The 70,016-nt window shown below is 49.5% G+C and overlaps 2 protein-coding genes across 4 annotated transcripts; both read left to right on the plus strand.

Moving 5' to 3' along the window:
• The first annotated feature begins 3,527 nt into the window (after nt 1-3,527).
• GPR157 (G protein-coupled receptor 157) lies at nt 3,528-21,761 on the plus strand. 3 transcript variants are annotated; one of them, XM_055305723.1, is made up of 4 exons: nt 3,528-3,997; nt 15,934-16,147; nt 18,286-18,530; nt 18,978-21,761. In XM_055305723.1, exons 1-4 carry the CDS (start codon nt 3,615-3,617, stop codon nt 19,204-19,206), a joined length of 1,071 nt encoding a protein of 356 aa, XP_055161698.1. In that variant the 5' UTR covers nt 3,528-3,614; the 3' UTR covers nt 19,207-21,761. The 3 variants fall into 3 exon arrangements, with proteins under 3 accessions (XP_055161698.1, XP_055161699.1, XP_055161700.1); XM_055305724.1 differs by having other exon boundaries at nt 18,286-18,480; XM_055305725.1 differs by having other exon boundaries at nt 18,286-18,450.
• A 15,954-nt stretch (nt 21,762-37,715) lies between these two features.
• On the plus strand, nt 37,716-59,908 carry LOC129497793 (solute carrier family 2, facilitated glucose transporter member 5). Its single transcript, XM_055306939.1, has 12 exons — nt 37,716-37,955; nt 44,371-44,469; nt 45,050-45,210; nt 47,180-47,304; nt 51,390-51,542; nt 54,412-54,537; nt 54,645-54,832; nt 54,938-55,048; nt 55,532-55,633; nt 55,983-56,058; nt 56,520-56,647; nt 56,741-59,908. The coding sequence occupies exons 1-12, from the start codon at nt 37,923-37,925 to the stop codon at nt 56,942-56,944; spliced, it is 1,506 nt and encodes a 501-aa protein (XP_055162914.1). The 5' UTR covers nt 37,716-37,922; the 3' UTR covers nt 56,945-59,908.
• The last annotated feature ends 10,108 nt before the right edge of the window (nt 59,909-70,016 follow it).

Consider the following 70,016-nt stretch of genomic DNA (forward strand, 5'->3'; position numbering starts at 1 on the left):
GGAAAATGTGGCTCATAGGGATCGCATTCCCTGTGGGATGGGAACCGTTGGGGACAGCCTGGAGCCTGAGGTTTTTCTGGGTCCGCTGTTCTCTGGGTCAGTCTTCCTTGTGGGGCCAGCAGCCCCTGGGATAGGAGAAGCAGAGCCCAGGAGCTCTATGGAGAGGTGGGGAGCCTGGAGTCAGTGGCTCCCTTTGGTGGAGACCATACTAAGTAGCTTAAAATCACCCAGCAACCTGGCAATCATGAGTCTCACTTCCTAGACCCTCGGGGCAACATTGGGGAGCTCAGGCTGTGGAAAATTAGCTACAAGCTTCATTTGAAGTGATTTGAAGGTGTATCATTGCATGTCTCTTCCTCGCACCAACCCCCCCCCCCCCGCCCCTGCCATACCTACAGTGAGAAGTCTGGTTCTTTGAATATTCTTTCCCAGTGCAAGGAAAACCAAGTGATCTCCTGACTTGCCTGTAAAATAGCCAACCACTCACCTGGGAAGGTGGGCAAAGGGCTTTCGTTTCAATAAAGCAAGAAACATATAGTCAGGCCTGGTCTGTGACACAGCCTCTTGCCAGACCTCTCCTGTCCCTCATCCTCCCTCAAACACGCAAAGGATTAAATGACTCTGATCTTGATGGGAGAGGGGGCAGTCTATTCCAGGCTCTTGCCCAGCCACGTGCCAAAGCCCAGGGCTGATTGCACAATCCAAGCCTAAAACTATTCATATCCGTAAAAAGCTGAGAGGCTTCATTGACAGCACTCTCTGCTGCTGCGGTCTGTTCATTATCTGGGGTCCTCTCAGGAGGAGGTCAGGGGCTTCTGAAGTGACTCAGAAGGAAAGCAGCTGCTCTTCTGCTCTGCAGAGCAAAGTCCATGAATATGCTTGCTCAAGCTTCTGAGAATTGTTTTTAGTAAATTCTTTTCTGATTAAAGAAGAATATATGCTCATTCCAGCATTGCTAGTAATAGCCCAAACCTGGAAACAACCTGTGTCCAAAAGCAGTAGAATGGATACATATATTAGCCATACAACAGAATACCATATGGTGATCAAAATGAATGAACTGCTGCAGCTTTGTGTGAGAACGTGGGTAAATCTCACAAAAATGATGTTGAGCAAAAAGCAGAAGACACAAAAGGAAAGTAGAGTGTGATTCCGTTGATGTGAAGTTCAAGACAGGCGAACTATACCATTTTGTTTAGGGATGCATACATGAATGGTTTTGTAAAAAGAAAGGAAGTGACTGAAGGGGAAGAAAGGTTTGAGGAGGTTTCTGGTGTGCTGGAGAGGTTATATTTTTTGCTCTGGGTGAGTATTTGTTGTATATTAGATTGTACCTTGTATTTTAGGTAATTTTCAGTACGTATATTTCAGAATACAGTGTTTTTAAAAGTTAGATCCAAAAGGTCTATGCCTATGATAATCTTTGCCTTTTGTGAATCACATGCAAAAAGAAATCTAATGTACACCAAAAACCACAAAACATCATTGAAGGAAATTAGCAATGACCTAAATAAATGGAAAGACATCCCATGTACATGGGTAAGAGGATTTAATATAATTAAGATAGCATTATCCCCCCAATTTATATACAGATTCGAAGAAATCACTATCAAAATCCCAGCTTTCTTTCTTTCTTTCTTTCTTTCTTTCTTTCTTTCTTTCTTTCTTTCTTTCTTTCTTTCTTTCTTTCAGAAATGGAAATGCCAATATGGCATATGCAAGCAACCCCAAACAGCCAGAATAATATTGAAAAAGAAAAGTAATGTTGGAGGACTCATACTTCCCCATTTTAAAACTTACTACAAAGCTACACTAATGAAACACTCTTGTCCTGGGAAAGAAGGAAGTATAGGTGTAAATCTTCATGAGCTGGGACTAGGCAGTAGGTACTTGGATATGATACCAAAAGCACAGCAACCAAAGGGGAAAAAATAAGTACATTGGACATTGTCAAAATAAAAACGTTTATGCTTCAAATTATCAAGAAAATGAAAACACACAGAAGGGAAGATTTTATAAGTCATATATCTGATGTGAGTCCAGTATCCAGAAATATAAAGAACTCCTACCCCTTAATACCAAAAGGACAGAAGAATAGGCAAGGGAATGGAAGACATACACTTCTCCAGCAAGAATATGCAAAGGATGAGCCAGCACATGGAAAGATGTTCCATATCATTATTAACTAGAAAAATGCAAATCAAAGCCACAATGAGACACCACTTCACACCACTAGGATGGCTAGAATAAAAAATAATAATAAAAAGTGTTCTGAAAATGGAGAGAAATTGGAACCCTCCTGCATTGCTATAGGAATATAAAAAGTTGCAACCAGTTTGAAAAAGTCTGGCAGTTCCTCAAAAAGTTAAACAGAGTAACCATATGACCAGCAATTCTATTCCTAGATGCATACCCAAAAGAATTGAAAAATGTGTCCACAAATGTTTAAACAGCGTTATTCATAATAGCCAAAAAGTGTGTTATCAGCATATAAAAACGGAAAATGTGGTGTACCCATTCATTGGAATATTGCTTGGTCATAAAAATAAATGAAATATTACACAAGCCACAATGTGGATGAACCTTGAAAACATTCCAAGCGAACGAAGCCAGTCACTAAAGAGGACCTACTATCTGATTGCATGTATGCAGGTACCGGGACTGGCAAATTCACAGACCTAGAGGGTGGGTTAGGGATCTCCTGGGGCTGAGAGAGGGAGTAAACGGGGAGTGAGTGGCAACAGTTTCTTTTCCAGGTGATGAAATCATTGTGGAGTTAGATAAAGACGGTTGCACAGACTTGGGAATATACTATATAAACTATGGAATATGGAATCGTACACTGAAAAGGGTTATTTTATGGTATGTGAATGGTATCTCAATTAAAACACATGAAATTTTCAAAAATCTAAAAACCAGTAAATCGGGGATTAATATTTTATTTGAAAAGAAAACACACAATAAGCTTGACTTTACAGAATAGCATGTTCATTGCAAGAAAGAACAAACACACTTCCTTCCCAAAGCAACCGTCACTGCCCTGCGAACAGCGCGGGTACCGCTGGACAAGGAGTGACGATCACATCTGTTACTGGTGGAAAGAATGCCCCCGTCCCCCAGCACGCACACCACACACCAGCTGGCTGCAAGGAGGGTAACACGAGTCCTGGGAATGCCAGTCCTCCCGCTCCAGGACGGGACGTCCTCGCCGTCTGGCTAGAGCAGGGGTGGCCCTGGCGCGGCGGGCAGGGCAAGGGAACGTGGGAGCCACGGGGTGGAGCCTGGAGGGCGCAGGGGGCGTGGCTCAGGGTGGAGCTCGGGGTCCGGGCGCCTCGTGGCGGGCCGCGGGGCGGACGGCGGAGGGCGCCGGGGGCGGGGCCTGGGCGGGCGGGGCGGGGCTGGGCCGGGCGGGGGCGGGGCCTGGGCCGGGCGGAGGGGGCGTGGCCTGGGCCGGGCGCGGAGGGAGCGGGAGGGGCTGGGCTGGGCGGGGCTGGGCCGGGCCGGGCCGGGACGCGGACCGCGGGCGCGGCGGTGCCCAGACGGCGGTGGCGGCGGGAGCCGCAGGCGGCCGGGCCTCCGTCCCAGCGGCGCCGCGGCCCCCTGCCCGCCGGGTCATGCCGCCGCCCGCGCCGCCCACCGAGCTGGTGCCGTCGGAGCGCGCCGTGGTGCTGCTGTCGTGCGCGCTCTCCGCGCTGGGCTCCGGGCTGCTGGTGGCCACGCACGCCCTGTGGCCCGACCTGCGCAGCCGGGCACGGCGCCTGCTGCTCTTCCTGTCGCTGGCGGACCTGCTCTCGGCTGCCTCCTACTTCTACGGGGTGCTGCAGGACTTCGCGGGCCCCTCGTGGGACTGCGTGCTGCAGGGCGCGCTCTCCACCTTCGCCAACACCAGCTCCTTCTTCTGGACCGTGGCCATCGCCCTCTACCTGTACCTCAGCATCGTCCGCGCGGCGCGCGAGCCTCGGACCGGCCGCCTGCTCTGGGCCTTCCACGTCGTCAGGTGTGTGGCAGCAGCGCCGCCCTCCCCAGGACGCCCTCCCGGGCCCTGCCCTCTGCCCCTGTGGGCCTCGCGCCCTTCCGGCGCCCGCGTCTCGGCCGGACCCCTGGCGGGGGGCTCACGGGTCAGGTCCGCTCATGCTCCCCGGCGGACAGGTGGACCTGCCCCGAGCGTCGGCTCAGCCGCCCGGCGCCTGCCCGAGAGGTGGGGGCCAGAGCCGGGCTCTCCTAACTTGGAAGCACCTGGAGAGATGGCAGGGACACCTGATGCCTTTTGCCTCCTGCTTCCCTGCTTTCTGGCCGCTCTGCTGCCCATGCGGAGAGATTCCTCGTTCTCAGGCCGAGAGATGAATCAGGTGATGCCCCAGGAGGGAGAGGGCGGCTGCTCCTGGTGCCACCCTGTGCCCCAGTAGGTGTGACGCGTCCAGCCACTCCCAGGCCAGCTACCCCCTGCCAAATGCAGGGTTTCTGCTGTAAAATTTCCGAAGTACCTTCTTCATTATTTTGTCTTTGCTCATCTCTAGACTCACACGATCTCGAGTTTCTAGGGTTTGGAATCTGAGGGTGAGGTCAGTGGCAGAGGCTGGCCTGGGAGAGGGCCCCCAGCTGCCTGGAGTCTATGAGAGCAGAGTAAACCCAGGCCTTGCCCTGCCCTGGCACTAAAGCGCCTCGTCAGGTAACCCTCACCTATGGAAGGTTGGCCCCTTTCTGGTGTAATTTCAAGATTTGAACATCTGATGGTGTCCTGCACCGCACTCAAGGCAGGAATTTTACAGGGCTTGTTTCTCCTTTTCCCTCTCCCAGATAAGAGCACCAAATACTGCCCTAATTATAGGCTCTCTCTGTTAAATACTTGAGTGTTTTCCACGGGACCAAACTGAGGACAGTCAGCACTTTGGTAGAGACAGGTCACCTGGGTGTCACAACGGTGAGATCACAAGCCTGCGAGAGTCATTTGACCTCTAGGTCTCAGAACTGCTGGATGAAGGCCAGCTGGTCCCTGGGAAACTAAGTGGCCTGCTTCTCAGCTGTTCATGTCAAAAGTTTTGCAAGGCGTCCACAGTACCTCAGATGCTGCAGACACCCACAGGGGCTGCCTTTTCTCCCCTTGCCCCCTCTCCACCCTGGCCTCTGCGTATTTCAGAGACCCAGTTGTTGGCAGTCTTGCTGGGTGTGGACAGCATGTACACCAGAGTTCACATGTACTTGAGAAGGAGCCTATGACTGGACCTGTCTTTGCCAAGAATCTTTTCTCTTGTTTTCCCTTCTTAAAAAATATATTGAAAACAATTTTTTTTTAAGTGATGAAGAAAACCTGGTGCATCTTATAGAAAAGGTACATTTCGTAATGAACCTGAGTTGGGACTTCCTTCTGTTCAGTCCTAGGGGTGTTTTCTGTGATGCCAAGGGAAAGGCCTCCTAAGAAAGCCCATGTGTCCTCTGTGCTGGCCATAAAAAAGAAGGGAGTTGCTCATCTTTTCTGTTGAATGGGATCCATGAGCTTCTAAAAAGAAAATTACTAGGGTTCCCCAGGTGGCCTTGGACTCTGATCTCAGCTCAGGTTTTGATCTCAGAGTCAGGAGTTCAGGCCCTGCACTGGGCTCCACACTGGATGTGGAACCTACTTAAAAAATTTTTTTTTTTTTTTACCTATATCCAAGCTACAAAGGGAGTTTGACAATTTGTTCTTTGGAGCTCCCTTTCAGAAGTTAGCTCACCTTGCTGGTCTAAGAGAATTGGTAGGAAACCTGTCTAACAGGTTCATTTATTGACCTAGATTCCCCCAGACTGTATTGCTAATGACCTTGCTAAGGGCTCTCCATCGGCTTTCTTTGGTGTTGGAGTTTATAATTGTTTAAGACCTGTTGACATGAGAAATCTCATCTCCAGATGTAGTCTCCATGGTCATCTGCTTTTTAACCATTTCAGACAACTGAATATCAGTCCTCATCAAAACTTCAGTTTGGGAAAGTTTTAAAATGTGATAACATAGAGGTTGAGAATGTCTATTGGAATTTTTATGAAATGATTTCTTTTTAAGATTTTATTTTTAAGTAATGTCTGCACTCAACGTGGGGCTCAAACCCACAACCCTGAGATCAAGAGTTGCGTGCTCTACCAGCCAGGTGCCCCTGAAATGATTTTTTAAAAAAAAAAACAACAAATATCTTGATAAATAGACATAGGAGATATTCAGACAGAACCATATTTTTATTTTATTTTATTTTATTTTTTAATTTATTTATTTTTATGATAGTCACAGAGAGAGAGAGAGAGAGAGAGGCAGAGACACAGGCAGAGGGAGAAGCAGGCTCCATGCACCGGGAGCCCGATATGGGATTCGATCCCGGGTCTCCAGGATCGCGCCCTGGGCCAAAGGCAGGCGCCAAACCGCTGCGCCACTCAGGGATCCCTAGAACCATATATTTATGGTTCATAAATATACACGGGGAAAAGCTGACCCCATCAATAGTCAAAACAATACAAATTATAACAATGAGGTATCATTTTCTCATTAACTTAGAAAAAAACAGTAAAGTAGAATATTAATACGATAAATGCTGGTAAAACTGGTATTTTATTTTCCTACATTATTATTGGCACTGTAAACTGGAATAATCCACTTAGAAAGTATTTGGTTCATACCCCTTGATCCAATAATCCTATTCATAGGGACCTAGTGTAAAGAGATAATCCAAAATACATTCAAAGCCATAGGTACAAAGGAGTTTGTGCGGGAATTTGGAAGCAACCTGAATGTCCAAAAAATAGAGGAGCAATAAGTCACAAACTACACCTCACCGGAAATGTTACACAGCCATCAGATACTGGCTCTGAACTCTGTAAGCCATTTTTAAATGGTTTTTAAATGGTATGCTACAATGTTAAGTGAAAAAAAGCCATCTATAAAAGTGAACCAGGTAAAGTAGGAGACCACATAGAGTTCTGCACTCATACCACTACTCCCCAGAAAATGCCTGCACAGACCCCATCATAAGACCTGACAGAAAGACTTTCCCTTTACAGAAAGACTTATTTTCTTTGCCCGCTGGGAGAAGGAGGGCAGCTTAGACTTTATCTTCAAGGAAATGGCATTCTATCACGAGTTGCATCTGGCTCCTGAAGGCTTGCAAAGTGCTGGTTCATTCCTTAGCTCATTGGCCACCAGTAGCCCTGGGGCCGGGCAGGTTGGTCCTGCCACAGCTGGTGAGACTTGCCCAAGCTCACATGGCCATAAATGAGGGGCTCAGGGTTAGAACTCCAAGGGTCAGTCCTCAGTTTAGGATCCCATCTTGTCTCTTGGCCCAACAATATTTTTTTTTAATTAAAAAATTTTGGGGACACCTGGGTGGCTCAGTAGTTGAGTGCCTCCCTTTGACCCAGGGCGTGATCCCCGGATCCTGGGATCCAGTCCCACATTGGGCTCCCAGCAGGGAGCCTGCTCCTCCCTCTGCCTGTGTCTCTGCCTCTTTCTGTGCCTCTCACGAATAAATAAATAAAATCTTTAGAAGAAATTTTTCTTTCATCATCAAACTATTTTTTAACTTTACAGATTTCTGCCATGACAGACATTGTATCCTGTTGGCTTTGTCTTCTGCATTTATTTTTCTGGAACCATTTAAGAGTAGATTGATGTCCCCAGAACCCCTCAGTCCTTTAGTGTGTATTTCCCTAAGCAAGTGTCAGTCTCTTAGGTAACCACACACACCTTCCAGAAGCAGGGAAATGGTATAGCAGGGAATGATGCTATTACCGAGGGTGGACTTTACAGAGATTTTGCCCGTCTTCTACAGAGATTTCCCCAGTAGCAAAGGGAAACCCTTGGCTTGTGTTTGACTTGTTAGGTCTCTATTCTGCAATCGGCAGTAGTTCTTTCTTGGTGTTTCAGGACACTTCTTTGAAGAATACAGGTCAATTGTTTTGCAGAAGGTTCCTCTGCTGGCCTGGCTGGTGCTTCCCCACGAGTGGTTTCAGGTTTTGCACTTGGGCTGGAATCTAACAGAAGATTCTCACTGCTCCCCTCCAGGGACTTCGATTTGTTCTGCCTCTGGTGATAATAATTTTGATCACCTGATTAGGGGTGTTGCCTGCCAGTTGTGCACAGCAGTTCCTGTTCTCCTCTTGGTAATTAATAAATACCTTGTCGAGATAAAGATCTTCTTATGCCTCAGACTTTACCCACCCAGTTAGCATGCATTGATCTGACAGTGTTCTGAAGCGAATTTCCTGTTTTTTGTTGCCTTTCTACGGTTGTGTGAGAATACTCAGCATTCAAGGGAAAGTCGTGTATTAAGTCCCTGTCCACCGTACATGAGCTGTTGAGGCAGCCTGACACGGACACCCGATATCTTACAAGTCACATGGATGTGCATCTGTGAGCATTTACAATACCTTCTCTGAGAAGGTGCCCAGATGCTCAGGCCCAGAGCCACTATGGGTGCCATCAGTTCTTTTCTGGTCAGAAACCATCCCTGCCCCCCTGCTGATGGTGAGCTGCCCCTCAGAAGCAGTTGTCAGAGCGGTGGGCTCCTTCTGAACGAGGCCGGAGCAGGGTCGGTGGACCATCTCCTGCACCTGTGTGCCCAGGCACCACCGTAGCAGGTGTCATCCTGTGTCCTGTGAGCAGGGGAGGAAGGCTGGGCTGGGGGGAGCCTCACTGCACCAAATCGGAAGGAAGGGTCCTGGCCAAGCTAGCCACCTCAGGCAGCCATAGGGTTTCTTCTGGCACGAGGTGGGAGCAGATGTGAGCATGACCTCTGGCCCCTGGGCCCACCTGCTCCCACTCCCTGGAGGTTGCCTGGGGGTTCTGAAGGAAGAGTCTGTGGTTCCCAAGCTCACCATCAAGACCCCTGCTTGATGGGGGTGGGGAGTGGGAAGTTCTAATATAGACAAAAGAGGAAGCGAGGGCCACGAAGGGGAAGATCCTCTAAGCTCTTTGATGGGAAACTAGCTCACTGTGGGTCTCAGTGATGGGGCCCAAGCAGGTGTGTCTGAATGAGGGTTGCATGTAAGCACCTGCATGAACAGTACCCCATGTCAATCGGTGCTCCCCAAAATAACAAGAGTTAAATTGGCTTTGCTTTTGCCCTCCTAAAAAGTTTTTAGAGGGCACTGCTGCATCGTGAGGTCTCTGTACAGCGTTTTGTGTTCATGGGAAGCTGTCCACAGCCCCAGGGGCTGTGAGAAAGCAGATGCTGCCCTGGAACCCCCTGCCAGGGCAAGTGCCACTCTGCCCATCCTTACCCGGCATCCAGTCGGCCAGGACCTGGCTGGGAAGGAGAGTGTCTCTGAGTGTTGCAGGGTGGCTTTGTGACGCCCACCAGCACCAGGGCTGCAGAAGGGGCACCAGGGTGTGTGTATGCATAACAGTTCCTTTGGACACCCCCCTTCCACACTCCCTTCTGTGCCCAGTGCCACAGAGTGACCTCGTGGTGCCGGGCTAGTGGCCGGCTCCTCAAACTTCTCCCACGACCTACCCCTCTGCCCCACACTCAACAATAAGTGCCCTTTGTTTGGGGAAGAAACCTCCAGGCAGCCACAGGCCTTGTGATTCTCTCCACCAGGCCTGGCTCACTGCAGCTGCGCTTCCCTCTGCACAGCTCTGTCTTGCTCCCAAGAACTCTCTAAATTGGCACATTGTTGCACGGTAGTTTTGTTCTGAAAGCATTTTTTGAGTTAACATTCAAGGCTTTCCGTAGGCCACCCAGCACATAGACCAGGCACTGCTGTTTGTGGAAGAAGACTCTTGTTTCTTTTCCATCAGATGCCAGCCCCCGTGTGGAAACATCTGTAGGAAGAGTGAGGTTTGGGGTGGAGGGAAGAGTGCAGGAATCTAACGGTGAAGGTGGATAGACTCTGTGCAGAGTCCCATCTGTGTGAAGTACAACTGTCCCTCTAGGTGTCCCCCACCATGACTCTGGTGGGAGAAATTTCAGAGTCCACTTACCGGCAGAGCTGGGAACTCTAAGGGAAACCCAGAGCATCACTGTCCTGGAGACAGGCCCCCTGCTCAGGGTCAGATGACCAACGGCAGGGAATTCAGGCATTGGGGATGGGATGGCTTACTCACCACCTGGCTAATCCTGTGGTGTTTCTGGTTCTGCTCCCCTGGAGGAGATATAAAAACAAAAGGACACTAGGGCCCCTGGCTGACTTGGTAGGTAGGTAGGTCATGCAACCCTCAATCTCAGGGTCTATGAGTTCAAGCCTCATGTTGGGCACGGAGATCTGAACGGATTTTTGTTGTTGTTGGTTTACCCCTCCCCTAAGCTTACTGAGGGACCCCACCAGTCCAGATGTGGTGGGATTCCCAGGAACTAGCATGTGTCTCTTCCCCATATTTCGTAGAAAGCTTCCCTAGTCATCTCCTGGGGCTGCCCTAATAATGTACCACATACAGAGTGGCTTAAACTAGAGAAATACATTTTCTCATAGTCCTGGAGGCTGGAGGTCCGAGATCAAGGTTGGCAGGGTTGGTTTCCTCTGAGGCCTGTCTCCTTGGCTTGTAGATGGCCGTCTACACCTTTGGTCCTCACACAGTCTGCACCTGGTGTGTGTCTGTGTCCTAATCTCTCCACATAAGGTCGGCAGTTGTGCTGGATTAGTGCCCATCCTCCAGACCATTCTAATTTAATCGCCTCTTTAAAGACCCATCTCCAACTATAGTCATATCCTGAGGTGCTAAGGGTTAGGAGACTTCGACATATGAATTTGGTGGGGACACAACTCAGCTCTTCACAGCCTCTGAGGGAGGACAAAGCCATCTGGGACTCTGGCCTAGGTTTTCAGGTGAACACAAGCAAGAGGGTGTGGGCTTCTGGTGCCCCTCCAAGTGGGGGATTGTGTCCAGAGTGTGGCCTTTGGGCTATCCAGGTGACCCCAGCACTGCTTCTCCTCGGCCTGAGTTATAGCTTAACAATCTTGGATTTAGAATGTGGGTCACAAGCATCCACACAGAGGCAGGACAGTTTGCTCACAGTTCTGGTCTGCCCACATGTGGGTGTCAGGGTGCTTCCTCCAACCACAGGAGTTTCTAGGTCATAATCAACTAAAGCCCATGATTTTTTTCACATGCTGTTATTCAGCTATATTTTACTTGTTCTGATTTTAATTTTTTGGTTGCCAGCTTCTTTATTAGGAGGGAAAATATTACATGGTCTTGTGACAGAAATTGGAAGTATGCATTTCTAGAAAGAAGGGATTATGTCACACATGTGTTTCTAGAGTATCTTACAGATTCACAGTGCCTACAGCTCAGGCCAGAGAATGGCTTGGCTTATCTGAGCTTGCCAAAAATATGGACTTTCCCCTCACTCTATAGGTGGAGAACCTGGGGCATCTTCAGCTCTTTATCTCTTTTTATCCTCCACCCAGTGGCATCCTGGAGCCAGCTGGTGAGACCCAATTATTAAATTTTAGGGCATTTTGTGAGCTGATTATTAAGTACAATCATCAATAAAAACTAAACTATATAAACTTATAAGTTGTATTTAAAAGAGTAGTAAGAGTATTAAAAATTACATCTTAATTATCTTACTGTTATCTATGCACTTGAGGTTATTTACAACTATCAAATCTATGGGATGGAAATACTGTCAATTACTGTCCATCTGTCCCCAACCACATGTATTGGTGGCTTGAAATTAGTCACAGTGGGAGTATTGCACCATGAAAAACAGCAAGCACCACAGATCAGGGCTTGGTTTATTTTGTTGATTGTGTAGAGTAGAGGTCAGCATACTTTCCCTGTAAAGGACCAGATAATAGGTTTTTTTCAGCTTTACAGGCCATCTGATCTCAATTACAGCTATTCAGCCTCTGCTCTTACAGTTACAATAAAACTTTATTTAAAAAAGCAGAAAAGGGGCGCCTAGGTGGCTCAGTGGGTTAAGCATCTGTCTTCAGCTCAGGTCATGATCCCAGAGTCCCTGCTCAGCAGGGAGTCTGCTTTACCTTCTCCCTCTGCACCTGTGTGCATGCTTGTGAGCTCTTTCTCTCAAATAAATAAAAATCTTAGAAAGAAAGAAGGAACGAGAGAAGAAAGAAAGGAAAGAAAGAAAGAAAGAAAGAAAGAAAGAAAGAAAGAAAGAAAGAAAGAAAGAAAGAAAAAAGAAAGGAAAGTAAAACAAAGCAGAGCAGACTCTGGCCAGATTTGGCCTGAGGGCCATAGTTTCCTGGACTCTTTATCTAGATTTGAGAAGATGATAGAGGAAACATCAATAGTTAAAATTATACCTAACAGTATTCCTTCTATGAACTTCAGAGGTGGTAGTCAGATGGGGCAGGCAGGAAGCCAGGTATTTAAGGGGTGAGAAGACATGGTATTGTGGAGCAGGGGGGAAAAAAGTAGAAATACCCTTCCAGGGTTGGGAAATTAATATCCGATCCCACAAAGAAGTTGCTTCCTAGTCACCATTTGTCTTCTCCCTTAGCCTTTCCTTACTTCACATTTTTCTTACGTGTGAAGAAAAATTAAAACATAAACAACTTCATGTCATGGAACTACTCTCATTTGCCAACTGCAACCATAGTGTGTTGGCAAAAATTGAGTGCATTCTGTGAGGCTCGATTGGCTATACGGAATTCACCACAAGGACCGTAGTGTGATGTGTTATTACCTGCAGATTGTGTGCTTCACGTCTTTTATATCAGTTAAATTAATAATAAACGTATATGTGCATGCTTACATACGTACATACACAGGCACCGGCATACAAATCCTTTCTGTGTACAGAGCCAGTTGTGAAACACTACCAGCACACCACGGCCCTTACCCATAACTCACAAGTCTGGTAGAGCCTGCTTTGCTGGGTCATTAGCCTCTCCCTTCCTCCCACTCCCTTCCCACCCCTCCCTGACATTGCTCCTTACCACCTCCTACTTAAATACCTCCCCAAGCAGCTTCTGGCCATCTGCTGAGGTTCAAACAGTGACTCTGATTGATCAACCCACATTCTTTCTTTCTTTTTTTTTTTTTAAATAAAGATTTTATTTATTTGAGAGAGGGCTAGATTGAGGGAGTATGAGGAGGGGAAGCAGGAGGGACAGAGGGAGAGGGAGAAGCAGGGAGCCTGGGATCATGACCAGAGCCAAGGCAGAGGCTTAACTGACTGAGCCACCCAGGCGCCCCAATCAACCCACATTCTTAACCCTTTAAAGCCTTCTGCCTGTTTGGTCTTCTCTCTGGCTACCTCCCAACGCAGACTTAGCTCCGGACGCACCCCAGTAATACAAAAGAAACCCATCGCTTTCTAGCTTTCCTAGGACAAGCCTGAAGTCACAGAATGGTCTCCGTGGGGGACCCGGGTCTCCTGTGAAGGACGTCAGGAAGGAGGAATCACTGTGCCTGTGAGCGCCTGCCCTGGGCGCACCCTGTGTGCTTACTTCCAGCTGGGAGGGCGCCCCTCCAGCCCCTGCCCAGCCTCCTGCAGGGTGAGGCTCTCTACACACCATGCTTTTCTCCATTGCAGGATTCCTTGGAGGAGCCCCATAAACCATAAAGCCATGAGGAACAAGACAACTAAAAGCATTTTACTTCCTTTGCAATGACAATATGTTCATGCCGTGAAGAGCTAAGGAGTAGATTGGGTCACTTGCCACAAACTTCACCCATTCAGCAGGTCCCTGTTCTGTTCCTACCAGGCGCCAGACACTGTTCTAGATGCTGGAAAGAGCAGTGCACCTGCCCTCATGGAGCTTGGAGCTTGGAGCTCTTTGTTGTGACATGTTGTCCCCAGATGCCCCCAGGATGGCATGAGTTGTTTTGTTTTGTTTTAAAGATTTTATTTATTTATTCATGAGAGAGAGAGAGAGAGAGCGCCAGAGACATAGGCAGAGGGAGAAGCAGGCTCCCTGTGAGGAGCCTGATGCGGAACTCAATCCTAGGACCCCGGGATCATGACCCAAGCCAAAGGCAGACGCTCAACCACTGAGCCACTCAGATGCCCCTAAATGGAAACCCTATATTATGACAGAACAGTTTGACGCTAATATATGTCCACTTCACAAATAAGTAACTGATAGGACAAGCATCTAAAGTGGACAGACTCCTGAGGGTAACTTGGTACCTTTCTCATCACCCTTTAACTTCTGTGGGTTTTTTGTCCCTTTTGACCTGACTGAACACAGCACTTCTCCTCATTCTGGCAAGACTAACACTCAACTTTGGTCTCATCAACTGTTCTACAACTTTCTCTCTAAAAGAGCTGCTACTGGCCGGCTCAGTGGAAAGGCATGCTACTCTTGATCTCGGGGTCGTGAGTTCTAGCCCCCCATTGGGTATAGAGAGAATCCTTAAGTAAATAAATAAAAGTTAACTTTAAAAAAGCAGCTGTTGGGGGATCCCTAGGTGGCTCAGCAGTTTGGCGCCTACCTTCGGCCTGGGGCGTGGTCCTGGAGTCCTGGGATCAAGTCCCACATCAGGCTCCCTGCATGGAGCCTGCTTCTCCTTCTGCCTGCGTCTCTGCTTCTCTCTCTCTGTGTCTCTCATGAATAAATAAAATCTTTAGAAAAATAAAAAAGCAGCTATTGGGGCAGCCTGGGTGGCTCAGCAGTTTAGCGCTGCCTTCGGCCTAGGGCGTGATCCTAGAGACCTGGGATCCAGTTCCACATCAGGCTCCTGCATGGAGCCTGCTTATCCCAGTGCCTGTGCCTGTGCCTCTCTCTCTCTGTGCCTCTCATGAGTAAATAAAATCTTAAAAAAAAAAAAAAAGGCAGCTATTGCTCACACAGAGCTCTCAGGATATAACCAATTTCTGACCTCAGGGTTTTACTGATGACATGTCCTGTTTACATACTGCTTGTCTCCCAGCAACTGACCTGGGACATAGGCCCATAGGCCCGTGTGTACTCTTCCCAGGGGCAGGAACCGCATGGGCCTCACACGTTCCTGGCACCTGCACTATAGGCCAGAGTCCTGGGACGTTGGACATGACTCACAGCAGCAGCGGTCAGACACAACAACACACTTACCGGTGCTCCAGACGTACACCAGTCAGTTTATTCTCGTGACAACCTACACTGCTCCAGGCACCGTCACCTTCCCCCACTTGGTGGAGAAAAACACTGCTGCATTGAGGCCAAGTTGGAGTGGGGCCTGCTTGAACCCTGTTCCTTGCATGGTGCCCAAACTCCAAACCACCCCACTATCCCACTGTGAAGCCTCTGTGGGTCCCCTGACCCATTTAAAATGCTTCACAAGCAGCCTGGTGTGGGGACACTGGGAACCTTGGGGCTCAGCTCTCATCTGGCTGTGTTGCCGTCAGGATGCACTCTCAAAAAGTCAGCCTGGTGCTGCCCTAAGAGGGGGCCCCTGCCCCAGCCCTTATGCTTCAGAGGCCATCTGTGACCTTTGCCAGGAATATCCTTCCCATAGAGCAAGGAGTCCTCAGGCTCAGAGAGATGTGCCCACCCAAGCCCCTGTTCCCCCTCCTAGATCCTGCTGCAGGTGCACAGGACCCTAGCGTTCCCTCCCAGGCAACCCCAAGCTGCCAGTGCATGCACCCCTGGGCCCAGGCGGCCACGGGGGCTGTGTGGGTGAGACATAGGTGCATGGGCTGGTGCACGCTGGCATGCAGGCCACCCTGGGGGCAGGAAGGAGCTACCCTCGCCATGCCACAGCATTCTCACACCAATCACCAAGGAGCCCAGCGATTCTGAATGAGAACCCGGCCTCTGAGGGGTGGGGGTGGGGGAGTATCTGTCAGGCAGGAGTCCAGGACATCCCTGTGTCCTCTTACCCAGGCTCTGCGACATTAGGGTGGGCCTGGCAGGGCTTGGGCAGAGTGGGGCTAGGTTGGGGGAGTTGACGACTCCTGCCTTGCTTTCTCCAGAGATGCTATGTAGTTCAAGGTTTGGAGAGCACAGCGACCAGTGGCATTGCCCCTGCTGGCTTTGTTGGGAGCCTGACCTGCTGCCTCCTGTCTGCCCCTTGTTCCTCAGCTGGGGGGTCCCGCTGGCCATCACCGTGGCAGCTGTCGCTCTAAAGAAGATTGGCTACGATGCCTCGGACGTGTCAGTTGGCTGGTGCTGGATCGACCTGGAGGCAGAGGACCGCATCCTGTGGATGCTGCTGACCGGGAAGCTCTGGGAGATGCTGGCCTATGTCACGCTGCCCGTCCTCTACCTCCTCATCAGGAAGCACATAAACAGGGCGGTAGGTACCTGCCTCCCCCCCACCCCACCCCCGGCCCCTATTCTAGAAGTTTCTGGGGCCACTGTGCCCTGGCAGCCTGGTGCTGGGCTCGGCCACTTGGGGGACAGGCCAGGGTGACGCATCATGGGCTGTCTGGTTTGCTAATGATACAGCCCTGGCAGGGGTGGGTCCTGTCATTTCTCCACCATGGATAAGGGAGTAGAGGCTGGCGGAGGCTAAGGGCCCCCTAGGCTCACCCAGACCGTGAAGCCCAGGCCACTGCGGCCACTGCCACTGCGTGTGGAATCCAGGAGGGGAGCAGCGGCCTGGGTTCTGGGACAGGCCTCTGCTGCCCTCTCCTGGCAGGCCGCCGGGCTTGCTCCACCGGGAGGGGAGTGCGGCTGCCCTGAAGCAGCATCCAGATCACTGGCTGCCATGGCCCCGGGAGACGAGGGCGTGAGATGCCCTAATGGGCCACACGATGCCTCAACCGCATTCCCTGTGGTCACTGAAAATGTGTCATAAATGCAGACTCTTCGGGGTCTCGGGAGCTCAGAGAGCAGGAGCCCAGCTGGCTGGAAATTCCAGGCAAGAAAGGTTTTCCTCTGATGATGTGGAAAATCCTTCCTTGTCCTTGACTGCCGGCTCTGGGCTCTGCAGGCCGAGGCGCTGCCGGGCTGGCTGGTCGTGGTGGGGCTGCAAGGGGACAGGGCTGGGCGTGGGGACAGGGTGGGATGTGGGGAAGCGTGGGAGAGTACTGAAGGGGGCTTCCGAGCCCAGGCCCCGGGGCGCCATGGCCATGCTGGGCTTTCTTTGCCCCATTTTTCAGGGGCTGAAGCTGCAGGGGGGGTTGCCCCCCTTTATTCTTTCGGGGTGTATGTGACATGGCAGCCATTTCTGAGTTCGTAGGGTGCTTGTTCCCTGCGGCTCCTGCCTGTGGCTTCTGGAGTCTAGACTTCGGGTTCTCTTTTCACTCTGAAATTTCCTGGCCTTGCCACCTCCCTGCCCCCCTCTTCTGCTACTGCTGGAGTTGCTGAGCGGTCCTGAGGGGCTTAGTGATTGGTTTGAAATCCATCTTCTTGCTGGTCTCCTGCCTGGGCTGGAGATACCCTTCTTGGCTCCTTTTCTTTCCTGGGAAGGTTCTGGGCTCCCAGATGAAGCATCCCAGGCTGTCTGTCTGCAGCCGCCCTTCCATGCACCCCTCTTCCTTGCCCTTCCAGGGTGACCTGGAGCTGTGCCTGGGAGCCCAGCCCCCATGGGAGAACAGATCCTGTCTTATAATCCTGCAAGTGTTTCCAGAAAACCGGAAGACTAGTGGGCAGGGAGGGATAGGGGTTGTTCCCTGCCTCTAGCTAGGAAGGAGAGCTAAGAATAAGTGAGCTGGGGGCACTCCAGTGGCTCAGTTGGTTAATTGGCCAACTCTCTTGATTTCAGCTCAGGTCATGATCTCCCAGGGTCATGGGATCAAGCCTCTCATGGGGGTCTGTGCTGAGCACAGAGTCTGCTTCAGATTTCTCTCCCTTCTCCTCTGCTCCTCTTTCTGCCCCTGCTCATGCACTCTCTCTCTAAAATAAATAAAAATAAAATTTTGAAAAAAAAATAAGTGACTTGGAGCAAGATTTACAAAGAAGAGTTGCCAAGGTATGTGGCTTCTCCCCACACATGGGCTTTCAGTGTCCCAGACACAGGACCAGGCTCAGAAACACATCTTTGTTATGAATAGCTGCATCTATGGCTACAAATTCAGTTGTGATCTAGAGATGGAGTCTCCCCCTTCCTTTCACTGAAGGTGTTCCCAGGAGTGGGGAAGTACAAAGCCCAGCCTGCTCCCCTGTCCTTTCTGCCCCAGCTTTGCATGGAGCCCCTCCTTCACAGGCCTCTGCCCTGGGGGAGCTTGCATTCTGGAGGGGGAAGGCAGGACAATAATAGGCAACAGGCCTGATAAACAAAGATGAGTAACTTCTAGGATGGAGGATGTTAAGAGCTACAAAAAAAGAGGGGGGGCAAAACTAATTAACTGAATCTGGGGACAGGACTACCTGGAAAATGCCTTTGCCCTTGAAAGGAGGTTGTCAGGATAGGCCTCCTCCAGGGGGTGACATGGAGCAAAGATAGGCAGGATGAGTGGCTCACACGTGTTCTCCTCGTTCCTGGCACAGCACGAGGCGCTCTCCGAGTACCGGCCCATCCTCTCCGAGGCGCACCAGCTTCAGCGCCGCACCTCTGTGGCCGATAAGAAGCTGATCCTCATCCCGCTCATCTTCATCTGCCTCCGGGTCTGGAGCACCGTACGATTCGTCTTGACCCTCTGCGGCTCCCCAGCGGTGCGGTTGCCGGTGCTGGTTGTTCTGCACGTATGCAGGCCTGCCCTCCCTGGCCCTTTCTGCTCTGGCTCTGGTGCAGGGTTAGATCCCCCTCTCCCCAAGCCCCCATCTCCCACAAAGTGGGTGCATCCCAGCACACCAGCCATCCTGGGACTGGCAGGAATCTTGGCTCCATGGTGCCTTCCTTTCTGCCTGAGACCCAATGGGGGAGTCTTAGTGAGAGAGGGTGGAAGGGCAGTGAGGCTCAGGTGCAGCCCAGGGGCATTAAGGGGCCCTCTGGTGGCCTGGGAATGGCCCGGAGAGAGCTGCCTTGATCCTGTCCTTCCCAACACAGAAGACCTGCAGTTTGGGGGCTGAATACCAGCCTCGGTGGGTGGAGGACAGGGTTCTGGGGTCCGAAGCACTTCCTGGTCTGTGTGTGTGTGTGTGTGTGTGTGTGTGTGTGTGTGTGTGAGAGAGATAGAGATAGAGAGAGAGAGACCGACCACCTCCAGCTCGGGCACTCATGCCTCTCCTTTCCTCCCCAGGGTATTGGGAACACGTTTCAGGGCGGCGCCAATTGCATCATGTTCGTCCTCTGCACCCAGGCCGTCCGAACTCGGCTCTTCTCTGTTTGCTCCTGCTGCTCTTCCCAGCCATCTACAGAGAGCCCGACTGGCCCCCCCAAGGCTCCTGTACCCTCCAAGACAGGAGACTCTCAGGGATCCAGACGCACCCCAGATGAACTTCCAAGCACCTGAGCTTTTCCCTTCCTAGTTCTATACAGGTGCTGCCTCCCTGGGAACAGGTGGCTCTATGAGTCCCTGCTGCAGGGAGTGGGGGTGGGCATCTGCTGGCACTTTAAGCCTTCTGCTTTTGAAGCTCTTGACCCCCCAGTGGGGCAGCAGCCATGAACTCAGCTTCTTCTACCTCCTAGACCCTCGGGTAGCACATACCCACTCGCCCCCATGTCTGGCTGCACTCGGGGGTACTTGTCTGCAGTGAGATTGCATGCAGGTTGGCAGTGAGATTGGCACATGGTCACTGTTAGGTTGCCCTAGTAGATGTCCACTGGTCATCAGCCTCATGACCACACAGCACTATTTACAGTTCGAGGGACCCACACCTGGGGGAAAGGTACAAAGAAATATGTATACCTTGCATCTATCCTAAATAAAATGCTGGGGGTTGCCAGAGATGCATCCCCCACTTAGATGTGACAAAGCAGATTTTGGGTTTGTCAGGGCATTGAGATTTCCTGGAGAGCCTAGCTTTGCTGGTCAGCAAAAGAGCCATTTCCCTTTAACCAGGTTGAAGGTTTCCAGGTGACTACCATGACTCTAGCACAATCACTCTGGACAGCTGGTGCCCTTGGGGTCTCCCAAATTCTCTGTATGGGTTGCCAACCCTTGATGCAGATTGTGCTTGCATTTTGAGCCCAGAATCCATACCCTTGCCTCCAGCGGTCACTTTAAAATACAGGTTCCCTTCTCCAGTGCAAGAGCTGGAACAGGTACAAGAAGAGGTATTACGGGGAATCCCTGTGGGTGCCTGCTGCCTCTCGCATCTGTTCTCCTGAAGACTGGAATGGGGAGAACTGGTGAGGGATCGGCTGATTCACTTCCTGGCTTGTTTTTTTATAGGAAAGGTGACCAGAGAGTTGATGAATGATCCACAGACAGATTCCTCCCTGTTGGTTGGGGGAAGTAACACAGGCATCTTGGGGTGATTATTTACATTTAAAAGAAAAGGATTTAAAATAAGCATCCACATCTTTGTATTCTTGGCTCCTCCACCAACATTTCCTCTAATTTCAGAAAACAGTTTCTCTGTTAAGTCACAGAAGCCACTGGCAAAGATGGCAGGTGTCCGCGTCACCGCAGGAGGCATGGGGAGAAGTACAACTCTAGCCTATAGGCGTCCCTCCCTTGGGTTTGGTCAGAACTCTGCAAAACCAAGATGACCTTCTGAACCTGTAAGACCGTTCTGGATTAAAGCCAAAGCCTCACCATACTGCTGATTCCTATTTTATTCTCAGAAGCAAAATCTGTCAGAGGAAGAGAATCTGAAGGGAAGAGTCATTGATAGAACTAGATAAAAAATACTCATTTTTGGTTTCCCCACCCCCTTTTTTTAAAGGTTTCTTTATGAAAATCAGCAGAAGGTGATCATCCCTTTAGGACTCCTGGGCTGCCCTACAGAAAGCTACCTGTCATAGGGCAATCTCCTAACAGAAATGGCCAATAGAAGGGGAATCCAGGGATCCCCTAAAGACAAGACGGCAGATCATGGGCACATGGCTTCTAGAATGGAGCAGAAATTCAGGAAGTTACTTGCTGCAAGAGAGAAAACGGTTCAGAGCTGAGTTAGCCTGTGGGCCACAGAGGATGAGAAGAAAGTAGAGCCTGCTCGGAAGAGGGCCCCAGAGTCCTTGGCTTAGACTGCAGCGCCTGGCGGGTGTGGCTTCCACAGGACTGGCGAGACTGGGTGTCCCCAGGCAGGCTGCTGTCAGGAAGGGCCGGCAGAGGGAAGAGGGGCTCAGGAGACTTTGTGGGGCTCCCTCAAGTTCTCATTCCACTTGTTTGATGCTGCTGCTGTGCTGTCTGCTTTTGTAACAACCACCTAAATGTTACCCCTGGATATTTCCATTTCCACTCCCCCTGCTGCCTGCCCGGCTCTGCCGAGGGCCCAGGTGTTCCCAAGATTGGTGGAGACCATGTGGGCAGGGGAGGGGTGCTTCCCAGTGCCTTGGCCTGAGGTCAGGGGCCCGGGTGGGGGGTTGGGGAGGCTGTGGCTGGATCTCTGTGGGGTTCAGAACTCGAAGGTGATGGGGGCAAAGTCATATCTTCGGAGTCCAGGAGGGGCTCCTGCTTTCCGATCAGAGCAAGAGAGGCTTCCTTTCGAACTTTGCTCGGGCCCCTCCGTGGGTTTCTTTCTCTTCCATCAGCCTTGCTCATGTTCCTGCACCTGTGTCCTCCCTTACAGACGTGTAACTCAGCCAGGACAGATGCTCCGGCCTCATCCGTGTGTCCTCAGCCCAGAGCCTTCTCTTCTCAGGCACTTTCTGCCTTTCTGTGCTTCTCAGTTGTTTATGTTTGTTTTGTCTTTTAATGAAGTAGTATTTGGCCGGGGCTGAGGGTGCGCACAGAGCGCTTCTTATGTACACAACGACAAGAAACCTTCTACCAGAAACATTTTACAAACTTCCTGTCATGGCATAATAACAGTTGTGAGGTCTTTGGGGCCTGTGCAAAACTGTATCGAAACCCTGATCATCTTGGGTTGAAGCCAAAGTCTCCCTATTTTAACTTAAATAAAATAATTATTTTTTCTTTCGCGTGTTTGGTAAACTGATTGCCCGTGGCCCGGTTGGGGATTGAGGTGGGCCCAGACTAGCCTATGCTCTGGGGCAGCTCCAGAGCCTTCTACACACCTGAGACCTGGAAACACACCTGGGCCCTTCTCCGTGGGCAAATGCAGTCAAGTTGGGGGAACCCTACTGGCTCAACCATCTTCTCCTGAGTTCACCTGACAGGGTCTCAGGTGTAGGAGGGGCAGGCAGGGAATGAGGACTTTAGATACAGATTCCTGGGCCCTGTCCCCTATGAGGATCAGCAGATCCAGATTCCAAGGACCTGAAGCTTGCAGCTAAACTCCCATCAGCCAGACACTCCAGCACCGAGTCACTGACCCTGTTCTTGCCCTGCACCATTTTATCACGGCACAGCGGGACTCACGGCAATGGCAGCTACAGGCTGCTCAGTGTCTGGGACTGCTGGGACATCCCAGGGCTCTTCTCCGAAAGTAACAGCCATCCAAAAACTGGCCACCGGATGGCAGCCCGGCCCTCAGAATTGGGCTCTAACTGCTCCATCTTGGGAACTTTGCTTTCCAGGGTGCTGCTCGTTTCTTTTTTTACACTTTCTGGGTTTTGTGACATTAATGAGCACATGAAAAGATGCTCCACGTCATGTATCATCAGGGTAATATAAATTTAAACAATGGGATACTGAGGTGCCAGGATGGCTGAGTGGGTTAAGCGCCTGCCTTCAGCTCAGGTCATGATCTCAGGGTCCTGGGATTGAGCCCTACATCTGGCTCCCTGCTCATCAGCGAGTTTGCTTCTCTCTCTCCCTCTGCCTGCCGCTCTGCCTACTTGTGCTCACTCTCTGTCAAATAAATAAAATCATAATTAATTAAAAAACACAATGAAATACCACTGCACACGTACCAAAATCCTAACAACAACAAATGCTGGGAGGATGTGAAGCTGCAGGAACTCTCACTTGTTGCTGGTGGGATGTATCGTGGTAAAACCAGTTTAGAAGTCAGTTGGAGGGCACCTGGGTGGCAGTCGGTTAAGAATCTGCCCTCAGGGGATCCCTGGGTGGCGCAGCGGTTTGGCGCCTGCCTTTGGCCCGGGGCGCGATCCTGGAGACCCGGGATCGAGTCCCACGTCGGGCTCCCGGTGCATGGAGCCTGCTTCTCCCTCTGCCTGTGTCTTTGCCTCTCTCTCTCTCTCTCTCTGTGACTATCATAAAATAAATAAATAAAAATTAACAACAAAAAAAAAGAATCTGCCCTCAGCTGGAGTCATGATCTCGGGGTCCTGGGATAGAGCCCCATTTTAGGCTCCCTGCTGGATGGGAAGTCTTCTTCTCTTCCCTCTGCCCCTACCCCCACCCGTGCTATCTCTCTCTCAAACGAATAAAAATATTTTTTTTTAAAAGGAAGATAGTTGGGCAGTTTCTTATAAAACTAAACATACTCTTACCATATGATCCAACAACTGCACTCAATATTTACCTAAGTTGAACACTTAACGTCTTCACAAAAACCTTTCCACGAATATTGATAGTGGCTTTATTTGTAATTGCCAAAACTTGAAAGTGACCAACATGTCCTTCAGTAGGTGAACTGATAAAGTGTGGTCCATCCAGACAATGGAATATTATTCAGAACTAAAAAGAAAAAAGAGCTATCAGGCCATGAAAAGACACGGATGATATGCATTTCAGTGAACAATCTGAAGGGGCTACATATACTGTATGATTCCAACTATCAGACATTCTGGAAAAGGCAAAACCATGGAGACAGTAAAAGGCTCAGGGGTTGGAGAGGGAGGGATGAACAGGCAAAACACAGGGGATTTTTAGGGCAGTGAAACCACCCCCTATGATACTATGATGATGGATACTTGTTAATATACATTTGTCCACACTCACACAATGTCCAACACCAAGAGGAGACCCTAGTGATCTCCTACAGACTTTAGGTGATGATGTGCCACAGTAGGTTCATCCATGGTCACAAACACAGCACTCTGGTGGAGAGCGTTGATAATGGAGAAGGCTGTGTGGGAGTATGGAAGTAGGGGTATATGGGAAACCTCTGTACTTCCCCCGCACTTGTGGCGTGAACCTAACTGTTCCAAAAATCAGTCCTAATAAAATTAGCAAATTGAAAATACATTGACTAGCCCCTACAAATGGCTTGCATCTTTTTTATATTAATTTTGCTATTAAGATGCAACACACACAAATATAAATAGGACGGCACTTGTCCTGCCTCTTCTAGGCAACCACTGTGATGGGCTGTTATTTGGGTTTTTTTTTAAAGCTACTGTTTCCTTTGCCATTTCTTTCAAGTCTCTAAACTAGATGCTTCTTGCTTATCTGTGCAAGAATGGAAGAAGCCTCCCTGTTGCCCATGTCGAGGAAACTTCCTGCCACCCTACACTCTTCATGAGGTGCCACATGCTTCTCCCAGTCTGTCCTGTCTCCCCTCAGTGTTCCTTTGTCACCTCCTCCTGACCTTCCAACTCACCCTCTCTTCCTGCTTAGGGAGGTCCTGTGCACCACCCGTAGCACAACACTCTGGGCCATGTTTGCGATGTGCATGTTTCTTCCCAATGCCAACAAGCAATTCTCTGACACCAGCTGGGAGTCTGACACTGTGTACCTGGAGACAGCATCGGGTCCCACAGGTGAAAGGCTCAGTCCCATAAGGCTGTTCCTGCCCCTCCAATGCCACTCTCAAATCACTGGTGCTTCTGACCAAGCTATGGTCAGAGGTTCCAACGACCCCATCCTTGGGTATGATGAGTTTTCTAGAGTGATTCACAGAACTCAGAGAAACATTTTACTCACTTGGTTACTGGTTGATTATAAAAGGATATAACTCAGGAACATCCAGATGGAAGAGGTGCATGGGGAAAGGCATAGGGGAAGGGTACTGCTCTCCTCGGATCACCAACTCAGAGGCCCTTCAGACCCCATTCTTTGAGTTTATCTGGAGGGTTCCTTACAGGCACATAGTTGCTCGTCTCTGGGTTACCTAGGGGCTTTTCCAAAAGTCATCATATGGACATAAAGGTACTTTTACCATTCTTGATGCTTAGGAAATTCCAAGGACTTAAGGATCTGTTTGCCAGGACTCGAACTAAGACCAGTTGTATATTCCTTATTAAATCACAATATCACAGTGCTGTCCCCATGCTATTCATTCTCCCTGGAAAGCTCTTTTTCTCCCCTTCCTGCCTGGCTTTTCACTTCTGCCCTTAACCAGCTGACACCGCAAAGGGCACCTCCCTCGGCTCCACGGCCTTCTACACAGACCTCTGGGATGCCACTGCGTCTGCAGAGACCCCTTCTCCAGCCCATTCCCCCAGAGCCTGCCTGATTCCCGGCATAGATCAGGGCCCCCATCTGGGTCAGCCCAGCAAGAGAGAAGCTTTGGGGAAGAGGTGAACTGCTTTCTGAATGAAGTATGTGAGTCCAAACCAACCAACCAACAAACCCCTCAGTATCACTTACTGGAGCAGAGTCCAGAATCCACACTCCGTGAAGTAAGGGCGCCTACTGTCAGGAGTTCAGGACATTTCTAGTAACTATAGCTAGTGTTTCCTGAGGTTTTACTGATGTGGTTTCAAGGTGGGTCCGTGACTCAATGGCCAAGAAAGACTTCTTGAGATGTTTTTGGTGCAAAAGGGTTTTTTTTTTTTTTAAAGATTTTATTTATTCATGAGAGACACATAGAGAGAGGCAGAGACATAGGCAGAGGGAGAAGCAGGCTCACTGTGGGGAGCCCAATGTGAGATTCGATCCCAAGACCCCAGGATCACGACCTGAGTCAAAGGCAGACGCTCAACCACTGAGCCACCCAGGTGCCCCCCCAGGTGCACCCCAAAAAGGGTGGTTTTATTAAAGCACGAGAACATGACCGTGGGTAGGAGGAGCTGCCCTGGAGTTGTGAGGAGTGGCTGATTCTATACTTTGGAATGGGGGGAAGTAAAGACAAAGGAAGTTTCTGGAATGATTGTCCTATGTTAAAGGAGACTTACAGGATCCTGGGGAGGGGGGAGTGGTTAATATTAAGATAAGGTCACCTTATGCCTCTAGTGAAGTATTAGCATCATCACTGAGCTCCTTGGGGAAGGCCACTCTGCCTCTCCCAAGTGCTTGTCAATGGGCTGCAAGTCATGAGGAGATTTAATTTTATCTACATTTCTTTTGCTTTGTTTTCCACATAATTCCCCCCTTGAATAATTTTGACCCTTAAATCTTTAAGATTACTTCTTCCTGCTGAATCAGGGCGTAGCGATGTCCCTCTTTTGGGGTCCGCATTGGGCTGCTATACGAGGAGTTACAAAAGGCAGAGGCCACTGAATCCATTCCAGTCCAGGAGTTTAACCAGCCATTAAAGGACCGAGAAGGATCATTTAAAGCGCCACTGTGAGTGTTCATGTCACTTAGAAACCCAGAAATGTTTTTGTGGTAATCTGGAATGTGTACACAGCATTTTGTTTTTAATGATAGGACATGTTCCTTCTCTTCTTTGTGCAGCAGTTAAAACATCTAATGCTGTAAAACTGCTTCATGCATTTGTGTTTCTTCAGTATTTAATAGGGAAATGCTATTTTGAGTGTTGTTTAGGGCTTTGACTATGTCCTTGTGAAGTTTCCATGTGCCAAACGACATCCCCCAGTCCTGAAGAGGGGATAAAAATGGATGCTCGGTGGTCATACTGGTCATACCAGTGAAACATGGAACATGTCCACCATTGTTTTAAATTTGGAAGGTTGGCTGGGTTGGTAGTGGTTTTAATAACACATCTGTGCATCCCAGCAAAACCCGGAGTACAGCACCCAATCCAGCCTGGGGGAAGCCATGGCCACAAGTTAGAGGTGGATCTGGTTAAAGGTGGCTGTTGTATGCATGGCTAAAGCCTCTATTTATAATTTTACCTCAATAGGGGTGGCTCCTAGGACAAATATGGCTACGGGATAATACCATCAAGAAGCCCTCTTTGTTTGAGGTATAGCCTCAACAATATCCTAATTACAAAGAATCACTGGAAAATGCAAGAAGACTTGTCTGGGAATATGGGTATCCCCAAGTGCATCATCCAATCCAATCACAAGGAAAGTGGGGCTACCTTTTATCTCCACAAGTCCATAGTTAATCTCATGGAGTGGGGTATGCTCCAACTTTTATTTTCATTTAAGATTTATTTATTTATTTGAGAGAGAGAGAGAGAGCATGCAGAGGTGGGGGTAGGGGCAGAGGGAGAGGGAGAGAGAATCTCAAGCAGAGATTATCTGAGGGCTTGATCCCAGAACTCTGAGGTTATGACCTGAGCCAAAATCAAGAGTCGGCCACCTAATCAACTGAGCTTCCCAGGCACCACATATGCTCTGGCTTTTATGGTCTTCCCAGCCACGTAGAATTGGTCAGGGTGTAGCTGAGTTATACAGTTGGTGGGGAATTCATCCCATTTTCCAGCTGTTCAAATAATGAAATGCCCATGGGGTCCTGTTATTATTCCCACAGAATAATAAGCATGAAAACTATCTGTATATGAGCTATTCCTCTGAAGTTTACCTTAAGTTGTCTAGCTTAGGCAAACAAACATTCAAAGACAATCAGAGCTAGAATTTAACATCTTAAAGATGCATTATTGAAATAATTTTTTCCTCTCTAAAATCACCCTTATTTCCAGAGATAGCCAAACTGAGACTAATTTGTTTGTAAAGCAAGGCCAATTTGAACAAACTTGGCCTAATTATTTGCATAAGCTCAGCAAGAATAGTGACTGATCCCATAGATCTTTCAAAATCTGCTTTGCTGGAACTTCTCATAAAGAATCTCAATTGAACTTTCAGTCGCCTCTTTAGGCCAGAAACCAAGCCAACCCTTGCCATCAGACACGCCTGCAACACCCATAGATTTGGCCGCATTCTTCTTCTTGAGGTCCCCGAATATCCTGAGGTTCCTGTACCTGCCAGGAAGTGACATTCTTTACTCACCAGGTAAGCCTGCTGGGGGCTCTCAGCAAGGTATCAGGCCAACATTTCCAAGGGGCTTTATTGGCTCCATGTTTCATAAAATCAGCCTCAATTCCTTACAGCTGTCTGGTCATATCTGTGTGCATGTCTCTCAAATACAACTTTCCAGTCAAAGCCTTGGTAAAAATAACCAATGTTTCCAATGGTGTCCTGTTACAAGGAGAACAGATTCTCACTGAAAGAATACTTACTGAGACATTTTGATTTTCAGAGGGTTCAGGCAGAGAGAAATGCTAAAATTTGTTCACAAATGAATACTTTACCACATTTCCATAAATCACGGATATCTTAAGAAGAAGTTTCCTTAATCTGGAAGAGCGAATATTAGGAGAACCAGCAATGTTTCAAATGAGTCATGAAACTGTAATCATCCTCTTCAGTTCACTTAGTCCCATGTTACTATTTCTTGTTCAGTTTAAATGTAGTTTTTTCATTAGTTCTGGAAATTTTCACCCATTTCGGTTTTATGATCTTAAAGATGTCAGATACTTGTATTTATCAAAAGCCCTTTTTGTAAATCTCCTTGAAGAAAAACTCATTTTGCAAGAGCATCAGAACAGTAAGTATAAATGACAAAGAACTCATAAATGTACACATTGCATTTGCTTTGTTCTGCACGTCATTACTATGTTTGGGGCCAAATGAGGTAGCGTTTCTCAGCGCGGGACCCCGGATGACAATGTAGCAGGATTTCTTTTGCTTTGGTCCTCACGGTTCTTGGTCACACCACTTCAAAGAATGAAGAGATAGTCTGGACAAAGGATGGTGGGCAGCAAAACAAAGTGTACTGAGTGATAGTACAAAGCTCCCAAAGAGGGAGGGCCCCAAGAGAGTGGCCCATGTAGTGTTTAAATCTAGGTTTTTTTGTGGGCTCTTTGGTGTGGGCTGTTTCAATCTGATTAACCCTCCCTGCACCTGTCACCCAATCAGATTCTTGTCCACGTGCTCCTCTACCTATCAGGTCCTTGTTCATGTATGAAAGAGTGGAGGGCTCCTTCCAGGGTGGTGTTTTGCAGTCTTGGGGATCAAGAGGGTTGGTGACTGCCACTGCGTTAAGGAGTGCTGGTTAGCCACAGGCCACCACTAGATGAAGCTCTGTTTAGATATCCCATGGGCTGTTGAGTTGACTCCCAGGCCTGGGTTAGGACACCTGAAACCATTCCCTTCCTTCTTGTCATATACAAGTTCCAAGTCCTCCCCATAGGAAGACTTAAAGCTGGGGCCCCGAAGAAAGCCTAGAATAAGAGGATGGGGTCTTTTTCCTTTTAAGGGTAAATTCCTCTTAGGACCAGGAGGCCCCGATATCCCTGCCTGCCTTTCTTCTGACTATCCTCTATTAACTACACAGGTTGCAGGCCTGGGTAAGGAAAAGTACTCCTGCAATGGGCCTTATTGCATCTCAGAGCCGGAGCAGGCCACATTGGGATAGTAGGTGATGTTGTTCTTGTGTGGTAGGGGGTGGGTGTCTCAATGCACTTTGGGCAAGGGTCATAATATCACACATATTATATATATATATTTTTTTTCTTTTCCTTTTTAAAATAATCTATCTGCCCAGTGTGGGGGTCGAACTCACGACCCTGAAATCAAGAGTCGCACGCTCTGTCGCCTGAGCCAGCTAGGCACTGGGGTGATGATATCACAATTTTGGGATTAGTGGGCATCTGAGGTGAAAATTCAAAAGTGGGATTTAGAGTTTTGGGTGGGACGCCTGGGTGGCTCAGTGGTTGAGTGTCTGCTTTCGGCTCAGGGTATTATCCTAGAGTCCTGGGATAGAGTCCTGTATCAGGCTCCCGGTGGGGAGCCTACTTCTCTCTCTGCCTATGTCTCTGCCTCTCTCTCTGTGTCTCTCATGAATAAACATATTCTTTAAAAAATAAAAAAATAAAGGGTTTGGGGTGTAAATGTCGCTTGAGTCTTTCTGTTAAAGAGCTGTTGAGTGTTTCTGGGAAGTCCTTATAGTGAACAATAAAGTTACTTGCAGCTTCTATCTTTCTGGGCCAGAGTCTCGAGGGTAGAGATAAGTGATGTTGATGCAAGTGGCCATATCATCTTCATCAAGCCGTGTGAGAGCAGGCTGTGGGAAGGGACTGGGAGACACAGGTGAATCCAACAACCATGCTCATGGATGATGAGGCTCTGGAAGGGGAGAAACTGGGTCAACCACATGCTACCATTTATAGTTGCTTCACTCTGGGCAAAAAACTGTGACCTGGCTTGGCCTCAGTTTCATCTAAAATGGGAATAATGGCCCGATGCTTAGTCATTGTATTCACGTTGGCCTTTCTTGTGTTATCTAAACGACACTGAAGATTCTACTCCCAGCCCCGCCCGACACAGCCAGTTCCATCTTTTCCAGGCCCTGAGCCCAGCAGTCCTGGTGGCCCTTGGGAGGGTAGAATATTGGGCAGCCCCAGCTTATGAAGCATTTGAGACATTCCTCATGACTATTTTGCCAGAGGTGGGAGGAAACCCTCCCTTCTAATCCCTTCGGTAGCTTTTCTTCTTCCTGGCAGACAGTGGGTCCCTGGGCTTGTCCGGGCCCAAGGCACTGGGGAGAAAGTGGCCTCCCTGCAGCCGGTGCTGCTTCTCACCCCACCAGCCCTGGAGGAAAAGCAGAAGGCAAGGATGTGAGAGCGGGGAGTCAGAGCAGGCGCTGAGTGCTGTCTGACGTTGGCCAACCACCACCACCACCACCAGGTAAGAGCCCTGGGGACTCTGCACACAAGGCCAGAGGGTAAGTCTGCTCTGGTGGGACACAGATCTGGGAAGTCTCAGGGCTGGGCGTCCACACAGCAGGGCTTCTCAGATGGTAGGGAGAGCTGGAACCACCTGGGGTTCTGGTTAAAATGTAGGTTCTGAACAGGTCTGGGGGGGAGGCTGAGAGCCTGCATTTCTGGCAAGCTCCCAGGTGATGGGGCTGTTGCCTGTCCATAAACCAGCAAGAACGAGAAGGAAACTGTGATTCTGGGTGCTCTGAGAGTGTGGACTGGTGCTTGCAGGGTTTGGCTTTGAGGGGAACTGGAGTGGCTGGGCAGCCCCTGTAGGGCTGCTGGCTTCTTCCTCAAGATCTCAGGTTGGTAAGATGCGTTATGTGGCCCTGGGGTGTCATATGGTGCTAGATCCCATGGGGCTGCTGTACGCCTTCGACAAAGGAGTGGACTGGACTGGGGGTGTGTGTTGATTTTTAGCCTTTGCTGATATCTGTGATGCTCCCACCAAGGCCTGTTTCAAACGATGTAGGAGAAACGTGCCTCGGTGGAAAACCATGTATTACCACGGCACACTTCCTGATTCCACAGGGCTCTGCCCCTATACTGCCTTTGAGTTTACAATTCTGCAAGTTGTCAACAATGATGCTAGCACAAAATACTTGTCTATAGACACCAAATGAATGCTGTCAGGGGACTTTCCCTGACTGTCTGTCCTCCCTCCCTCCCTGGAAGTTGCTTAAATCCACTTGCAAATCCCTTTCGACATTCCGGATCTATAAAATGTGTCTGCTCTTTGGGTTCTCTTTCAAACCAGTCATAACATCTGCCTGGGTCCCTCAATCATGAGTTAAAAACCTTTAACACGTGCTTCTTTTTGATTTGTACAAGAATCATAATTTTAAACTTTTTTGGGGGGGATTATCTTTATTAACATGTGGTCACTAGACACAGAAAGATGTGCAGTAGCTCTCAGATCATTAGAGGATGTCTCAGTATTCTTTTATTAAGGTGAAGTTCACACAACATGAAATTAACCTTTGTAAAGTGTACAATTCTGCACCCTGCTGTATAACTTCGACTAGTTCTAAAACATTTTCATCTCTTCCAAAGGAAATCCCATACCCATTAAGCGGTCCCTCTCCACTTTCCTCTCCCCCTGGCCCCTGGCAACCACTAATCTGTTTTCTGTCTCTATGGATTTACCTATTCAGGATTTCTCATATAAACGGAATCATGCAATATGGACCTTTTTGTGCCTGGTTCTTTCACTTAGCAGGAGGTTTCAGAGGCTCACGCGGCATTGTAGCAGTACTTCATTCCTTTTTATAGCTGCATAATTCATTGTGTGTGTATGTCACTATTTGCTTATCCATCCATCCATCGATGGACATTTGGGCTGATTCCACTTCTGGCTATTGTGAATAAGTGTTGCTATGAACATGTGTATATGTCTATTTGCTTGAGTACCCGCTTTTAATTCTTTTGGGCCTATATCTAGGAGTAGAATTGCCGAATCATAAAGTAATTCTGCATTCAACTTTTGGAGGAAACATCAGACTGTTTTCCAGAGCAGCTGCACCATTTCACATTCCCACCAGTCGATGTTCCAGTTTCTCCAGAGCCTTGCCCACAAGGATGAACTGCACGGATGACCTGTGCGGACGCTCTGCTATGGGCAATGAGCCAGTCACAGAAAGACAGGTACTGTATGATTCCACGTATATGAGGTAACTAAAGTGGGTGGATTCACAGAAAGAAAAAGATGAGTGAAGGTTGCCAGAGCTGGGGGGAGGGAGAAATGGGGAGTTGCCAGGTAGTAGACATAGAGCCTTCATCTTGCAAAGTGAGAAAGTTCAGGAGCTCAGTTGCACAACAACGTGGATATACGTAATGCCAGTGAACTGTATGCCTAAAAATAGGAAGCTTTGTTGTGTTTGTTGTATTTGTTGTTTGTTTTTTTATGACAGTTAAAAACAAAGAGTTGTCTACCTAAGGTAATGTGTAACTGAGAGGACACTTGGGTCCCCAGGGAGCCTCGTGACACCCCCACCTTGGCTTGCACGCTTTCTGTCCATGGTTCTTGGGGGACACACCTGTTTGTGTATGTACACTCTGATAAGCAAGGTCAAACTCTATTCTTGGAAGGACACAGGGGAACCTTGTAAAGTGTCTGAAGTTTACTCACCAGGTGTGTCAGAGCGTGATGGGCAGCCTTCCTGTCCTTGGGATACCTGATAGCATCTTGAGCCAGGTTAAGTGTCAGAACTCCTAACTGGCCTAAGGAGCAAGAAAGTTAGCTTGGATCAGATAATGTCTTCTCCATCCTCCTTCTACCCACCATGCTGAGTTGAGTTCTGATGGCCAGGTGGCAGGCCTCAGTAGTGTTTGGTTGGCCCCACTGAGCCCTAGGCTTGAAAAGTTTTATGTCAATAGACCAGACCCCCTCTGCCTCCCTCACTGCACCAGGAGCACTGCCTGTTCAAAGCCAGAGTGCAAGGCACACCTGGATAGCTGGGTGCACGCTAGGACCTGTTAATCACTCCTTCCTTATCTAAACCTGGATGGAGATGACCCATTCCCTTCCCACCCCTCCCTCCAATCCCACCTGCGGGCAGCACGGGGGTAGGCAGCCTCATTTTGTGCCCTCTGAGGCACATGCAGGCATTTCTTTTTTTTTTTTTATATAAGATTTTATTTACTTATTCATGAGAGACACAGAGAGAGAGGCAGAGACACAGGCAGAGGGAGAAGTAAGCTCACCCGAGGGGAGCCCAACGCGGGACTCTATCCCGGGATTCTGGGATCACGCCCTGAACCAAAGGCAGACGCTCAACCACTGAATCACCAAGGCGTCCCCATGCAGGCATTTCTACTATCACGCCATACACATGTTCCTAAAGAACCCCGATGTTCTACCATGTGGCACATATAAATAATAGGGTTTATGGGGGGGAAAAGGGTTGGGGCAGACCCACTCAAATCTCATGCAATTTTTAAATCTGAACACAAAACCAAATCCAGTCCTAATGAAAACAGCAGCCTGGGTAAACCTCCACTGACATTTGAACCCAGCATTAGAGAGGTTCCATTTTTCCTTTACGACAAAGGTCTTTAGGCCTCTCACTTCCAATAGAGAGCTGTTTCATCAAAATTTAAAATCTGATTTTGGGAAATCCCTGGGTGGCTCAGCGGTTTAGCGCCTGCCTTCAGCCTAGGGCGTGATCCTGGAGTCCCGGGATTGAGTCCTACATCAGGTCCCTGCATGGAGCCTGCTTCTCCCTCTGCCTGTGTCTCTGCCTCTCTCTTTCTCTGTGTCTCTCATGAATAAATAAATAAAATCTTTAAAAAAAAAAAAGGAAGCTGTAAGGACATTTTCATTCATATATGTATATATATTTGTTTTCATTGAAAACAGCCAAAGTCAGATTTTTAAAAAAAGATTTTATTTATTTATTCATGAGAGACACACAGAGAGGCAGAGACATAGGCAGAGGGAGAAGCCGGCTCCCTATGGGGAGCCTCGCTCCCAGGACCTCAAGATCACAACCTGAGCCAAAGGCAGACACTCAACCACTGAGCCACCCAGGTGTCCCTGTCCTCACAGCTTCTAAATGGATTTTCTTACATGGGAAGTCCAGGTAGGTAGTCTGGGGCTGGACTAGCACTCCACAGGGTAAGGGGTGCAAGCTCCTTCCGCCTTGTGGCTTTATCTTATGTAGCTTTGATCTCATGGTCCAAGCTGGTGGCATCTGGATTCCAGGCAGCAGGAAAGAGAAAGGGATAAAGAAAGCAAGGTTCCTAGAAGCCACAACACTTTTGTGAAATACAGAGCTTCATCGTATGTCCATGCCAACTGCAAGGGCCATAGGGAAACGCAGTCTTTATTTTGAGCAGCCAGAGGTCCTTCCCCACATTCTATTACTGTTGAAGAGGGACTGAGATTAATCGATCTGGGGATGGGCTGGGGAGCTACAGCAGTCTGTTCAAAAGAAGTCCGCAGCAAAACTTGAAGAGTCCAGACCATTGCTAGTAGAGGTGAGACCAGCAGTGACCCAAAGTCCCAATATCATTGTCTGGTCTCAAAACAGCCCAGGGATTTGCCAGCCGGCCTTCTGGTGCCAATTCAACATTTTACATTTTTGTTAAATTTTCCTATAGAAACTTGTAATTCTGAAAAGCTTCATTTCCAGAAAGATCATTTTGATTCTTTATTACAACAGCAATATAGAAGTCCTCTTATTCCTCCTCCCCTCATCCTGTCACCAAATTTTATCAGTTTTGCAACTAAATATTTCTGGGATGTATTTACTTCTCTAACCTCTTCCACCACACTGCACCAGGCCATGGCCACCCTTCATGGGTTGTACAGCAAAGGAGCTGCTCCCTCTCCTCTTCCCCAAATCCATTAATCTTCTGTTCCCTCTAGGTTTCAACGTAGCCACCATGAACCTGGAGAAACACAAATGTGATCATTCTCCAAAACTATTAATGCCTTCTCTCTGCTATCCTAAGTCAAAAATCAAGCTCCTTAACTCACATGGTCTGCAAGTACTAAATCTAGTCTGGTCCTGCCCACCTGCCAGCCTCCTCCCTCCACCCTTCCTCTCAGCTCCTCAGACACACTGACCTTGCAATTTCTTGAGGACATCACTCAACCACAGGCCTTGGCACATATTGTTCCTGTCTGGAAGGCTCTGTCCACCAACCCCTCCCGACCTACCCCCTTTGCCTCTGTAAGCTCTTTTCATCCCTCCTTCCTGTCACAGTCAAGCTCACATTGTTAAGAACCTTTCCTTGACCAGCCCTCCACCCCACCTTTAGAGCTCTTTTATAGATACAAATTCATCAACTTCATCAATGCCTTTATTTGACTATGCTGTGTCCTCAACTAGAGTCTAAGCCTCCTGAGGCTGAAGGCGATTTTTATTTTTGAACCCTGTTGCATTCCCCTTCTAGTATCACAGTAGGCTCAGTAAATTTAACTGTAGGGGCACCTGGGTGGCTCAATTGGTTAAGCATCCAGACTCTCGATTTCTCAGGGTCCTGAGATCAAGCCCCAGGTCAGACTCGGTGCTCAGTGGGGAGTCTGCTTGAGATTCTCTCCCTCAACCCCTCCTCCCACTCATGCTCTCACTCTCTCTAAAATAAGTAAATCTTTAAATAAATAAATAAATAAATAAATAAATAAATAAATAAATATACATATGTATGTATGTAAACATACACTAGGGTTAAAATCATCTGTGATCTCACATCCCAAAATAACTAGCCAGTCAGATTCTGATACGTCTTCTAAATTTGTGTGCTAACATACTTACATTTTATGTTAGTAAAAACAATTTGGGAGTTGAGATCTGGGACCCAAATCCTCACAGCAGAGTCCCTGGCAAGCACTTTCAGCGTCATGAGAGGTTAGAGGGGACCTAATATATGGCCCTCTGGAGAAGGAGGAAAATTGGCTTTGGGTCCTTCTCTCCCTCAATGATAAAATCCTAATATAATTTCCCCATGATGAACCAAACTGTATGGAAGATGGGGAAGAGAGTCAGAAGAGCCCTGCCTGTACCAAATATCCTGCAAGTATCCACTTTTCCTTTAAGAGTGGTTCCTTGGCTCTGATAGAAGTAGCTTCAAAATGCATACAGTTTCCTGGAAATATTTGTACGTGATCCTGGGACACGCCTCAGCCTGTCCTTGGGTTGATCAGTGTTGTTCATTACTGTCATTTTAAACCACAAGGCAAAAATAGGCTTCCATTGGCAGATTCCTCTCCTAGTCCGGGCTGGGGCTGGTCGGGGAAGGCGAGACCCAGAGGACTGAGTCTGAGGACCCCTCCACCCACCCCCCACTACACCCAGAGACCACTTGCAGGGGGAGGGCACAGGCCATACATCCCCAGTCGGCCTGCCAGGAGTATACCTCCTCCAATGGGCTATTCCTCCATTTGAACACCCAGATCCCAGGAGCCCAAGGGCCCCTCCATGGGCCCAACAGCCGCCAGAGACCCTAGGCTGCTGGGTCTGGTCCTAGAGTGGGAGTGACCAAGCAGGGACACAGAGCACCTGCAGGAGGTGCAGCCTGGAGCCCTTGGGTGCTTCCCCTGATGGTCCCGGTGGCAGGGGCCCAGGCGAGGGGCTGGAGCCGCTGGAGCCGCTGTGGGTCTGTGCCCCCTTGGCCGGCCACACTGGAGCACTGGTGACACACGGCCATGCCCATGATGCCCAGTATCCACAGAAGCCGGGGCAGGAGGGCCCGAGCATGACCCAGGACTGCCAACTAAGGCTGATTCTTTTTGTTTGCACAACTTTTCAAAACTCTGAAATAACTGGGAACCTCTGGTCTTGCCAAAGCTTCACCGGGCATCATGCTATGACACAGGGAACGGACAGGGAATGAGCTGGTAGGGGTGGAAATGGCCAATCCTCTCTTGTGAGAGGGGCAGGGGGCCCCCAACTCACACACAGAAACTCTCAGCCACCCTCCTCACAGTCCCCCTCATACAGGAAACTGGTTACAATTCCCAAGTTTGCTACTGAGGGAGGAACAGGGCCTGGCACACTGCAGGCTCCCCATTAACTTCTCCTTGTGAGGGAGGAATGGCTGAAGTAATTGGATTTCTGCCACAGCAAATAAAACAGGAAATATATCCTGTGAAGATGAAAGCCTGCGGGCCTTGTGGGACTCTGCTCTGGATTTTGGCCCCTTGACCCGGGGGTGCCTCATGGTGGCTGAACACGTGCTGAGCATAAGGAGCCTGGCTGTGGCCTGGTCATGCATGGAGGACCCAAACCAGCAGCCGTGACTCACTTTCCCTGCCCTGTAGATAAAGACATCCAGACTAACTACTGCCTTTACAGTAGGGATGATTACACATAAAATCACATCTTTAGGCCACTTGGTTCTTCCAAAGGAAAATAAAGTCTCTGAGCAAGTGTGGCATGGTTATTTGAGCAAAAGCTGCCTCTCGGAAGGATTTGCTGCAAGCTTCTTGGCAGGGACCACTTCTGAGAAGCCTCTGGTGACCCTAACTCTTGCCCTCGGGTTACCTGCTATGGTGTGGGGCCAGCGGCTTTCCACGTGTTTGTGACAGAAATAACCCTTCCAGTCACTCATCACGAGCCTGCCTAGTGGAGGCTTTCGCAGCGAGCACGTACCACAGACTGTCCCAATCAGGAAGGCGCGCCGTGCCTGCGCTCCTGGGGGGGGCGCCCGCTTGCTGAGCGAAACCCCAGACGGTTCATTTAAAAGAAGTGAAAGAAGACGCACCTCTGGACTCCCGAAAGGGTTATTCGGTCTCGGGCTGGCTATAAAAATGCTATTGGCTGTTACTTGGCACGGCCAAAGTACAGCCAGAATGTCTTCTCTCTCTATTCAGTGCATTTGTTATTTTGGCTGAAAGGAAGTAAGCAGCACTCCACGCTTGCAGACCAAAGATGGAGCAACAGGATCCAACCAAGAAGGAGGGGGTAAGTGGCCTCCCAGCAAAGGAGGGAGCACGAAGCAGCCTGCTGCCGGGGCGTGCTCCGCATTGCTGGGTGGGGGTGGCGGTGGTGGTGGGGTTCTGTTGGAAGGAAGGTGCTCCTCAGAGTTCACTTAGACAGGGACTAGAGGACAGGTTTAGGGGATATTGAGATGTAGAGATTGTTCGGGGATCTATTGGAACAGCTTTGAAAAATCCCTGCAACCAAATTGAAGAGATGCAAAGGGTTAAGTTGTCCCCACTGCCTCCCCCAGAAAAGCTTGAAGGGCAGGCATTCTGCAACCAGCCACAAAACCCTTACATGTTGCTGGTGAGGTGCATTTTGATCTGCTCGGATTTTGGCTTCAGAAACATCTTCTTTAGGTTTTTCGGCAAGTCACATGGCTGGGCCAACATGGCAGGAAGGTGGGCACAGAAAAGACTGTGCAGGACTCGAATCGAATTCAGATCTGTAGCAGAGATTCCCAGCCTTTTAGATGAGAGGCTCCCTGGTTTCTGGATCTCTTGCCTCCTACCCCACTCCCCTCACTCAAAGCATTTCCATTGTACTTTGACAGTCTCCCCATTGAAGAAAATACATAATGAGAGAAAGATTATGAATTTACTATGAACGTTTTCAAGGAATTTGCATTTTATTTGCTGCAACAGCATTTGCTTGTATTTGTGGCAGCAGAGGTACATATTTGTGCAGATTATTATTGAACCGGGCATGGATGTGAGACCATTAGCACAGACAGGTTGAGAGCATGCTCTGTAGCTCGTGGGTTAAGAGTAGGTTTTGGAGCTGGAAGCACCTGGTTCCGTTCCTGCTCCATCCTATTCTAGCTGTGGGAACCTGGGCAAGTTATTTAACTGCTCTGTGCCTCAGCTTTTGCATCTGTAAAATGGGAATGATAACCCTACCGTTTCATAGGGCTGCTGGAGCAAATAATGAGATAATGTACTCACAATACCTGGTACATCATGATTCCCCCATAACAGATATTACTTTGCTCACCCTTTAGAGCAGGGCACTAATGGCATTTGGGGCCAGAAGATTCTTTTTTCTTTTCTTTTCTTTTTTCTTTTTCTTTTTCTTTTTTTTAGGATTTTATTTATCTATTCATGAGAGAGAGAGAGAGGCAGTGACATAGGCAGAGGGAGAGGCAGATCCCAGGACTCTGGGATCACGACCTGAGCCAAAGTCAGGCACTCAACCACTGAGCCACCCAGGCACCCCAGGGACCAGAAGATTCTTTGCTGTGAGGGGCTGGCCTGAGTATTGCAGAATGTTGAGTAACATCCCTAGTGCCTTCTCATTAGAGGTGTTCTCATACCCAGAGAATCAGAGCTTTCCAGGTTGCTGAGCACCTTTACATGGATCTTGTTAGACTCTCGTGACAACTAAGGAATCATTATACTGCTCAGTGTTAACCCCCCTATTTTATATAAAAGGGGCTGTGCGGTGGCAAGAACTTAGGGGCTCAGGGGTCAAGAGAGGCCCTCAGCTGCTCTGTGCCCTCTCTTCAAAGAGGAGGAACATGCTGGCCATCTGTGCCCCTGGGAGAGGTTGCAGAAGAACACCCCGCATGGTGGTCCCTGAAAAGAAGCAACACATTTTGAAAGGATATGATTAAAATGGTCACAAGCAGGTGTAGGCTCCCTGGATTCTCCAAGGGAGGAAGCCTCCTCCAGTGGCAGGTGGGATGAAGGCTATCCCTTCCTGGCTGCCTGAGGGCAGACCTGCCCCTTTGGACAAAAGCCAGGACACGTGCTGGGCTTCCTGGGATACCCGAAAACAAAATGATTCCCATGGTGGCTGCTGGTAAGAATCTGCAGATTACTGAGTGAAGGGAGGGGGGCGGTTAGGAGGTGAGGGAAAGTGGGAGCCCCTGGGAAGCCTGCAGAAAGCAGGGACTGTGTGCGCTGATGGAGGGAGTCCAGCTCTCTGTCCCCCATTGGCTGTGTGACCATGGGCTCACTGGCCTTTAGGTTCTTCATAAGTAAAAAAGAAAAGACGAGAATCTAACCAATGGGCATTAAGGACTTTTTACCAAGGGAAAGGACTCTTGGCCTGGACGGGGGTGGAGGGGGAGTCCAAGCATTTTAGAAAATGAAAGCACACAATTTTAGGGGGTACATCCACCATCAAAACACCTAGCATCTTGGAACAGGTAACCTCCCTTCTGACTCTATCGCTGCTCATGATGATGATAGCAAGCCTGTGTGTAGCACTTACTCTAAGCCAGGTGTGGCTCTAGTGTTTTTCAGGTATAAACTCATCCATTCTTCACATCAGTCCTATGAGGGAGGGAGTATGGTTCCTCCTTTTACAGGTGAAGGATCTGAGACACAGAGAAGCCCAGTAACTGGCCCAGGTCCACCCAGCGAGCAGCAGGAGCTTGGGATCCGATCCCAGGCTCTTGGGCTCCCCCCTCACTCTGCCCAGTGCTCTAAACCACCATGGCCACAAGACAAGGCACCTCTCTGTCCCTCCCTTTCCGTTTGTGAACTTTGGGATCAATAGTGTGAGAAAGTGATTCAGAGTTAATAATTCATAAGAACTAATTTTTCTGGAGATGTGTGTGTTTTTCTGGGAGATCCCTGACAGCGGGAATGGATCCAGGAAGCAAATTCCCAAAGGGATTCGCTTGGGGCAGGGCTCCCTTCCCAGCAGCCTTGAATCACACCCATTTGGAAGACGGACCCCGAAGGCTGCTATTTTACTAAGTCTCAAAATGTGTTCATGGTTATGAAACAGGAAACCAGTTTGCTGTGGGCATGAAGAACGTGCGATTTCTCCCAAAAGCATAGCTGAGTCATGGCTCCCCTTGGCCTCTGAGGATACACGCCCCCCCCCCCCTTCATGTCTGAAGGCCACTTGTCATTTATATAAGCTGCTGGAAGACCTGCGTGGCTCTCGCTCATGCCCTAATCCAGCTCAATACTTGATCTTTTTAAAGAAAGAAGAAAGAAAGAAAGAAAGAAAGAAAGAAAGAAAGAAAGAAAGAAAGAAAGAAAAGAAAAGAAGGAAAGAAAAGAAGGAAAGAAAGGAAAGAAAGATAGATGGAAGAAAAAGAAGAAAGCGTAAACCATGGTTTTCTTTTACATGCCTTTTTTACATATAGTACCTTTACTGAGAACATAACTCGCAGATCATGCAGTTTACCCCTTGAAAGTATGCAGTTTTGGGCAGCCCCGGTGGCCCAGTGGTTTTAGCACCGCCTTCGGCCCGAGGTATGATCCTGGAGATCCAGGTTCGAGTCCCATATCCGGCTCCCTGCATGAAGCCTGGTTCTCCCTCTGCCTCTCTCTCTCTCTCTCTCTCATGAATAAATAAATAAAATCTTTTTTAAAAAGTATGCAATTTGGATAAAATATACCCATGAATATTCACAGTTGGGCAACCATCAGCATGATCAAGTTTAGAACATTCCCATCACCCTGAGGAACCCTGTACCCACCGGCAGTAATCCACATCTCTCCCCAGCCCCTGCCAACCACCAATCTACCTTCCGTCTCTGTGAATTTGTCTGTTCTGGACATTTCACAAAGATGGAGGCAGACATCTCAGCGCCTTGCAGTGCTGAAGGGCACTTGTAGTGTGTGTCCTTTGCTCTTCCTTTGGGCAAATCATCTTCCATTGCATGGATGTCCTGCACCTGTTGGTATATTCTTCAACTCATGGACATTTGGATCATTTCCCTTTGGGGGCCTCTATGAATAATGCTGCCAGGAACATTTGTGTTCAACTGTTTGCACGAACACGTTTTGGTTTCTCTTGGGTACACACCTGTGTGTGGAATTGCTGGGTCGTACGGTTACTCTGTTGAACTTTGTGAGGCTTTCCAAAGCGAATGCGTCATCATACAATCCTGCCAGCAACACGAGAGGGTCCCAATCTTCCCCTTGCCAACACTTTTTACTACCTGTCTTACTGATTTTAACCATCCTTGTGAGTGAGAAGCAGTATCTCATTGTAGCTTCGATTTGCATTTTCCTGATGGGGTACCAGTGCTTTGATTTTGCTCCCTAAATGGTCCTCAGAGCTGGTACTTCTGCCCCTGGCTCAGCCATGCCTCACCTGGGACCCTCTTCCCTGACACTTCTGACACCTCTTTTAAACCATTTCTGGGTTTTTTCTTTGTAGAGCTCACTACAGTTATAGTTAAACTATTAAAATACTATGTCTTTTTTTAAATATCCGCCTTCCCCATTGGACCATGATGTTGAGGGCAGCTGATCTGCTCATCAGACTGTAGCGTGGTGTCTGGAATATAGTCAGCTGTCAACCACTATTTGTTTAATGAATGAAGGCATTTGGACCAGCGTGGTCAGTGAGAACCTACCCAGAATGTCTTTGCTGTTTCGACAGAGGGTAACCCCTGACTCCTACAGGTCCATAGACCCTATGCCTGCATGTGCCTATGGCACATTCTTGAATTCAAGGAGGAAGACAAAAAGCATAGAAGTTAAATTGTACGCTCTATGCTTAGGGACTCTACAGCCTGAGTTCTTTCTGATAATGTTCCCTGGGATCTCATAAAAGCTGTCAGGTTGCTGGCTGTCCAGGACGCCTGGCAGCCTCCCGCATTCTGGGGCACCAGCCAGCTCCCCAGCAGAGCTTTGCTAAGGACTTCAAACCATAGGACCCATCAAAGTAGAAAGTGGTCAGGAGTTGCATGAGTGAAGCCTGTTGTGTTTCTAGTTAATCATTTACCTAGAAGAGAATTAGAAGAGGAAAACTTTATCACTTTTCTCCTTCTTCCTTCCTTCCTTCCTTCCTTCCTTCCTTCCTTCCTTCCTTCCTTCCCTCCCTCCCTCCCTCCCTCCCTCCCTCCCTCCCTCCCTCCCTCCCTTCCTTCCTTCCTTCCTTCCTTCCTTCCTTCCTTCCTTCCTTCCTTCCTCCCTTCCACGAAATCAAGCAATAGAACAGCCACAGGGGAGGGACTTTGTTTTGTTCTCCACTATATCCCCAGCACTTAGAACAATGCCTGGCTCCCATTTGAGTGACTGACTGCCCAGAGCACTTCAGGTGGGAGGTGAGCTAGTTCAGCCCCGTCCTGCATCTGGGGTGGGGTGTGTGTGTGTGCATGTGCCTGTTTATGCACCTGCCTTTAGGGGATGGTGGATGTTGAGGAGAGGCTGGAAACCGGAGCGCACGGCTCTTATCTCCCTTACCAGAAGTTTCCTGCTGAATTAACTAACCATTTGTTCATTCATTTGGTGGAGGGAGGGGAAGGGCGAGGTTTCATTTATGGGGGCTCCTTGCAGGTCTTGCTCCTGCTCCTGCTGTATGGAGCACCAGCTCGTGCTCTCCGGGGCACCAGGACAAGGCAGGGATGGCTACAGGTTCTCTCCCTGCCCTGCTCTTCACTTAACTCGCTGCAGAGGCACTGCCGGGAGGAAGACCTGAGGGCCTCGGCTGCCCATGGGGGGCATGTGTCCCCTGGATGGGACCTCCATGGGAGCACATGGATGATGGTGCTCAGGGAAGTCTTCTGAGAGCTGCATCCAGGTCCTTGTCTGTGGATTCACCTCCATAGCTCGACACTTTCATAATTCAACCTTGTAACAGCTCTGAGGGAGTGTGATGACCTTCCTTTTGAAGATAAGGAAACTGGAGATTCTTGCAATTAAGCTAGCAAGCGGCAATGGGCAAACATATTATAGAATCCATAGATTCTAAGAGAAGCTTTTTCCACTTTTTTCTCCAGCTTTTCATGATCTTGCTAATGACTTCCTCTTGCCATTAAAAAGTATTCATTTTCCTCATGTATCAAAGAGGGATATGATCACAGAACACCCGTGTTTGAGTCCCCAGAAACCTGGATTTATATATTTTCTCTCTGTGTGCCTGTTCCATCAAAAGTCCAGAGGCTAAAGAAAGTTAATCAGTGGCCCTCAAGAAACAATTAAAATTGTTCACTTTTTCTTCTTTTTGATTTTTAGGGGAGTTTGTGTTTAAGGCAGGACTTGAGTGCATTTGCTACTGTCAGCACATACAGCCCCGTGGTAGGAATGTTATGGAAGCATTTCAGACATGAGGTAGAGTGTTGGAGTAGGTGAGCCTTCGGTGTCTTTCTGACCCGGCGGTTCTCAGGGGCAATTGCCTCCCCCAGCCCGGAGGACATTTAGCAATGTCTGGAGACTCTGGGTTGTCACAGGTAGGGGACAGGTGGCCCTATAGTGCCTACAGGACAGCTCCCCAGAGCAAAGAATTATCTGGCCGTAAGTGCTACGGTTCAGGGAACCTACCAGGTTAGGTGGGTAGAGGTAGGCTTCAAGATAGGGAGCGGTCGAAAGACTACGGATCTTCAGATTCTCTGGCATCCTTCTATATGACATCGGAGTAAATCAGGAGTTCCCTTGAACCCCAGCGCCTCCTATGACCTGAGCCAGGATTTCTCCTCCTCCCGCAGAGGCTGACACTTGTACTTTCACTGGCGACGCTGATAGCAGCCTTTGGGTCATCCTTCCAGTATGGGTACAACGTGGCCGCCGTTAACTCCCCTGCCGAGGTAGGTCCCTGGGGTGAGTGAGACACAGCCACCCACAAGTGAGGAGGGGGGTTTGGAGCTCCCTGGGCCTGGGCATGTCCACAAGGGTGGCAGTAGGTACACACCCGGGCACACAGTGTGTCCTCAGGTAACAGGAGAGGGAAATACCCACGAGACACACAGCACAAGCCCAGGAGAGTGACTGGTGGGCACAGGACCACGGGGATGGGCCCAGTGCCCCCGGCCTCAGCTTCTCCTGGAGAGCCAGGCCTGGTTGTGCATGCTGGGGCTGGCTCGGGATTGCAGGTGGGGGCTCTGGTCTTCTGCAGCCTTGCACTGTCCAGAGGATTCTGGAGGGTCAGGGCTCATGCAAAGGACCAGAGGACTGGAGTTCGGAACTTTGGGGGAAGTGAGCTTATCAGAGGCCTGGCAGCTCCCTGTGCTGGTGCCCGGGCTAATTGCTGTTCATACAACTTCATCCTTTTTCCCTTTCACTTTACTAGTGCCCAGGCCATCTGTCGGTTGGCCCAGCAGCTTACGGGATTCTTTTTGCAAAACCAGGTCAAGTTATTGTGGCACTCTCTTCTTCTTTGTTCTCCAGCTCATGAAAGCATTTTATAATGAGACCTATTTTGAACGTAACAATAACTACATAAATGAGTTTTCCTTGACCTTGCTCTGGTCTGTCTCCGTGTCCATGTTCCCCTTTGGAGGTTTCATCGGATCCCTCATGGTCGGCCCCTTGGTGAATAAACTTGGCAGGTAAGGCGATGTGAATTCCCAGCTCCTGAAGCTCCTAGATCCCAACTATTTAAAACCGAGGGCCAAAACTGAAATGGTTTTTTTGTTTGTAAAACTAGGTAATAACTGCTGTGATGATTTCTGTTTTCTTTTCTTTTCTTTTTCCTTTTTTTTTTTTTAAGATTTTATTTATTTGACAGAATGAGACAGCACAGCAGGGGGAGCAGCAGAGAGAGAGAGAGAGAGAGAGAGAGAGAGAGAGAGGAAAGCAGGCCCCCAGCTGAGCAGCGAGCCTAATGCAGGACTCAATCCGAGGATTCTGGGATCATGACCCTAGCCAAAGGCAGACAGATGCTTAACTGACTGAGACTCAATCTTTGCCCCTAATTCTAGATCAAGAATCTCTAATGTTTGATTCCAAAAAAGGTCCTTAAGACATCACACTCCCTGGTGTAAATTCCATGGGCATGAAAAAGTGGTTTTGTTATTAAGAGTATTTAAGAGTCCCACCCCACCAGCCTTTTCCCTTGGCAGACAAGCTCAGAGGCTAGGTAAGGTCAAATTGTCTTCTTGGCCACAGATCTATTTAGCTTAAGAGTCAAGACCAGAACCCAGTGCCTTCTCCAATATTTTTCAAAAAGAGTATGAGATTAGAAACATACAACCTCTGCTTTGGGATCTAAAATCCTAAGGTCTTCCTGGGAGTTTGGTGTTGAACTGAGCAGTTTTCCCTGGGGGGCAGGACGTTAATCAATCACAGGTTTGAAGGACGAGCCTTCTAAGGAAAGGACTTTGGTCCATTGGTCCTTTTGGTCCACAGATGGAGCAGACAGTTGCTTGTCCAGTGTCTGCCTGAGAAGATGAAAAATGCTATTCAGTTTTTTGTGGTTTTCCTAAGGATCTGTTCCTTATATAACAGTAGCAACCAACAATTTATTGATGGGTTCCTCTGTGCCAGGCTCTATCCTGAACACTTTTAGGGTTATTAATTCTTCCAATCCTACAAAAGCCCCCGCCTCCTTTTTCAAAATAGGAAAACATTTTCCCATGCTGTAATTTAGCCAAGATTATACAGCTAGGAGGAAATTCCATCTCTGGGCGTGTCCAAATAACACTGTTGTATCAGGCAAGTATTTTCTTGATCTCTTGCTTTATTGCTTAATCACACACATAGTATCTTTTTCATACAAGATGTTTAAATGTTCGAGTGGACAGACTTAACTCTCCTTTATGGTTTTTGCTTTTTGTGTCTGATGACAGCCTTCCCTCTCTATCTGGAGTCACAATGATTGTCTATAATTTGTAAAATATTACAATTTTGCTTTTCCCAGATTTGGCATTTTATTTTGTTTGGTGTTTTTCTGTTTTAAGATTTTATTTATTCATTTATGAGAGACATAGAGAGAGGGAGGCAGAGGCAGAGGCAGAGGGAGAAGCAGGCTCCATTTGGGAACCCCGATGCGGGACTCGATCCTAGGACCTCGGGATTATACCCTGAGCCAAAGGCAGATGCTCAACCACTGAGCCACCCAGGCATTCCTTGTTTGGCATTTTAAAACATTAAAAGATTTTTATATATGCTGTTGGATTCAGTCTGCTAATATTTCATGCACACTTTTTCCATCTATGTAATATAAGTGAGGTTGGCCTACCCATTCCTTCTAATGTCCTTATCCGATCTGGTTTCAAGATTACACTAACATCATGAGAGTTTACGATTTCAAAAACCCTTGAGTGTATTGTACTATGTGGCTCTTTCCCTCTGCTCCCCACCACTGATGTGCTGCGCACTGTGGTCATTTCCACTGTCTCACAGAGAGAATGTTCCCACACCAGGCTGTGCACTTGACCTGTCAGTCTTCGACTGCAGAGAGCATAAAGCAGCCACAGAGCCCGATGCTGTAACTGGGCGGACAGTTGGTGAACATCTATCTCTTAAATGAATAAGTGAATCCTGCACCCAGGCTAACTGAGATTTCCTCCTCTGCAGGAAAGGGACCTTGCTCTTCAACAACATCTTTTCCATAGTTCCCGCCATCTTAATGGGGTGCAGTGAGGTCGCCCGGTCGTTTGAGATGATCATTTTGTCCAGACTTTTGGTGGGAATATGTGCAGGTAAATGATACTACCCTGTGCTACCACTCTGTAATTTAGGATGATCGAGAACCTGAGTTGAAATTTTAAAACAATTATTTTATTTAATTTAAAATAATTATTTAAAATTTTAAAACAATTCCATCTTATCTCCTCTATTGGTACATTATTTCTATGTCTTATTTTATTTTTTTTCTATATCTTATTTTAAAGATTTTTTTAGTGGTCAGCATAGGATTTAAAATGTACATTTACAAATGATTAGAGTGTACTTTTCAATCAATAATAAACTGCTTCACACATTACATAAAAGAACTTGTAACCTTATATTCCCAATTCCTCCTTCCCAACCCTCATGTCATTCATATGACTTTAAGTTTAAGGTATCCTGTGAATACACAAAATACTTAAAAAAAAAAAAAAGGATAATCAATGAGGAGGGGCAGGCACCAGGGTCCAGACCATTCTGGGACCCCTGAAGAATGGAGATAGAGGCTGCTCCTCTGCCTCTGCCCTGAACCAGACTCTGGATCGGGGGCTTAGTCTCGGGGGTGGCCAAGGGCAGAGCATCCCTGTGCCACTTCTGGTGAAGAGAGCCGTTCTGTGAAAGTCAGAAATACAGAATTCTGTTCAGAAGCTCGCTTCCTGTCTGGTCCTTTATCTTTGTGTTTTCTCAACTGCAGGAGGGACGGTGAGTGGGTGGTGACCCTTGATTGGTGAGCTGCATTTTCTTGTTCTAGGCAGAGTAGACTGTGTCGTGTGCTGTAGAGATAAGACTTGTCTTCTGCAACTTTCGTTTTGGTTATCTATACGGGTGTGAAAATCGGGTTGCAATATAAAACAGGTTTCTGTTTTTTTAGTGGGTCTTGGTCAAAAAAAGCATGTTGACAATCCAACATACGAATCCTTCTTTTATTTTTTTTTTAAAGATTCTATTTATTTATTCATGAGAAACACACAGAGAGAGGCAGAGACACAGGCAGAGGGAGAAGCAGGCTCCATGCAGGGAGCCCGATGCAGAACTCGATCCTGGGTCTCCAGGATCATGCCCCGGACCGAAGGCGGCACTAAACCACTGGGCCACTGGGGCTGCCCCCATGAATCCTTCTTAATGAGAGCAGCCTTTCAACTTTTATGGGGAATGTGATCACAACTTTTATGTGATGTTTGCGATGGGCTTTTCAGGGGCCTGTTTTCATTTACTCCTCCAAGGCAATGACTCATTGGGGTCTCTCGCTTCATAAGTCCCAGAGCTATTTTGCAAACCCTCCAAAGCTATCCTTGGAGGCCATCCTTTGGTGGTCATAGGAAGCTCCCCCATAATTGCTTCAGACTGAAGAGATGGGGTTAAATCTATGCGTGGGGCCTTTCCCCAATCTGACATTCTTTTGTAGACTGTACTTCCCAGGGCTGGTGGGAGCGAGCAGGACACCTACTTTTGGGGCCGTGCGCCTGCCTTCAGGGTGGGCATCCAGGGTGGGCGCCCCCAAAATGCTGCATCCTGGGTGCCTTGCCAGCAACCCTGCACCTGGTCCTGGCAGTGCCAGCAGCTCTCATCTTCTCCTTCAAGTATGGAAATGAGGATAAATGATTGAGCTGGCTGGAAGCCAGCAAGTCCCTCAGCTGGTGCTAGTGGACAATGGGGGAGATGGTGAGGAGGTGGTGTTAGGGGAAATGTTGAGGAACTACGGAGTCCAGGAGAAGAGGAAAATAAGATCCCTGAAGAGAGAAGAGGTCCTGTCAAGGAAAGTGATAGGCCCCATGACAAGCTACTCTGGTACAGCTTTCCCTGAGAGCGCTGGATGGCCCGAGGCCTGAGCCCTGAGGGTGCCTGGCCCTCTTCCTGCCTCCTGCCGCCCCTGCTGGAACTCAGCTAATGAAACAGGGCTGATTTCTGGCAGGTGTCAGCAGTGGGCAGGTGCAGGCAGGCCCTTTTCTGTTGACCATCCGGCACTTCAGAGTTGGTCCCAACAGGGAAATGTTAGACTCCAAAAGAGAACAAATCACAAAACTCCCAACCTTTACTCTTAAATAAGCATTACTTTGAAGTCAGCAGTTCTCAAACGTGTTGGCCTCAGGCCCTTCTTACACTCTTAAAATTATTGAGGGTTCCAAAGAGCTTCTTTCTCATGTGGGTTGTATTGGTCAATATTTGCCATTTAGAAATTGCAACCAACAAATGTTCATTTAATTGACTTAAATGGCAACAGAAAGCCCATTACATGTCTCTATGAGAAGAGTTGTGTATGCCAAAACACAACAACAACAAAAAACTTAGTAAGAAGAGTGGCATTGCTTTACATTTTTTGCAAATCTCTTTAATGTCTGGCTTCATAGAAGACAGCTGGCTTCTCAGACCTGCTTCTGTGCCCCGCTGGTTGTGTAGCCTCTGGAATGCTCCACTGTGTGCTCACGAGGACAAGAGTGAACAGGGCACTATCCAGGGATGGTTGGAAAATAGTTTTGATCTCACAGGCCCCCTGAAAAGGTGTCAGGAGTTTCCTGGGTCCTCAGATCATGTTTGGATCTGAGGTCATAATGCATTTGTAGTTAATTCTTTCACATGGCTCTGGAAAAAGTCAGGAAGGTGTGTGAGACAGCAGCATGCTACTCAGACTTCCTAAAAAGGAAGTGAACAGCTGCTCTGCCAAAAGGGGTATGGGACAACAGCAGTGCAGGGACAGACAGTGGGACTTGAGATGCTCAGTTCACCGGCTCACTGTTGGCCAAGTCGCGTGGCAAGAGCACCAGGCACATTCACCGAAGGAATTTCAAATGTAAAAGCCACTTTCCCGGACTCTGTCCAAATGGGCCAGCTGGGATTGCCCAGTAGAGTCTCTTTTAAGTCAGAATAGAGACTGCTTCGCACGAGCATGAAGAGGACCCATCTCTTCACAAACCTCCTGATGTTTGCTTCTTTGATTTTGTCCCTAATTAAGAGACTTGCTGCTGAGATGTGGGCTTCCCCACCCTGGGTTCTGAGTGGTGACCAAGGAGCCCACCCGTCAAGGGCCCCTGCCTCCTCCCAGCCCTTTGGGCACTAAGCCTGCAAGGGTCTCCCCCCAGCACACCCCACCAGACTTCTCAGAGCTGCTGCAAAGGCTGCCCCTCTTTGCTCCGACAACTGGGACGAGCCAATGTGAATGAGCAGCAAGCCTCTTTTAAAACACTAAGCAGATATCCTTGGGCAGAATCGCAAGGATTGAACACTTGGCTCTCAAAAGATTCCTTCCTGTCTGGATGTCATCAAATACCCACCCGCTGCCAGCAGCTCCAATCTCCATGAGCCCTACACGGTTCCCCTCGGCCTCCCTGTGGCTGGAGCCTCCTCTTAGAGCCTCATCCTTTGGAGCCCCAGCCTGACTCGTGACTGGGTGTCCCATCCTTGGGGTACTAACAACCCAGCTGACCTCCATCCAAGATTCTCAGCCTCTTGTTGGGCTTTTGGGGGAATTAAATGGGATGATATATGTGAAAATACTTTAGAGCCTATAAAATTAAGTTCCACCTATTCTATCTTGTTTCAGTAAGATGAGAAAACTTAAAAGTTTAAATAGTGGGGATTCCAGAAATCTGAGGTAGCAATTATTTTATGATATATATTTACATTTGTCATGCTTACTGATAAATAGAGTTAGTGCTTCGGTGTCTATGTGGGCATCTGTGCATCAGTTTGTTACGTGATATACCTTCTCAGAAGGTGGAGCCGGTGGGCAGGGGTCCTTGGCCTCGTCTGAACAGAGTCTCCCAAGGAGCCAGAGAGGACAAGGTGCCAGACCACACCTGGGCTTTTCTTCCCTGACATGAAGCCAGGTAGGAGGGCAGCCCAGAGGTCAGGCCACCCATGTCCCCTGGCCCCGGTGACACATGTTGAAAACCAAGGGTGCTTGTCTGTGAACTTCCTTGGTTCAGACTATTCTCTCTTTTCCCTATTGCTTAAAGGATGAAGAATTAAAAGAGGTGTTTGCTTACTCTTGCCTCCTTGAGACAAAAGTTTCAGCCCAACTAATGTGATTACTGGATAAGAACAAGTGTGTTTGGAGATGCAGCTGATCTCTCTCAGACTAATGTTTCCTGATGGTGTTTTTACTTCCATCCCCTGACAGGTCTGTCTTCCAACGTTGTCCCCATGTACTTGGGGGAGCTGGCTCCTAAAAATCTGAGGGGGGCCCTCGGGGTGGTACCTCAGGTCTTCATCACTGTCGGCATCCTTGTGGCCCAGATCTTTGGTCTTCGGAACCTCCTTGCAAACAAAGAAGGTAAGCTCAGGATGGCTGCAGACCCCATGCTTCCCTCCTCGAGAGCCCAAGTCCAGCATATAGTAGGTGCTCGGTAACAGGCAAAGACAGTGATACTTGCAGCGTGCCTGGGTGGCTCAGTGGGTTAGGTGTCTGCCTTCAGCTTGGGTCATGATCCCAGGTCATGATCCCAGCCCTGCATAGGGCTCCCTGCTCAGTGAGGAGTCTGCTTCTCTCTCTCCCTCTGCCTGCTGCTCTCCTACTTGTGCTCTCTCTCTTTCTCTCTCTTTCTTTCTGTGTCAAATAAATAAATAAAATCCTTAAAAAAAAATAGTCACGCCAACCAAAATGTATAACATGCTTATTGGGGGCCAGGCACTATGTCTTTATCTTAATTCCATTCAATCCTCCAAACAACTCTATAAGGCAGATACTTATTATGCCCATTTTACAGATGTGGAACCTGAGGCATAGAGAGATTGGATAACATGTCTGAAGTCTCATTAGGATGCACTCCAGGTGGCTTGGGCCTAGGTCCATGTTAAACACTGATCCCCCTTTCAATGCCCCTCATAAGGAGCAGGGACCAGGGGTCACAGGGCTAACTTCCTGTCTCCCAGTGATGGCACGTAAATGATCAGCAGGACGCAGGGCAATGTGCAGAGCCCTGGTGTCCCATGAAGTGTTTGGCCAGTGTACAGCAGGGAGCCCGGATTGGGGCAGCGGGGAGAGGAGGATGGGCATTCCTGACGGGCATGGGGGCAGAAGTGCAGAAAGTCTCTGTGTGTTCAGGGCACTACAAGTGTTGTGTGGGCTGCATTTGTCCCTCCATCCTTTTTTGAGGCTATTTCCCTGTTGGGGCCCTTCCTCTGGACAGAGCTTTGGCCTTATTCGTCATTGAATCTCCAGCACAATTCCTGGCACGTAACAGATGCTCAAGAACAAGGAAGGAGGGAAGGAAGCCCAGAGAGTAGCAGTGCAGGAGGCAGGCAGTCACGGTGCAGTGGTTGTGAAGAGGTCTGACAATCTTCTTGAAAAGATTGCAACAGGGTGTCTGAATTTGGCAGTTTGGGGTCTCCAAGAGGAGTTTCCATGTAGGGGGTGGGGTGGGGGCCAGAGTCAGAGGGCAGTGGCCCAAATCGGAGATGAGTCCATATGTGTGGTGGGCTATACAGGGTGATTGAGTCAGAGTCTGGGATTAGCGGAGCCCTGGATTCAGGACAAGGGAAGGGAGGAGGTCGGGAAAGCGATGAGCCACCCAGCGGAGCAGTGGGCAGGGCAGAAGCTGAACCTACTGCACGGGATCATTTTCTTAGGGGGAAGGTTCAGGGGTTGAAACGGGACTTGAGAAAGATGATGTCGGGGTGCCTGGGTGGCTCAGCCAGTTGAGCGTCTGCCTTCAGCACAGGTCATGATCTTGGGGTGTGGGATCGAGCCCCACGTTGGTCTCCCTAATCCGCGGGGAATATGCTTTGCCCTCTCCCTCTGCCCCTTCCCCTGCTGGCTCTCTCTGCTCTCACTCTCTCAAAGAAATAAAATCTTAGAAAGAGAGAGAGAGAGAAAAAGATGATGTCTAAATGCGGGTGTTCTTTGTTTACTCCTCTTCCATTTCAGGAGTGAGACTCGCTCGTTGTCACAAGGCTGTCACCTAAGTCTGAGCCTCAGTCTGTATAACAGGTGGTGAAGAGTCCCCAGGGCTCAGCCTGCCTGGGTCTGGCTCTGAGCTTTGCCCCTGATCTTGGGCACGGGGCCTGTGGCCTCTGTGCCTGCATTTGTAGGCATGGGGTGGGGTTGGTCCTGGCACCTGCCTCACAACGTGGCTGTGATGGGGAAGTGAATTAACACACGGAGAGCCATTAGGACAGTGCCTGGCATGCAGATGTCCACCATCGTCACTGACTGCAAGCCCTAGGAGAAAAGGGGGAGAGTCAAGGTGTTAAGAGCTCCTAGAAGGGGCCTGAACGACTCATTCACTCATTGGACCATTTTTATTGTGCAAAATAACATAAGAAAGGAGAAGCACATAAGACATAAATGGACATATCTTTGCTCTGTCAGAGATCAAACACCGGTGCTCAGTCTGGACACAGATCTGGAACTAGAACCAGGCCAGTCCCCTAGAAGCTTGCTTGCTTGCTTGCTTTTTAAAAAATATTTTATTTATTTGACAAAGAGTTAGTGAGAGATTGAGCACAAGCAAGGGGAAGGGCAGAGGCAGAGGGAGAGGCAGATTCCCCCCGAGCAAGGAGCCCCAACATGGGGCTCAATCCCAGGACCCTAAAATCAGGACCAAAGGCAGACACGTCACCGACTTGGCCTCCCAGACACCTCACCCCACTGGAAGCTTTCTGCAGGCCCCTCAACCATGGCCTTCCCACCCCCACGGGGAGCCAACTGTGCTGACGTTTACCATCTCATCCTTGCATCTCCCTATAGTTTTTTTGTCACTTTTTGCAAAGATCAAGCTAATTTTCCGTTTCTGGACTTCATCCAGTTTTGGACCATTGTGTGGACCACTGCCGCCACCACCAAGTTTGGCTCCTGTGGGGGTTTTCAGCACAGTGTAGAGTTCTGTTCTGTGAATACACCGTGTTCGTGCATCCATTCTACCATCACAGACATTTGCATTGTTTGTGGTTTTCATTTTGATGGTCAGTGCTGCTCGGGCCATTCTAGTTCAGGTGTCCTGGTGGCCCCAGCAGAGTCCTGAGTGGCATGCTGCATCAGAGCATGGGAGGGTGTCCAGTGTCACCAGCTCTGTGTCCAGCCCTTAAGGAAACCAGTCCAGGTCTCGGGACAGAGTGGCACCTGGGAGAGCAGGTGCTGGGGGCACAGAGGGCAGGTGACCTGGCTGGGGCCGGCTCTCACGTGGACACCGGCACCCCTGCAGGCTGGCCGATCCTCCTCGGGCTGACTGGCATCCCGGCGGCTCTGCAGCTCCTCTTCTTGCCCTTCTTCCCCGAGAGCCCCCGGTACCTGCTGATCCAGAAGAAGGATGAAGATGCTGCCAGAAATGGTGAGGCTTTACTGTGTGGGGCAGAGTGGGCAGGGGACAGAGGCCGCAGCGTCTTGGCTCTGGGAAGTTGGGGCACCCTGAGCCGACGCCCTGCTCCCTGCCATTAGCGCTAAAGAAACTGCGAGGCTGGGACAACGTGGACTGGGAGATGGAGGAGATCCAGCAGGAGGACGAGGCCGAGAAGGCGGCAGGCTTCATCTCCGTGCTGAAGCTGTTCAGCATGAGGTCCCTGCGGTGGCAGGTCATCTCCATCATCATCCTCATGGGCGGCCAGCAGCTGTCGGGAGTGAACGCGGTATGGGGGCTGGGGGCTGTGCGTCCAGGGGGCGGTGTCATCAGGGGGGTGGCGGCATCACAGGCATTGCCCTGAGGGCCCCACCAGCCTCTGGGTACCTTCCAGATCTACTACTATGCAGACCAGATCTACCTGAGTGCCGGGGTGAACGATCATGATGTCCAGTATGTGACAGTGGGCACCGGGGCTGTCAACGTGCTGATGACCATCTGTGCCGTGAGTCTGCGACAGCCACCATGGATGAAGGACATCTTGCGGGGGGAGGGTCCTAGCCAAGGAAAGAGCCAGATCCGAGGTGCCTCTTGGTCTTCTCATCTGCAGCCTCTGGCTCTTGTCAGATGACAGCCTGTCTCTTAGGAGGCAGCCTGTGCAACCCCCCCAAGGTGGGGACCCCTGCTCCCGAGTCTGGAAGCTTCCACTGTGTGAAGTGGCTCTTCCCCAATGTCTGGCATTTGGGGTTGCTTCCTGTGCCAGGAACGCGTGGGACCCCTGGACTGGACAGCGTGGGGGCCTGCTGAGGGGCACGCACATGGGCAAGTGGGCACACGGCCTGCCCGCGTCTCCTCACAGCTGCCCCTCCAGAAGGGGTGTGTGGGACGAGCGGGGGCTTCCCGGGAAGGCAGCTCCAGGCAGAGGTGCGGCCTCCTGTCCCGCAGGGCTCTGAGCCTCTCTGCTCATCCTGCACCCCCTCCCTTGCAGGCGTTCGTGGTGGAGCTCCTGGGACGCAGGTTCCTGCTCCTTCTGGGCTTCTCTGTCTGCTTCACGGCCTGCTGTGTGCTGACGGCTGCTCTGGCCCTGCAGGTGAGGCAGCTGGGGCTCGGGCGAAGCCAGGAGTCTTCTGTCCACCCCCTGAGCCCGCGCTTGCAGTATGAGGGGGAAGACCAAAATGGTCTTTTAGCAGCTACAATGAATCAGATGGCTGGGGACCATCTGCAGGCCCCCGGGGCCCCCACCCCAAAGCAGCCCACTGCCACTGATGGCTGATTTTCTGGAGGCCTCTGGGGGGTGCTGCCTGTTGGAGGAGCCAGGTGCCCTCCTCCCCCAGCCCTTGCAGAGCGGCTGGCCCTCTGAGGACCCAAATCCCCGACGTTCCCCATCCCTGGTTGTCCCTGCTTTGCAGGTGTGATCCAACTCTGTTCTCTCCCCACAGGACACAATATCCTGGATGCCTTATGTCAGCATTGCCTGTGTCATCTGCTATGTCGTAGGACACGCCCTTGGGCCCAGTATGTACCCCAGAGCCGGCTCTATGCTTTCTGCATCTCTTCCCCTGCACCATCAGCCCTACAAACCTCTGTTCCCTGGAAGAGGCTCCTTGGAGACCGGATACAGCCCCCAAAAGGCTTCTCCCCCTACCTTCTTATTGCAAAGGGGTTTGGACAGAGCATAATTAGTAAAGCAGCCTGGACTGTGTGCGTTGAAATGGGCCATATGATTGGCGTAGAGAGCCTTGAGGGTGGTCATGGGCCCCTTTTAGGGACGTCACAGAGTGTCACCTGTGGAGCCAAATTCTTGCTGTTGGTCTTCTTACCCTGCTTCTCCACAAGCCCTGGGGTACTGGAGACATACTGGCCCTTGGGCCCGTTGCCTTGGGTGCCCTGACCAGGAGGGGCTCGAAGACCCCGTGTGGTCTTGCTCTGCTTTCAGAGGAGGCAGTTCTTCCTCTTCTCTCACTCTGCCTCCCAAGGTCCCATCCCCGCGCTGCTCATCACGGAGATCTTCCTGCAGTCCTCCCGGCCGTCGGCCTTCATGGTGGGTGGCAGTGTCCACTGGCTTTCCAACTTCACCGTGGGCTTGATCTTCCCGTTCATTCAGGTGAGTGGGACCCAGGGGACCCAGATGCACGAATCCCCAAGGGGGAAAGGGAGAACCTTTTCGAGAAAGTGAACCCTGATCCCCTTCCCTCAGGTGGGCCTTGGAGCTTACAGCTTCATCATTTTTGCTGTGATATGTCTCCTCACCACCATCTACATCTTCCTGGTTGTCCCCGAGACCAAGGCCAAGACATTCATGGAAATCAATCAGATTTTCACCAAGATGAATAAGGTGTCAGAGGTGCACCCAGAAAAGGAGGAACTAAAGGACTTCCCGCTCTCTAGTTTGGGGCAGTAACTCCAGAAGAGGAGCCTGCCAAGCGGGTCTGTGTGGAGCTTCCCTCTGGGCTTTTATTCCTGACCAGTAGCTGTCTGCGAGCATCCAGAATGAGGACCAGCCCAGGTGGAATGCAGGCCCCACTGGGACTGTCCAAAGGGCTTCTGTGGTGTCTCTCTCCAGACTGACCCACCACCATTCCTGATTCACCGTGAGCAGGTGCGTCTAGCCGTGCTGGGCTAGCCCTGGGGTAGTAGCTCCCGATAACACCTGCTCTTACAACGAAAATCATCACTACAGTGATGGGATGGAAGGAACCGCCTCTGGCCAGAGAAAGGAACTCTTCTGCAATCCCATGGGTCTTCTCAGGGCCAGAGGCCTGTATTCAGAGGGATCCTTCCTCTTGCCAGGTCCATCTTCAGAAATACCAGTCCTACAAAGTGTGATATCTGAGAAGCTGGGGCAGGTCCCTTTGGAGACTTTAATTGAGTTCAGAGATGATTAATCCTGAATTATATTGCTGATGGACAATGGCATTGCCTCTGTATGCTCAATAAAACACGTATGATCACTTCTCACCAATACACACTTCTTTCCTAAAAGCAGGTAGAAGGCATGGGGTTGGGTGCTCCCTGTTCCTTCAAGCAGATTAAATGTGCTGCGGCACCAGCCCCTCAAGGATGTAAGTTTGGCCAGTTTTGCTTGTCCCGGCATCCCTCTGCCTAGAACAGAGCCTGGGGTGGAGGAGGCACTCAGACAGTATTTGGAGGAAGAAGGGGAGAAGCAAGAGATGAGGTGGTTACAAAGTTGTGATTTTTAAAAATTTAAGATTGGGGCTCCTTTGCATGTCTTCAGGTGCATAGCAAACACCAAGGGGTCCTGGAAGTGAGGGGTCAGGAGAAGGAGGAATGCCCCTGCCCCCACACATGAGGCAGAGCTAGAGACTCTTCTTAGAGAGGTAGGGGCTCAAGGGAGGTGGAGAACAGAATGGAGACCTGCTCCCAGGCATGAGGGAAGCAGAGCCAGGGCCACGTGGATCAGAGGTGGAATTAGGAGCAGCTTTCATAGGGGTGGGATGGGGATCCCACAGGTGATGAATTAAATAACTTGTAAGAGTAGCGAGAGTCCAGAAGTGAATAGTACCCCGCTGTGGTTGGACCACCCTTGACCTCCTGCTGCAGGGACACACTGTGTGCAAGGGGGCACAGGAAACAGCCACACACGGGAGCTTTTAGCACGGAGGAGTGGTCCCTCCGGGATTCCAGAATCCAGGAGACTGGAGCTTAAGTCCTTGGTCCTGCCTCTCAGTTATGGTGCAACAGGGGCTCCTTGCTCGGCTTTTCTGTATGTCAGTTTCCTCCTCTGTTAAACAGAGCTAATAGCAGATGTCTCACATGGTTACGAGGATGAAAGAATATGTTTACGGTGTTTAGATCAGCGGCTGGCATGCATTATGTATTTAGTTATTTTTAAGAGCTTGAAAATGAGCATTGATCTTGAGGACAAATAAACCCACAGGTAAATATGCAGTGAGAGACCACTGTGCATGTATAACTGGGATTAAGCAATTAAGCAAAAGAATGACAGATGGTGAGAGCCATCTCACTGGTGCAAATAAGCCAAGACAGGGAGCCTAGGACGATCCATGTGGCCCTAGATGAATGTTGGAGATACTAGTATCTCACATTCAGTTTAATATAAACACAGATTGCTACATATAGAAATACTGGGGCGCCTGGGTGGCTCAGTGAGTTAAGCATCTGATTCTTGATTTAGGCTCAGGTCATGATCTCAGGGTCGAGATCAAGCCCTATGTCCTGGAGCCTGCTTAAGATTTTCTCCCTCTCCTCCCCAACCCCTCTCTTAAAAAGAAAGAGAAAGAAAGAAAAAGAAAGAAAGAAAGAAAGAAAGAAAGAAAGAAAGAAAGAAAGAAAGAAAGAAGAAAGAAAGAAAGAAAGAAGAAAGAAAGAAGAAAAAGAAAGAAGAAAGAAAGAAAGAAAAAAAGAAGAAAGAAAGAAAGAAGAAAGAAAGAAAGAAAAAGCCACTTACAGATATGTTTAATGGGTCAGAAAACACAAGAGAGAGGATTGGGCTTGGTCCTGTGGTTGCACAAGGAAGGTGTAGAACCAGGGAAGACCACAGGATCGCTCCAGTGCAGAAGATGCAGTAGGAAAGTGGAGGATGGGTGTTCCAGGTGAGAGCCGCATGGCACTGTGGAGGTGTTCAGGGGACGTACGGGTCTGTCTGAAATGAAGCCAGAAAGGTGTGGGTCCTTGCGAGCCAAAGTGAGTCTGGGGCCCTCCACACAACCTGGGTGTTGGGTGATCACTGGGTCTGAGGGAGGGCTGTGGCAGTAATAAAAAGGTGGGGGAGGGGCAGTGGGTACAGTGGGTAAGAGATAGGGGGGCCCTCCAGAGCCAGCAGTGGTTGGGTTGAGACATGAGAGAATTCAGAGAGAGACCTGTAGGATTTAGGGACCACTCAGCCCTCACAGGTGAGGCACCTGGTGCCCTGCCCGGTTTCTGACATGCCAGTGGTGAAAGGTGTTGGGAACAGACTGGCAAGTTTGGGGAAAAGATAGTAACATTTTTGGACATGTTGTGATGGAGAAGCTCATGACATATGGAAGAAATGTCCAGAAGGACATCAGACACGTGGCTCTGGGGCTCAGAAGACAGATACCACATTCACATAACTTCTATTACAGTATAATGGTGAAACTATTGTGTTTTATTGTTGATTTCTTACTGTACCTAATTTATAAATTAAACTTGATCACGGGTATTTATGTAGGAGAAAACAGTGTACCCAGGGTCCGGTGCTATCCACAGTTTCATGGGGGGTCTGAGAGTGGATCCCCCATGGATAATGGGGGGCTACTGTATTTCTTGCTTCCTCCTTTTACGATTCCTGTTTGAGTGTGTGCTTTATCACATGACATGTCCATGTACATAACTTATAAAAAATAAATACACATACACTGGAGGTTTGTGTTCAAAACTTTATTACTGATGGAATAGTACTACAGAAAAGGTTTGGAGACCACTGGGGGCCAAGGTGGCAACAAAGATAAGTGAAAATGGAGGAGAAAAGATAGTTTGGGAGAATTGCAAAGTGTCAGAAGGTTGGAGGTTCTTTGGATGCTGACCAAGGTCAGTCAAGGTCAGGGCAATTAGCAAGTGAGAGAGGAGGAGGAGAGGGGGGCTATGGACCCTGTTTACTCGCTGCAATGTGCACAGTGCCAAGTGCAGGGGCTGGCACATGGCGGGGGCTCACTGAATGTTTTCTGAGTGGCTGAGTATTGCTGGGAGCAGTTCAGGTAAATAAAGGCGGAACAGAGTGAGGCTGAGGTGACACTGCAAAGACTATACCTGAGAGCGGTCACCAGCCCCAAGGCAACGAGCACATTCATCACCCCATCAGGAGGGTGGCAGGTGGCTTTCACCAGTCGGTTCCACGCTTCTGGATTTCATAGATGACAATGCAGTGGACTAGGGACACCTGGCTGGCTCAGTTGGTGGAGTATGTGACTCTTGATGCCCGGGTTGTCAGTTCGAGTCCCACGTTCGAGTCCCACTCGAGGGCATAGAGATTACTTAAAAATAAAATCTTTATTTTTTTTAACATTTTTTTTTAAATTTTTATTTATTTTTATGATAGTGACACAGAGAGAGAGAGAGAGAGAGGCAGAGACACAGGCAGAGGGAGAAGCAGGCTCCATGCACCGGGAGCCCGACGTGGGATTCGATCTGAGGTCTCCAGAATCGCGCCCTGGGCCAAAGGCAGGCGCCAAACCGCTGCGCCACCCAGGGATCCCACATTTTTTTTTTTTTTTATTTATGATAGTCACAGAGAGAGAGAGAGAGAGGGGCAGAGACATAGGCAGAGGGAGAAGCAGGCTCCATGCACCGGGAGCCTGATGTGGGATTCGATCCTGGGTCTCCAGGATCGTGCCCTGGGCCAAAGGCAGGCGCCAAACCGCTGCGCCACCCAGGGATCCCAAAAATAAAATCTTTAAAAACAAGATTCAGTGGACTGTGTTGGACTGGACTCCCCCCACCCCCCTTTTTTTTTTTGCAAGCAAAAACATGACAAAGAAGAAGGAGAAACTCCAGACTACTATTATAATGAGAAAGAGACCATTTAAAAGAAAGCACATTATTTCATGTAATTTACAGGAAAGATGTGATCACAAAATCAACTATCAGCTGAGCAGAGGTTTCTTTGTAGAAGCCTCACTACACTGCCCTCTCCCCCCTGGGACGCAGGCTTCAGGACCAGGAGGGCTTGTGGACTGTGTCTAAAGTCCCACTTTGGGGGCACCTGGGTGGCTCAGTGGATGAGCATCTGCCTTCGGCTCAGGTTGTGATCCCAGGGTCCTGGGATCGAGTCTCACATCGGGCTCCCCGGATCTTGCCATCTGAAATCTGCCCCCTCCAGGGCTGGTTCCTGGGTTCCTGGAGGAAGAATGAGGAGACAGGGAGCTGCCGTGGAAACACATGAGATTCGGCTCTTACCCGCAAATGCTACATCTTCGTCCTCCTCCTGTTGTTCCCCAGCCTGTTGACTGAGCAACACGGCGGTGACGCATGTGGGGCATATTCTGTCTGCAAAGAGTCTACAGTCTAGCCAGTGATCTGAAAACCGCATTGCCCTGGAGTGGCAATAAGAGAGGACAGAATGGGAGACCTGTGTGTCTCGTTCCGAGCCTGCTCTCAGCACTGACTTAATCATCTGAGCAGGGAGCTTGGCCCTCGCTGGCATCTCACAGATGTTGAATGAATGAATGTGAACTGGAACGGTCTTTGAAGAAAAGATCAACAGTGGGCCGAGCCTTCAAGAATGGGCGAGATCTGGGGGATCCCTGGGTGGCTCAGCGGTTTGGCACCTGCCTTTGGCCCAGGGCGCGATCCTGAAGTCCCAGGATCGAGTCCCGCATTGGGCTCCCTGCATGGAGCCTGCTTCTCCCTCTGCCTGTGTCTCTGCCTCTCCCTCTCCCTCTCCCTCCCTCTCTCTCTCTCTCTCTCTCTCATGAATAAATAAATAAAATCTTAAAAAAAAAAAGAATGGGCGAGATCTGTACAGGTGCGGTGGAAAAGGTGTTTGCACCTAGTGGAAGAGGGAGCAGCATGATGATGAACGTTGTCAATCAAGGATATTCATTCAACAAATATTTGTTGAGCACCTACTATGTGTCAGGCATTGGCTATAACGGATCTAGTGGCCAAAAATACAAGTAAATAAGCACTTAAGGTTATCGCAGAGAATACTCAAGATAGTGTTCAGAGCGTGCCAGGTGATGGGTGGGGCTTACTTTTGGAAGGGTGGTCCCAGAGAAGATGTTCCCGGGAGGCAACATTTGTCCTGCGATAGGGAGAAGGAATGTTTTAAGCGGGAAGAGCAGCAGGAAGGAGCTTGGTTTTGCCATCAGCTGGACTTTGCCGTGTGATCTCGCTAAGGAAATGTCTAGGGCTCAGGGCCCGTTCTTAGGCAGCTGAGAGAGCAGGGACCAAAGATACATGCCTTCCTAATGGATCAGCACTCCAGGCCTTGGGAGGAGCAGGGGCTGCAGCAGAGAAAACATAGCCTGGTCCTTTAGAGAATACCTAAATTGTCATGAGCAGAGCATTAGGGGAAATAGGGACTCAGGATCCCCTCTACCCTGTGACATGTCCTCGGTACACCATGACCTGCGCACACCCGTGTGTTCTGCTTGGGTCATTTCATATAACGTCCACAGTATGCGTCCACATTCCTACGTAATGCTCATAATTCTGTTTTGAAATGGCAGCCTGGCCTTCCAGTCAGGCGATGCTGTCATAAGCTATTCAGTCACTCTCTTTTTTTCAAAGATTTTATTTTTAAGTGATCTCTACACCCATTGTGGAGCTTGAACTCACCACCCCGAGACCAAGACTTGTGCACTCTACACATTGAGCCAGCCAGGCAACCCCCGCTTTTTTTATTTAGCTGATAGAGTGAATCTGAAATGAACCTTTGTTCAAAATTCTAATGGCTTATTTAATACTACTAAGCGTAATTAGAAATAAATAAGCTGTTTTTTTTTTTTAATTTACTTTGCTCTTTCCTCTAAATGGACAATTAGTCCAGGTTCGTAAGAGGAGGCGCAGACGGAGAAATAACACAGGAGAAGCATAACACATCCAGGCAATCAGGCCCGACCTGGTTTCCAAGAATCCTCATTTCTAGGGACACATGGTGTTTTCCCCTCCTAGGCGCACCTGTGGAGCTTCTGGTTTGGCACAGACAAAATTCACGCAGCGTGTGAGTCTTATCTTATCAGTCAACATGTCCAAGGAAAATGTACTCCCTCAGCAGCGTCCAGAGGCCAGAGGGTTATAAAGCCATGCAGGCCCCGGGGGAGAAACGGGTGGTGCTACAAGCTGTCAGGGCGAAGCAGGACCCAGGTGCCCCTTCGGAAGCAGGGTGCACTGTTTTTCACCTGAACAGGGTTGGAGAAAAAAGGAGACAGGGACTCCTCCACCCACTCCACCCGAGGAGGGGTAAGTGCTGAGACTACTGTTACCATCCCTGTCCTATGGGAAGAGGGAACCTGTGGGGGAAGAGGAAGGCTCCAGAAATGCTTTCAGCAAGGAGAGGACGGCACTGCTCCTGCCTTGCCTGGGGAGTTGCCAGCTCTGAGAGAGCGGGGTTGGGGGTGGTGAGCAGGTAGCTTCCCCTAACATCTCAGCTCAGATGCAGGACAGGGGGCTGAGTCAGAGCTAGTGAATTGTGGGAGGCTGGGGCACTTCAGAGATGCCACCTGCCCTCCAGCCTCTGCCCGGTCCTGTTCTCCCCCCACACCCACACCCTGGCCCCTGAAGGTGCCTCATCCTGCTCTTGTCTGCCAGGCTGACTCCCAGGGGTGCCAGGCCAGGCAGCTGATGGGGATGGTGGGTCTCATGGGAGCATCAAGGCAAGCGAAGTTTTGAGGGGAATGGTCCAGCTACCTTTCTTTTTTTTTAAGATATTTATTTATTTATTTATTTATTTATTTATTTATTTATATTCATTCATGAGAGAGAGAGAGCGAGAGAGAGAGAGGCAGAGACACAGGCAGAGGGAGAAGCAGGCCCCACGCAGGGAGTCCTATATGGGACTCGATCTCGGGTCTCCAGGATCACGCCCTGAGCTGAAGGCAGGCGCTAAACCACCGAGCCACCCAGGGATCCCTCCAGCTGCCGTTTTAGAGCCCTAGGCCGCAGCCACAGAGCCTGCCCCAATTCAGCCACCCCTGAGCTGTCCTGGGTGCTGTAGCAAGCCGCGAAGAGTGATTGTCTTGGTTTTCCTGAAGGCCTGTCCTGCAGTAAAAGACAAGTCATGTATGTTCTCAGGGCGTCGGTTTGTTGCTCCCTCTTTCTGGAACTTTCTTTCTGCAGAAGCTCACAGGCTGCCTCATCTCATCCATTCAGATCTCAGCCCAAAGGCTCCTCCTCAGAGGCACATTCCCCATCCAGCCTACCGAACCCAGCCCGTCAGCCCCCATTGGCTTCCAACCCATCACTCCGTCTTACTGTCCTCACATTATTGTTATTTGGATTTCGCATATGTGTACAATTTTGAGGGTGGCCCCCTCATGCTCCATGAGGGCAGCATGCTGGTGGACCTTTGTCCTTGAAGCTGCCCCCACTTGGTCCAGGGCCAGGCACAGAGGACATGCATAGACAGGTCTTCCAGGAGGGAATGAGTGTTTGGGTGGCCATCCTTGCCCCTAGCCATCCGCCACCTCCAGCTGGACTCAGCGTGGGTTCCCTGCTCCCCATTTCCGGGGGCCGAGGGTGACCCCCCAGAGCTCCTGACCATAGCCCCATCTCCCACCAAGACTCCAGCCCACGCTGCTGTTGGTGAGCCTGAGCGCAGCCTTTGGCTTGACCTTCCAGTATAGTTACAACATCGCTGTGGTTAACAGGCCCAACGAGGTGGGCACAGGGCAGGTCGGGGGCTGCCACCATCGTCCTTCCCCTTGTACTCCGCCTGGATGTCCACCTCTGTCTGGAGACCAGGTAATGATTTTAGAGTCATTTCCCCATCCTTTCCAGGCATATTGGGACAGAGGGGTGGGGTAGAAGTACACCTGAGTTCCCTGCCTGTGGCTTTGAGCCTCAGTCCCACTGCCCTTCCCCTGGGAAGACCACTTGCAGGTGGCAGAGAGAATGGGATCAAGGAGGTTCAGGTTCCTCCCTGAACCATGGAGCATCTAGGGATCGGGATGGGGTGAAGGCAAGCAAAGGAAAAGGAGAAGGGGTCCTTGTTTGGTGGAGAGGATCCTGAGGGCAGAGTGTCCCCAAGGCCTCGTAAGGCATATGAGTCAAGAGAGAGGGACAGCCCCCTCTGATGAGTCAAGTTGAGGATGGAGAACTGACCATGGCTTTGACCTCATGGAGGGCATGGAGGACCTTTACAAGAACAGCTGAGATGAGAGCTGGAGGCAAACATTTGACTGGAGTGGGTTCAAGGGCCAGTGGGTGGGATGGAGGAGAGACAGCAAAGACAGGCAGCTATTTGCAGGAGTTTTATTGCACAAGGGAACAAAAAATGAAACTCAGTGAAGGGAGATGAGGGAGTCATGTTAGGTTTTTACAGGGCAGGAGTCTTGTTTGTGTACTGAGAGGGAGTAGGCAATAAAAAAAGGAAGGAGCTATGATGCAGGATACACAGGGGACAACTGCAGGGAGAAAGCCCCATAAAGAGCAAGGACAGGACCCATGGTCTATTACCATTCATTTGGGTTTGAGTTCTGTTGTACCTTTATGATGTTATTTGTTTATAATTATATTTTATTCACAACTGTTTTATAGGAGACACTGTACTAGTTGCTCATGGTGTGTGTTAATATACTTAGAATGATCTTTTTTCAGTCATGAATGTACCATCACCATATCATACTGCTTGCTCACGAGTTCTCTATTAGACATATATTATCTCTATAACCGATGAGGAAACTAAGGCTTATGGAGGTTAGGATCACTTGCCCAAGGTCACACAATCAGTAACTTTCTTTTCTTTTCTTTCTTCTTTCTTTCTTTCTTCTTTCTTTCTTTCTTTCTTTCTTCTTTCTTTTTCTTTTTTTTTTTGAAGCACATTTCTTTTTTTTTTTTTTTACAATTTTATTTATTTATTTAGAGAGAGAGCGAGCGAGAGAGAGCAGCGGGGTAGGGATAGAAGAAGAGAGAGAATCCCAAGCAGACTCTCCAATGAATGTGGAGCCCAATGTGGGGCTCGATCTCACAACCCTGAGATCATGACCTGAGCCAAAACCAAGAGTGGGATGTTCAACAGACTGAGCTACCCAGATGCCCCTGGGTGACTTTTTAGCAACCTTTTGTGCAGTCTGGTTCCTCATCTCATTCCACACTACAGTAGGCTTTTTTATTCTCAGATGACAGCAGAGAATCCATGCTGACACAATGACACAATGTCCCAGGGGTACCGGCAGAAACACCCTTCAGTACAATGACAAGGGGCAGCTGAGAACATTACATCATCATCTCTCATGAGATGCCCAGTGTTCTTGGCTGCAGATAGAGAATGGTTTCCATGTCTTAAAGTCATTATAGGTTCCATTAGAAAACCTACTTGGAGAGACACAGAACACCCATGGACAAGATGCTCATGCTGCTCCTGTGGTCTTGCACTCTATCCTTGTTTCCTCTCAGTGGCTTACCGGGGTCGCTGATAGTTGGCCTGCTGTTTGACAGATGTTGCAGGTAAAGGAGATGTGTTGCCCTCACTTAAACCACATTGTCTCTAGATTGTGCATGTGGTGGGAATTGGTATGATCTTGAAAATCAAGAGGCTTGAAGTCCAGTTCCCACTTGGCCACAGACGCCATGCCCTGGAAGCAAGCCCCTGAATTTCTCGGGACTTCTTCCCATGTCCATTGCACAGAACAACATTCCCTCCATCATCTACCCCATGGAGGTGGCACAGCCTTTGAAAGAAGATGGCTTGATGGCACTTAGCATATGCCTCAGCAGTGCAGTAAGTGTTTTGCTTGTTCACTGGGTTTAGTTACAGCCAGGTGACCCAGGGCTCCAGGTTAACAGCTGCAGCCCCTCCCTGGGTGGCCTCGGCACCACTTTTGTTCTGAGGTTTGGGGTTCAGACTGAGTCACTGCACATGCTCCTGTCTCGTGCCTTGTGCAAGAAAGAAGAATATAGTTCTTTGTACTTTGCTTGGTTTACCCAGCAATCTTCATGCCCAAGCCCGGGTGCTGCAAGGACATGACTGCAGATAAGGAAGGATGCCTAGGTCAAGGTTCCCAGAAGGAAGGGTGTGAGCCGAGGTCTCAGGGAAGGCACCATGGCATTCCATTTGACCAGATCTCGCTCTTTGTTTTTGTTTTTTTAATATTTTATTTTTAAGTAATCTCTTAAAACCCAATGTGGGGTTCAAACCGATAAGATCAAGATCACATACTCTACTGACTGAGCTGGCCAGGCGCCCCTAGATCTCACTCTTCAAAGTTCATTATTACACTTAGCACTCGATATGCCAAGGTTGGCAGTTTGTAGGAGGTAGTGGAAAGCCCTCTAAAGAAAACTAACATTTAAAAAACCATATCCGTTCAATTTTCACACATTAAAGAAAACATCGCTGGTGAAAATTACTTATTTGTTAAAGCAGGACCACAGGACCTCCTCCTCTAGGTACTTGATTAACAATCTGCCAGATGTTGTGCATTTGAATGAAGAAAACATTCAGCATATTGGAATGATTCACAACACAGGCTTCTTTGTAATTCAGACTGTGCTGTTCTCAGTTTCACCAACAGTGATTGGGCTGTTCTAGAAACCTAAGCTGGGCCACCATTCTCTTGCCTGAACCCCACAGCCCCAGACCTTGGGACCTCGGTGCCACAGCCCCAGACTTTGGGACTTCGGTGACGGTCTCATCACTGCCTTCAGATGAGAACCCTGAGCCCAGGAGGTTTGGGGGAGCCAGCCTGTCCAAGTGGGATCTGGGCAGCCCTGAGCTAAGCTAAGGCTTTCCGGTCCTCGGGAGGCTGGAGGTGGGGCAGCCATGTGTGCGCTGTTTGTTCTCTTCAGGCCCCAGGCCTGGCTGATCATCTGCTCTCAGAGTTCGGGCTCTGCTGGCAGTTCTCTCGGGGGGTGTGGCCACCCCAGGTGGCTGAGAAAACCTGTGTGCATACCTGGTGAGCCCTCACCGTTGCCTAGCAGGTGGTTTTCGTAGAACTCCTATGGCTACCTGTCAGGAGGGGTTTCTAGGTTTCTGTTTGGAGACACCCACACATGCACACACACCCATTCCTGGCAGCAGAGCTCCCCTCCCCCGGTACCCCGCTGCTGACTGTGTCAGTCAGGGGCCTGATGGTTCTCAAAGGTGGGCAGAGAGCGGGGACACCACAAAGGGTGGTGGTGCAGAGTCTGCAGCCCCTCCCCCCCCATAGCTGGTGCTCTCTCTCCCTTCTCACCTCCTTTGGCAAGGCCCGCGCCAAAGTGGGGGCAGGTAGGCAAAGGAGCCATTGTCGCAAGTCAGCATGGAGCGTTCTGGAAAGTAGTGGTGGATCCTGGGGGGTAGGTAAGGTAGATCCAGGGCAGTTCTGTTTTTCTTTTCTTTTCTTTTTTTTTTAAGATTTTATTTTATTTATTTATTCATGAGAGACACAAAGAGAGAGCAGAGACACAGGAGGAGGGAGAAGCAGGCTCCATGCAGGGAGCCTGATGTGGGACTCGATCCTGGAACTCCAGGATCACACCCTGAACCAAAGGCAGACGCTCAACCACTGAGCCATCCAGGCATCCCAGGGAAGTTATCTTTAAAAACACACTTTTAGGGCACCTGGATGGCTCAGGAATTGAGAGTCTGCTTTAGGCTCAGGGTGTGATACCGGGGTCCAGGGATAGTCTCACACTGGGCTCCCCTCAGGGGACCTTCTTCTCCCTCTGCCTGTGTCTCTGCCTCTCTCTCTGTGTCTCTCACGAATAAATAAATAAAATCTTAAAAAAAAAACAAAACAACTTTTACCTGGAAACACAACTGATAAGGTTTTACAAGGTATCTTCCGAGGCGGATGTACCATTTACCATGAGGAGGAAGAAGGGCTTCAAGCAAAAGGAATACTGAATTTGAAGCCTCGATCAGCAGGGGAGCAAGGTTTCTCAACTCCAGTGAATTTTTTTCTATTTAGAAAAAAAGTGATAGAAGTAATCCATGCTTTAGAAAAATCAGAAAGCAAGTCAAAGCAAGAGTTGTCCTCAAGTCCTGCTCCCCAGGGACACACACCTGGTGTGTAGCCAGCGGCCCCAGCTCTGCAGTTAGGAAGGAGAGGGTACCCTCGCGACACCCTGGTCTGAGGATCCTGCAAGGCTTGCCTTATAAGTGCAGACCACAGGGCCTAGTCCCATCTCCGTGGTGGGGGGGGGGGGTGCTCGAGCTGCCTGGCGGGCGGCTGACTCAGGGAGTAGCAGACGGGACTGGATTACATCCCGGGCTCTGGGCTCTGAACCGCAGGAGGCTGGGACTGCTTCCCCCTCCGACTCCTGTCTTGCTGGAACCAGGCATCTCCTGCACACGCCCTTCCCACGCCCCTGGGAGAGGCGGCCTCCCAAGGACCTTAGGGCCACTCTGGGAACAATGGTGGACATCCTTAGCATCTCGGGACTCTCCCTAGCACAGATCTTCAGGCCGCTGGCCATCTTGGGCAGGGCTACAGGTCCCGCAGCACGCCAAGGTCAAAGGCAATGTGGGTGGCCAAAGCCCGCAGCTCTGCCACATTACTGGACGACATGGTCAGGTGAGGCCGAAAGGTGACCTGTGATTGGGCGACGAGCAGCTTGGGGGACGTGGGTGGGGAGGGCAGCTTTGGTGGGTGATGGGGACAGATGGTTCCCCGGTATGGAAGGGAGAGCCTCAGAGACAAGGGGCGCACAGCTCGGGGATTCTGCTGTAGAGAAGATGCGGGGGGGCCTGGAGGGAAAAGGGTTCCAGAGGGCACTATGCAGCGTGCTTGACTGCTAACAGAATGACCCGGGCAGGGCAGTGGGTGCAGGAGCCAGCAGTGGTGGAGGGGCCCTTGGACATTGTCTTCTGGTTGCTTCTATTGCCTCAG

Source organism: Nyctereutes procyonoides, unplaced genomic scaffold (genome assembly GCF_905146905.1).
Source record: "Nyctereutes procyonoides isolate TBG_1078 unplaced genomic scaffold, NYPRO_anot_genome, whole genome shotgun sequence".
Taxonomy (NCBI): domain Eukaryota; kingdom Metazoa; phylum Chordata; class Mammalia; order Carnivora; family Canidae; genus Nyctereutes; species Nyctereutes procyonoides.

Bases quoted from the DNA above. Each gene is read 5' to 3' on its own strand.
- GPR157 (XM_055305723.1), top strand. From the start codon at position 3,615: ATGCCGCCGCCCGCGCCGCCCACCGAGCTGGTGCCGTCGGAGCGCGCC. The intron at 3,998-15,933 runs GTGTGTGGCAGC...CTTGTTCCTCAG, and splicing joins TGGGCCTTCCACGTCGTCAG to CTGGGGGGTCCCGCTGGCCA. The intron at 18,531-18,977 runs GTTAGATCCCCC...TTTCCTCCCCAG, and splicing joins TGCTCTGGCTCTGGTGCAGG to GGTATTGGGAACACGTTTCA.
- LOC129497793 (XM_055306939.1), top strand. From the start codon at position 37,923: ATGGAGCAACAGGATCCAACCAAGAAGGAGGGG. The intron at 47,305-51,389 runs GTAAATGATACT...ATCCCCTGACAG, and splicing joins TTTGGTGGGAATATGTGCAG to GTCTGTCTTCCAACGTTGTC. The intron at 56,059-56,519 runs GTATGTACCCCA...CTGCCTCCCAAG, and splicing joins AGGACACGCCCTTGGGCCCA to GTCCCATCCCCGCGCTGCTC.